The sequence below is a fragment of the Nicotiana tomentosiformis genome, chromosome 8 (assembly GCF_000390325.3).
Source record: "Nicotiana tomentosiformis chromosome 8, ASM39032v3, whole genome shotgun sequence".
NCBI classification, from domain to species: Eukaryota; Viridiplantae; Streptophyta; class Magnoliopsida; order Solanales; family Solanaceae; genus Nicotiana; species Nicotiana tomentosiformis.
This window is the reverse complement of record NC_090819.1, coordinates 14,935,898-15,007,986: the sequence shown is the minus strand read 5'-3', so window position 1 is coordinate 15,007,986 and position 72,089 is coordinate 14,935,898. Positions and strand designations below refer to the sequence as shown.

At 37.8% G+C, this 72,089-nt stretch overlaps 3 protein-coding genes and 1 long non-coding RNA gene across 9 annotated transcripts; 3 read left to right on the top strand and 1 right to left on the bottom strand.

The window, feature by feature from the left end:
• Nucleotides 1-22,108: 22,108 nt before the first annotated feature.
• On the top strand, nt 22,109-37,102 carry LOC104114006 (protein FRIGIDA-ESSENTIAL 1-like). Of its 4 annotated transcripts, none has more exons than XR_690310.4 (7): nt 22,109-23,240; nt 33,641-33,814; nt 33,943-34,147; nt 34,289-34,485; nt 34,579-35,747; nt 35,835-35,972; nt 36,080-37,102. XR_690310.4 is itself a non-coding variant. In XM_070182112.1 (7 exons), exons 3-7 carry the CDS (start codon nt 33,736-33,738, stop codon nt 35,862-35,864), a joined length of 1,680 nt encoding a protein of 559 aa, XP_070038213.1. In that variant the 5' UTR covers nt 23,105-23,240; nt 25,172-25,665; nt 33,641-33,735; the 3' UTR covers nt 35,865-36,107. The 4 variants fall into 4 exon arrangements, 3 of the variants coding, with proteins under 3 accessions (XP_009622638.1, XP_070038213.1, XP_018632443.1); XM_070182112.1 differs by adding an exon at nt 25,172-25,665 and having other exon boundaries at nt 23,105-23,240; nt 35,835-36,107; XM_009624343.4 differs by having other exon boundaries at nt 35,835-36,107.
• A 3,299-nt stretch (nt 37,103-40,401) lies between these two features.
• LOC104114008 (mitochondrial arginine transporter BAC1) lies at nt 40,402-46,377 on the top strand. 3 transcript variants are annotated; one of them, XR_011410213.1, is made up of 9 exons: nt 40,402-40,642; nt 41,480-41,569; nt 42,337-42,438; nt 42,619-42,723; nt 42,804-42,902; nt 42,973-43,208; nt 43,319-43,417; nt 43,493-43,632; nt 46,240-46,377. XR_011410213.1 is itself a non-coding variant. In XM_009624348.4 (9 exons), coding segments are annotated over exons 1-9 (921 nt in total). In that variant the 5' UTR covers nt 40,402-40,546; the 3' UTR covers nt 46,241-46,377. The 3 variants fall into 3 exon arrangements, 2 of the variants coding, with proteins under 2 accessions (XP_009622643.1, XP_070038211.1); XM_009624348.4 differs by having other exon boundaries at nt 42,973-43,161; XM_070182110.1 differs by lacking the exon at nt 46,240-46,377 and adding an exon at nt 44,530-45,036 and having other exon boundaries at nt 42,973-43,161.
• Nucleotides 44,207-46,526, bottom strand: LOC104114007 (squamosa promoter-binding protein 1). Its single transcript, XM_033660728.2, has 2 exons — nt 46,222-46,526; nt 44,207-44,627 (listed from the first exon to the last, which is right to left on the bottom strand). The coding sequence occupies exons 1-2, from the start codon at nt 46,524-46,526 to the stop codon at nt 44,510-44,512; spliced, it is 423 nt and encodes a 140-aa protein (XP_033516619.1). The 3' UTR covers nt 44,207-44,509.
• A 5,119-nt stretch (nt 46,527-51,645) lies between these two features.
• LOC138896622 (uncharacterized) lies at nt 51,646-58,539 on the top strand. Its single transcript, XR_011409989.1, has 3 exons — nt 51,646-51,710; nt 57,646-57,697; nt 58,328-58,539. It is a non-coding gene; the product is annotated as an uncharacterized lncRNA (long non-coding RNA).
• The last annotated feature ends 13,550 nt before the right edge of the window (nt 58,540-72,089 follow it).

Sequence of the window (72,089 nt, the reverse complement as noted above, 5' to 3'; positions counted from 1 at the left end):
GTCGTGCCATTTGAGAGTGTAAAGCACGAAGGGTGATGCCGTGCCATTGAGAGTGTAAAGCACGAAGTGTGATGCTGTGCTATTTCATTTATATTATCAGGTGAGGATGAGAGTAAAAACACGAAGGGTGATGCCGTGCAATTATTTTTATGTTATCATATATTCATGGCACGAAGGGTGTTTCCGTGCAGGCGAGGACGAGAAACATACATTATATTGTGATATCATTTTGTTGTGTATACATTCATGCCTTTATCTTGAGATGTTATTGTGCACCTATGTTTTCTGTGTGACTTATAGTCGTTGTTGCTTCATGTGTGGCTCCACTTTATTTCTTTTATTATTATTGGCATTTCTCCCACCTAATTGGTACTATTATATGTATGCACAGTGAGCAAAATATAAATGCACGAAGGGTGTTGCCGTGCCAATCGATTTGAATTCAATATATATATATATATATATATATATATATATATATATATATATATATATATATATATATATATATATATATATTGGGTGAGAATGAGCTAAGTGCACGAAGGTATTGCTGTGCCATTTGATGTGATATGTTGAATGTATTCCTCACGCTAGGAAAGTTAAATGAGGTATCACATGGTGACTTTTATTCGAAAGAATTATATTAGAAAGATATTTATTTGAAAGAATTATATTATAAAGATATTTACTTGAGAGAAGTATATTTGAAAGATATTTATTTGAAAGAATTATATTAGAAAGGTATTTATTTGAAATAATTATATTATAAAGATATTTACTTGAAAGAAGTATATTTGAAAGATATTTACTTGAAAGAATTATATTCGAAAGGTATTTACTTGAAAGAATTATATTTGAAAGATATTTACTTGAAAGAATTACATTCGAAAGATATTTACTTGAAAGAATTATATTCGAAAGATATTTACTTGAAAGAATTATATTCAGAAATATATTTATTGAAAAGGATTATATTCCAGAGATTTTTATTGAATAACTTAGATAAAAGATGTATATTCTGAAGGACCTGATTAATTGTTGTACCTGTGTTTATTACTCGTTTGAGCAATATTTATGGTGTTCCTGTTACCTTGCTGTTTAAATCACTAGTTGATTTATGTTGTTATTACTGCTATTTGTTTTCTATTATTTTTGCATGCTATATTGCATAGGTTATTAGACTAGTGAGTGTCTTGACTGTACCTCGTCTCTACTCCATTGAGGTTAGTCTTGATACTTACTGTGTACCGACCGTGGTATATTCATACTACACTTCTGTACATTTTTGTGCAGAACCAGGTATTGGATATATCGGACTTGAACAGAGTTAAAGCGGGATCGTAAGGATTCAAGGTAGAGCTGCTTGGTCGTCGCATTCCCTTGGAGTCTTTTCATTTTATTGTATTGTTAATTTTTAATCAAACAGTATTGTATATTCGGTCCTTGTGATCATTCCATGTATTCAGTTAGAGTTCGTGACTCAGTACTACCAGTCTTGGGAGGTTGTACATTCATATTTGTTCCGCTATTAGTTTTGGTTATTTATTTAATTCAAAAAAAAAGGCTTCAAAATGTGATAGAAATCGGCTTACGTAGTCTTAGAGGCTAGGTGCCATCACGACGCATGTGGTGGGATTTTGGGTCGTGACAAGTTGGTATCAGAGCTTTAGGTTCATAAATTCTAAGAGTCACGAATGAGTTTAGTAGAGTCTTGCGAATTGGTACGGAGATGTATATATTTATCTTCGAGAGGCTACAAAGCTAGTAGGAAGAATTCACTTCTTTCATTCCTTATCGTGCGACATTTATTCAGCTTGAAGCATATATCTTATATTCTTTTGCATCCACTCGTGTATGAAATTGCGCACTCGGTATCAACTATGCGCCAACGGTTTATGATACTACAGAGGGGTTATAAGGGCGCCAGGGTTGTTCAACCATTGTTACAACGTGTCATCTAGATCGAGGATGCGGAAGTATTTAGAGATCATTCAGTTGTGCACATGGGGGTGCAGCAGGTTCTGACATCCGGTTAATAAGTATGATCTTAAGAAGGTTTAATTAATTGCCTAATCATCACAATTGTGGTAGGGTCACGAGATGGATATAGATCTAAAATAGTTGGTAGTATTAGAGACTATGTAGTTCATATGGGATTTTTATTTAGCGAAGGGTACATACGCAGCCAAGGCACTGGAGGAAGCGAGTTTAACTGTCACGAGGATGACATGCGCCAAATAAATGGCCTGAGGTGTCTTATGACCGGTGTCCTATGAGCGATGAAGGTTAGTACTGTGGATCATCAGAATGTGTCCTATGGTTTCGCGCCAAGTGAGGGAGTCCACTATCAACGATCAGATTGCGGGGTCATGTGTTATATGAGTTTTGGCCTGAGATGTATTTATGTGGTATTGAAAGGTTCTCCACAACTTGTATATGATTAAGAGCTGAGATTTGTATGGGATGATACTGGGACTTGCGGTATTCCTGCGTCCTTAATAATTCTACATTTCAGAATACTCGGGGTATTCCAGTAAGTTCTTTTAATGCACCACCGGCATGGGGTTCCAATAATAGTTATTCCAGTTATCCGGCACAGACTCAGTGTGAGCAGCCGAACCCGCAGAGGGGTTGTTTTGAGTGTGGTGATTCTAGGCACATCAAGAGAAATTGTCCCAGACTTGGGAGGGGTGAATTTCATTAGAACACTCAGGCTACAAGCTTTATTCCAGTTAATACTCCACGTGCATAGCCAGTTAGGGGTGGAGGACAGGCGGGTAGAGGGCGCCTAAGAGGTAGAGGCCCGACTCGTTGATATAATTGCTATTAATTAGTTGAGGCCGATACACTAGATGGTGTAGTTATAGGTATGATTTAATTTATAATAAAAGGAGCACCATTCTTATTTTTGATTCGATTCCGATTATCGAGGTGAGAACTCCTTTCATGCTTTTTACATATGGTGGATTAGTGAATTTGTACTCCACTCCCGTGTTTACCCCTTTTGGAAGATTTGATGATGTTAGCCCGTGTCTATCATTTTTATTTTTGTTCACTATTGAGGGCTATAAGTCCAAAAATGACTTTCTATTGCTCACTACAGTGAGTTTTGATGTGATTTCGGAATAATTGATTTCAATTTTATGAATTATATGCCCTACCGGGATGAGGGTTCATTATGTGTTATGAAAACTATTTACGAAATATATCGAAAAGAAGAAAGAAAGGAAATTGAAAATTTCAGTTGGCACAATGTGCAAAACACTTGTGATTCGGAGTTGAGGACGAGATCCTCGCATTTTTTAATATGATGTAAAATATTTAAACCGGGCTACAAGCCACGGTGGAAGTTATATAAGGACGAGGTCCTTATGGTGAAATATTTATGAGTTTAAAATTCTCCCTTTGTGAAATTTAAATTTGTACTATAGTATTAATAGGGAGTCATGCCTGATGGGCTTATTTGATAATTCTTGTATATCTTTTTGTGCATATTTAGTAATAATTGTGCTGTAATTATTGAGTTTTAACCTACGAGGTGAGTGCACAGGTGGCGTTAAATGTGACTCGTTAATTCGGATAAATAATTATGAGGTATTCATACCTCGCGTGTTGCTGTCAGTGTTACGAGAAGTTGAAATGAGATTTTGGTTAATACGAGGTTAATTGGCGATGTTGTAATCGATTATGAACAACTACTAGGACCAGAGATGTGGTGATGGGCATACATATGATGTGCTTCATGTCCTGATATCATTATGATAATACGGTGCTTGTAATGTTGAGATTAGTGTTATTGATATATACATTGTGGTGATTTGTTGGGTTGTGGATGTGTTGTTAGGAGTTGTTTTGGTGTTACTCGGCAGGTGGATAGGCCCATTTATATAGGAGACTCTGCCGAAATTTCTGGAAAAAAAATTGGGAGGTTATTATGTGCGAAAGAAGAGAAAAGTTATGTTTTGTGTTTGAGGGCGGGCTCTACTTCTCATTCAAGGGTGAATGATCCTAAACGGGGAAGAATGTAACACCCCGGTGTACTTCAACACTATCAAGAAAGTTAATGTATGCGTAGGCATGACTTGTTATAGCCAGTTGAGACTAATATCGTGCGTCGAAGTAAAAATCAGGCATTTTGGAAATGATTGGAGAGTTAGGGATTTTGCTTTAAAGCTTATAAGAATGGAGAAAAGAAATAATCTCAATTGAGATGGTGTTGTCGGACCCGTGTTAAATTGCGGGAACGTAGAATCACCCACAAGTATGTGTGTAAGAATTACACTCAGTAATTTAAGGTCCTTAGAAAGATTTTTAGCACATTCGAGGACGAATGTTTGTTTAAGAGATGGAGAATGTAACGACCCGACTTGTCGTTTTAAGAATTAACGCCTCATTCAACGACCTAAGGTCTTGAGCAACTTTGTATTATGTGTATTGACTTGAGTGCGCAGTTGAATTCAGTTACCGGATGATTTGGGGTGATTTGGGACACTTGATCCCTAAAACGGAAGCTTAAGTCTTAGGATTTTGACCAAAGTCGAAAATGTGTGAAGACGACTCCGGAATGGAGTTCTGTCGGTTCCGTTAGCTCCGTTGGGTGATTTTGGACTTGGGAGTGTGTTAGGAAATTATTTGGAGGTCCGTAGTGGAATTAAGCTTGAAATGGCGAAAGTCAAATTTTTGGAAAGTTTGACTGGGGGGTTGATTTTTTGATATCGGGGCCAAAATCCGATTTTGGAAATTGGAATAGCTTCGTTATGTCAATTATGACTTGTGTGCAAAATCTGAAGTCATTCCAGATTGATTTGATGTGTTTCGGCACAAGATAAAGAATTTGAAATTGCAAAGTTCATTAGGCATGAATTGGGGTATGATTCGTGGCTTTGATGTTGTTTGATGTGATTTGAGTCCTCGAGCAGGTTCGTGTTATGTATTGGGACTGGTTGGTACGATTGGACGGGGTTTCGGGGGTTGATTCGAGGTGGTTCCGGACCAAGTTTGGGTGTTTTCATGCTGCTGGTTGCTGGTTCTGGTGTTGTTCTTCGCGTTCGCAAGGAGCCTCTCACGTTCGCGAAGAAAGATTTTGCTGTTAGGATTTTGTTCTTCACGTTCGCGAAGAGGTTCCCGCATTCGCGAGAAGAAGAAAATTTTGTTGTTCGTCGTCTAACTTTACAGGCTCATATCTCGCAATCTATAAGGAATTTGGAGATGATCCAAAAATAAAAATTGTATCTCTTTGTGTCTAGCTTTCAGAAAGGAAAACCATTTATCATTTGGAGTTGTGTATAAAAGGTTATGGTGGATACACTATAGGCTGTCCGGAAAGAGTTTGAAAATCTCTGTTGCACAGGGTTGACTTTGGAAACTTATATCTCATAATCTATAAGGAATTGGGAGATGAGAAACAAATGAAAGTTATAGTCCTTAGAGTCTAGTTTTTAGAAAGTCAAACCATTTATCATTTGGAGTTTTTTCCAAAATATTATGACCATTATACTAAAGGTTGTCTGAGAAGAGTTTGGAAATGACTTTTGAAGAATTTGTTCATCGCGAGCGCGAGGAGAGTCTCGCGAACGCGAAGAACAAACCCCTGGGCAGCAGAATAAAGTGTCATTCTTCCATTTTTTGACCAAGGAAGCTCGCGTGAGGCAATATTTCGAGAGTTTTTCAAGGAAAATATTGGGGGTAAGAATTCCTAACTTGATTTTGGTTAAATTACATGAATCTATTGTTGTTTTTATCACTAAATTAGTGAATTGGGTTGAAAAATTTAGAAAACCCTCTTGGTTTAAATTTAAGATTTGGAGATCGATTTGTTATTGGAATTAGATAAAATTGGTATGGTTGAACTCGTATCGGAATGAGTGTTCGGATTTCATGAAAATTATGTCGGGTTCCGAGAGGCGAGTCCTGCGTTGACTTTTGTTGACCTTTTGGAATAAATTTTTTAAGTCGATGTATTATTATCCAGAATTATTTCCGATGAATTTTAATGAAGTTATACAATTAATTTGGATAGATTTTGGCGGTCTAGAGGTCAATTCAAGAAAGAATGCAATTTTGGAATATTGGCATAACCTCAAAAAGGTAAGTGTCTTGCTTAACCTCGAGTGGGGGAATTACCCCTTAGGCATCAAGTCTTATATGCCATTTGTAAAATGTGAAAAGCCGAGTACGCGAGATGACAAGTACGTACTCGGGCTTATATGTGCAAATTTTCTTGGTTTAAAGTTTTAGGCATTCTTATGTATTAAATTAGATAAATGTTAGCATTAGTAAATCCTTGATTTATCACGCCTCATTCCTTGTTTGTCAAATTTGTATTTTATATAATAAATTTAGTGTTATTGTCACTTGGATTTTACGTGAATTCCGTGCGTTTATTGATTTGATATTTTCTTGGAATTAAATCCATGATGGAACCCTTATCTGCAAATATTTATTAATTAGTTTAAATTGAGAAGTTAATATAATTATTAAGAATTTGGATTAATGAAGGCGTTGCCCAATACTGAGTATTTTTCACCTCTGTTGATTGTTTTGAGGTTTATTATATGTTGTGTGGAGCCTTGGGCTATTTGTTGACAAATTTATTGATTCTGCTACATATTTGAAATTTGGTTGTGGTCAGTGGAAATTGCGATATGAATTGTTGTGTTGTGTTGTGGTTTAAACACTCTCCTTGATGCTATTTATGCTTCCTACCTTGCTTGTTAATGATATACATGTGCTTGGTAAGGAAGAGTGTAAAGCACGAAGGGTGATGCCATGCCATTTGAGAGTGTAAAGCATGAAGGATGATGTCGTGCCATTTGAGAGTTAAAGCACGAAGGGTGATGCCATGCCATTGAGAGTGTAAAGAACGAAGGGTGATGCCGTGCTATTTCATTTATATTATCAGGTGAGGATGAGAGTAAAAACACGAAGGGTGATGTCGCGCAATTATTTTTATGTTATCATATATTCATGGCACGAAGGTTGTTTCCGTGCAGGCGAGAACGAGAGACATACATTATATTGTGATATCGTTTTGTTTTGTATACATTCATGCCTTTATCTTGAGATGTTATTGTGCACCTATATTTTCTGTGTGACTTGTAGTCGTTGTTACTTCATGTGTGCCTACACTTTATTTCTTTTATTGTTATTGGCATTTCTCCCACCTAGTTCATACTATTATATGTATGCACAGTGAGGAAAATATAAATGCCCGAAAGGTGTTACCGTGCCAATCGATTTGAATCAAATATATATATATATATATATATATATATATATATATATATATTGGGTGAGAATGAGCTAAGTGCATGAAGGTATTGCCGTACCATTTGATGTGATATGTTGAATGCATTCCTCACGTCAGGAAAGTCAAATGAGGCGTCACATAGTGACTTTTATTCGAAAGAATTATATTAGAAAGATATTTATTTGAAAGAATTATATTATAAAGATATTTACTTGAGAGAAGTATATTTGAAAGATATTTATTTGAAAGAATTATATTAGAAAGATATTTATTTGAAATAGTTATATTATAAAGATATTTACTTGAAAGAATTATATTCGAAAGGTATTTACTTAAAAGAATTATATTTGAAAGATATTTACTTGAAAGAATTACACTCGAAAGATATTTACTTAAAAGAATTATATTCGAAAGATATTTACTTGAAAGAATTATATTCAGAAATATATTTATTGAAAAGGATTATATTCCACAGATTTTTATTGAATAACTTAGATAAAAGATGTATATTCTGAAGGACCTGATTAATTAGTTGTACCTGTATTTATTACTCGTTTGAGCAATATTTATGGTGTTCATGTTACCTTGCTGTTTAAATCACTAGTTGATTGATGTTGCTATTACTGCTATTTCTTTTCTATTATTTTTGCATGCTATATTGCACAAGTTATTAAATTAGTGAGTGTCTTGACTGTACCTCATCTCTACTCCATTAAGGTTAGTCTTGATACTTACTGGGTACCGACCGTGGTGTACTCATACTTAAGCAGAGTTAAAGCGGGATCGTAAGGATTCAAGGTAGAGCTGCTTGGTCATCGCAGTCCCTTGGAGTCTTTTCATTCCATTGTACTGTTAATTTTTAATCAAATAGTATTGTATATTCGGTCCTCGTGATCATTCCATGTATTCAGTTAGAGTTCGTGACTCAGTACTACCAGACTTGGGAGGTTGTATATTCATATTTGTTCCGCTGTTAGTTTTGGTTATTTATTTAATTCAAAAAAAAAGGCTTCAAAATGTGATAGAAATCGGCTTACCTAATCTTATAGACTCGGTGCCATCACGATGCCTGTGGTGGGATTTTGGATCGTGACACTACTCCTTCTTTTCGCTTCTGCGACCCTTTTGGCCGCTTTTGCGGCTCCGCACCTGCGGCCAAAACCTCGCAGGTGCGGTTACACCAGAGGACAGCAGCCCCAGCATTTCCCCTGAACACAAATTCGATCTGTTAATCATCCGGAATCCACCCGAGGCCCCCGGGACTCCGTCCAATCACACCACCCAGTTCCAAAACGTAACACAGATCTGCCCGAGGCCTCAAATCACATCAAACATCGTCGAAATCACAAATCGCATCTCAATTCAGGCTTAATAAACTTTAGAACTTCAAACTTCTACATTCGATGCCGAAACCTATCAAATCACGTCCGATCGACCTCAACTTTTGCACACAAGTCACATTTAATATTACGGACTTACTCCAACTTCGAAAATCAGAATCCGACCCCGATATCAAAAAGTTCACTCCCGGTCAAATTTCTCAAAAACCTTCAAATTTTTAACTTTCGCCAAATGACCTCGAAGTGACCTACGGTCCTCCAAATCCACATCCGGGCGCGCTCTTTAGACCAGAATCACCATACATAGCTATTCCCAGGCTCGGAATACCAAATTTACATCGATAACATTGAAATACACCTCGACCCAAATTCATAAAATTCTTCCAAAATGCCAACTCTCCACAATAGGCACTAAATGCTTCCGGGTCATCCAAAATCCGATCCGGACATATGCCTAAGTCCAAAATTATCATACGAACCTTTTGGAACCTTCCAATCCCGATTTCGAGGTCCTTTACTAAAAAATCAACCCTTACTCAATTCCTCCAACTTAAAGCTTCTTAAATTAGAATCTTCTTTCCAAATCAACTACGAACTTTTCGAAATCCAATTACGACCACACGTACAAGTCATCATACCTGAAGTGAAGCTACTCATTGCCTCAAACTGCCGAACGACGCGCTAGGACTCAAAACGACCGGTCGAATCGTTACAACTCGGTTACCTGCTAGCTTCCACCATTGAAGATTTCTAGTAAGTCTACTCACCAAGGTTTCACTTTTTTTATAAGAAATATATGCAGTTAAGAAAATATTTTTATAAGTTCCCAGCATCTAATGATCGTAATTTTATACTACTAAAGTAGATTTTAAAATAATTTTATACATTTGAAATAGTTCAAGTTTATTTGAATTAAAAAAATGACTTGATCTACTATTTATAAGAAATAATTTACTTTAAAAGATATTACAAGAGATTTTGTTTTTATTTTTTTTATTATCAATCTCATCATCAAAATTGGTATTCGAATTGAAATTATCAATCAATAAATTTTGAAGGTGTTCGACTCTCCACTATTGACAATCATGAAAAAAATTCAAAACTTTGAATTCAAATTTGAGTTTTCAAAAATTATTATTTATTTGGATTGTGTGTTGTTACGAACAATTAGGAATATTCTTTGGAGCTTATATCTCAAATTTGAGGGTGTTTGATGAAGATTAGACTTAATTTTGGCTGAATTTCATATTGAAACTCGAGGAAGAAGAAGAAGAACACATGACATACAATAGCTACGAAATTATATTAAAGTTGTATGCAAATTGTATTTAAATTGTATTCTATTATAATTATATATTTTTAAATTTGAATGTTGTATGAAAGTTGAAAATAGTTGTATAATGTATGAATCGTTCTATGAAATTTGTATTTAAGTTATCAATACTATCTTTTTATATAAAGTTGTTGATATGTATCAAAATTGTATTAAAAGAGGAAGTTTTGATTAGAATTTCAGAGAGGAAGAAGAACGCACGACATACAAAATATACAAATCAGATATAGAATATATACAAAAGATATATTGTATAAAATTTCTATGAAAATTGTATTTAAGTTGTATGATGTTGTGAATGTATTTAACTGGGTAAAAATAATGTATGAAAATTTTAGATAAGTTGTAAATAAGTGTATACTATATAATTAGTTGTATGAGATTTGTTTTTAGTATGCATGTTGTTGTATATATATCAATTTGTATTAAATTTGTACGAAATTTGTATTTAAATTTGTATATTGTTGTACCATATATTATTCGAGATGCCGAATTTGAGTTCAAAGTTTTCAACTTTTTAATGGTTGTCAATGATGGAAAATAAAATACCCTCAAATTTTATTGATCGTCAAACAATTCGAACAATAATAGTGCAACAGGAACGAAAATTTCTTTCTATAGTCATGTGCTATGCAAAGAACTGAACTGAATAAATCAATTGAAGTCCAAGCTATTTTGGGATTAGAAGAATTATATACACAAGGACAAGGTCTTATATTTTGATTGGGGGATTTGCAGTCGTACTCTATAATTGTGCCACCTTTTAAATTGTATCCTATTTAGTATTTGCAAAGTTTTTAAAAAATAGCTACTACTATTTTATGCGTTGATAAACGTTGGACAAAAATATCTTAGTTGAAAGATGGAAAGTTCCAGCATAAAATGTTGGATTATGGAGCTCATGCGTATAAACTTTCAATATATTATGTTGGAACTCCAACACATTATGTTGGAATCTCATATGTAAAAAATTCGAACTCCAACATATTATGCTGAAAATATTTTCGAATTTTTAAGTGTGTTTATGAAAAAATAATTAAATTTTGGCAAATTACATAAGTTACCTTCTGAACTAAGGACCAAATCCCTTAGAAGCACTTTGTGTGGACAAAACTTACCTTACACACTCAACATTTATAAAGTGTGTCTAATACACACCTCTTTTGCTACGTGGCATGCCCGTGTTAGTTACACAAAAGAGGGAGTGTGTGCTAAAAATTATGTATCAGAAGCTTTATACGACGCCACTTGTCCATGTAATGACCCAACCGGTCACTTTTACTTTTAGAACCCCGTTTCCCTAAACCAAAAACTCCCTGCTTTTAATAAATTATGACTTGCGGGGATGGTTGGTTCTGGATTTGAAAGTGTTCGGGTTGAAATTGGAACACTTGATTCCTTAAGTTGGCCTTAAAGTGCTTAGTTTAACTTCGGTCGACATTTTGATAAAACGACTCCGAAATCGGGATTTTACGGTTCCAATAGCTCCGTATGGTGATTTTGGACTTAGGAGAGTGTTTGAAATTTTATTTGGAAGTCCGTAGTTAAATTAGGCTTGAAATGGCTAAAACAAGAATTTAAGTTTGGAAATTTGACTGGGGTGTTGACTTTTTGATATCGGGGTCGGAATCCAGTTCCGAAAATTTTTATAGCTCTGTTATGTCATTTATGACTTGTGTGCAAAATTTGAGGTCAATCGGACATGATTTGATAGGTTCCGACACCAAATGTAGAAGTTGGAAATCTTAAGTTTTATTAAGTTTGAATTGGAGGATGATTCGTGGTTTTAGCGCTGCTTGGTGTGATTTGAGGGTTCGACTAAGTTCGTATGATATTTTGGGACTTGTTGGTATAATTGGTTGAGGTACCTAGGGGCTCGGATGAGTTTCGGACGGCTAACGGATCACTTTTGCCCTTTGGGAGACTGCTGATAGCTGCTGGTATTTTTATTCTGATTTCCTTATACGTGATCGCGTAAGTTGGTCTGCCATCGCGTAGTGTAAATTGGGTAGAGGCGACTTTGTTCTACGCGATCGCATGAGATAGTCTGCGATCGCATGGGCTTGTTTGAGGCTGTGATATTTTTGTTCTTCGCGATCGCGTGAATAGGGCTACGATCGCGTAGGTGTGGGAATTTGGTATTCGCGACTGCGTGGAGGAGGTTGCGTTCGCGTAGAGTAAGTAGAGCAGCAGGGAATACCATGCGTTTGTGCTTCGCGATCGCGTGAAATGGTTTGCGATCGCGTGTTCCTGTAGGTTTGAACTTCGCGATCGCGTGGCATTATTTGCGATCGCGTAGGGTTATTTTCTGGGCAGTAAATTTTGTGCTACGCGATCGTGTAGAAGAAATCACTGGGCAGAGAGTTTAAGTTTCCATTTTCCATTTTTAACGTTTTGGAGCTCGGATTTGGACGATTTTTGAGAGATTTTCAGAGAAAACAACAAGGCAAGTGTTCTTAACTCAATATTGGTTAAATTACCCGAATCCATCATTATTTTTATCATTTGATTGGTGAATTGAGTTGGAAAAGTTTGAAAACCCTCTTACATGATTTGAGGATTTGAGGTCCGAATTGTTATCGGAATTTAGTGATTTTGGTATGAGTAGACTCGTGGTTGAGTGGGCATTCATATTTCATAACTTTTGCCGGATTCCGAGATGTGGGCCCCGCGGATAATTTTTGAATTAATTTTGGATTTTCATTAAAAATATAGTATTTTCTTATAGAATTGATTCCTATAAATTTTAGTGATTGTATCGAATTAATTTGGCTAGATTCGAGTGACACGAAGTTGGATAATCGTGGAAAAGGCCTTCTTGTGGATTAAATTGAAGCAAATTGAGGTAAGTCTTTTGTCTAATCTTGTGAGGGGGAAATTACATCATAGGTGATTAAATTAATAATTGTTGCTAATTGTGGGGGCTACGTACGCACGAGGTGACGAGAGTCCGTGCGTAACTACTATTTATGCTAAAAGTCCGGGTAGTTTAGGACTCAAATCATGAATTACTTGTGTAAATTATATTCTTTGTTTAATTAAAAATTATTTGATATATATATATATATATATATATATATATATTATGAACTGTTAGGGAAAAATATTAAAAGATGAAAATCTCATATGCTTAATTTTTCTGTTTAAATTAATTAATTATTAAAAAAAATTGTTCATCCTCTCGAATTGATCTTATAATAAATATACTCTCCTTCTGGAGGTACATAAGAAAATCTCCTCCTTTCTTGTGGAGCGGGTCGAACGCCTCGACAGGATAGATACATTTATGGATTGCGTCGCACGTCCCTCGGCAGTGTACACGATACTCTGGAACGGACCGTACGACCTCGACAGTAATCGTGCCTAATAATAATAATAATTACACGAGACTTTGATTTTTAATTGCAGCTTGGGGATTTAATTGATAGATTGAAAATTGTTGCATTTGAAGGAATTTAATTATTTCTGCTGGATAAATAAAATTTTTGTTAACTCTATGAAACATATTGATTTAGATATTCTATTTTTATTTCAATTATTATTATTGACCCTAGTGAGTGTCAAAGTCGGTCATCTCGTCTCTACCACTTCGAGATTAGGCTTGATACTTACTGGGTATACGTTGTTTACGTACTCATACTACACTTGCTGCACTTTTTGTGCAGGACCTGAGGCAAGTACTAGTGGAGGACATATCATCTTACACCCACGTTATCTAGAGACGTAGTGGTGAGCTGCCTTTTTGAGCCGTTCTGCAGCTACCAGTGTCTCTTCTTGTATTTACATTCTATCTATTTTATTTCAGACATTATTTGAAGTTTTGTGTAATCTACTAGATGCTCATACACTTGTGACATCAGGTCTTGGCACACACATTGGTAGAATTTGGAATTTGGTTTTATTTTCTTGAATTTAAATTAATCAGTATCTTTTCTATTCTCTTTAATATTGCTAGTAAAAGAATAAAATTACTTAGAAATATTTTTTGAAAATAATTGATATATGTTTAACTTAATTGTTGGCTCACCTAGCTATAGTGTTGGACGCCATCATGACCTATAGGTGAAATTGGGTCGTGACGACATGGTATCAGAGCACTAGGTTCACGTAGGTCTCACAAGTTATGAGCAGACCTAATAGAGTCTTGCGGATCGGTACGGAGACGTCTGCACTTATCTTCGAGAGGCTATAGGGTGTTAGGAAATTACCTTTCTTCATATTCCATTGTGCAATTGATGTAGTACTAAATATCTTTCTCTTATTCTCTTACAGATGGTGAGAACGCGCTCTAATGAGGTTCCGGACCAGGGAAGAGCTACTTCCCCAGTTGCTAGAGGCCGAGGAAGAGGTCGAGGGAGGGCTCCAATCCATGGTAGGGGGCGAGGACATCCCAGGACTGTTCCAGTTATGCCGCCAGTGGGTCCAGCAGAGAACCCAAATGTTGAGGAACAGGGTGAGGTGCCTATGGCAGAGCCAGCTCCGGTGGATTTCACATCTGCACTGGGATTCCAGGATGTCATGGGTCGTATGATGCAGTTCATGGACACTATGACTCAGGTCGGTTTATTTCCAGTAGACCCATCCATATCTCAGGCGGGCAGGGGAGCACAGAGCCCTACCGCGCAGGCTCATAGGCAGGTAGCTGGTGTATATCAGACCCAAGGTGCACTACCCGTGGGTGGAGCCCAGCCAGTGCTATCAGCTACACTTGAGCCCAGGCTAGCTGCAGCCACTGATCCTCAGAAACTATTGGACAAATGGACTAGACTACATCCTCCTGTCTTTGGGGGTGAGCGACATGAGGATCCCCAGTATTTCATTGATCGGTGAAAGGATAAACTGTATAACATGAGGATATTGGAGTCTCATGGGGTTGACTTTGCTACTTTTCAGCTAGAGGGCAGGGCCCGTAGATGGTGGACGTCTTATCTTCTTGGCAGACCAGTAGATTCTCCTCCCATGACTTGGGACAAGTTCACCTGTATCTTCTTGGACAGGTACATTAAGCCCTCCCAGAGGGAAGAGTTGTGGTTTTAATTTGAGCAGCTCCAGCAGGGTCAGATGTCAGTGACCGATTATGAGGCGAGGTTCTCTGAGTTATCTCGCCATGCACTTATGATACTCCCTACTGAGGCGGAGAGAGTGCGGAGGTTTGTTGCGGGTTTACATACTGGCATTCAGGCCACTATGGCTAGAGAGGTTGAGATGGGTACTTCTTATGAGCTAGTCGTGGAGATATCCCGCAGGATTGAGGGTGTACGTCAGCGGAGACGAGAGCATGTTATGAGAGATAAGCGGTTCAGGTATTCTGGAGAGTTCAGAGGTGCTCCGTCTGGGGGCAGAGGTCAGTTCGTGAGAGGGCAGTCCAGCAGGCCCCCATATCCAGCACTGGCACCTCCTCGAGGTGCTCCAGTGCGACCCTATCTCAGTGCTATACCAGAGAATTCTTATCGCCCACAAGCTATTCAGGGTCCTCCCAGTGGGTATTCAGTTCCCCAGGGCCAGACTCTTAGTCAGCAGCCCATCGCACTGAAGAGTTGTTACGAGTACGGGGATCCAAGTCACATACGGAGATTTTGCCCCAGGCTTCGGGGTAAACTAGTGCAACACGGTCAATAGCCTATGATTACCGGACCAGTTGCTCCACCAGTTGTCCGACCACAAAGAGGTGGAGGACAGGTGGGTAGGGGTCATCCGAGAGGTGGAGGTCAGCCAGGCGGAGGCCGGCCAGTTGGCGCTCCAGCTCGGTTCTATGCTTTTTCGGCCAGACCAGATGCAGAGGCCTCAGATGCCATGATTACAGGTATTATTTCTGTTTGCGGAAAAGATGCCTCAGTATTATTTGATCCAGGATCTACGTATTCATATGTGTCATCTCTATTTGCTCCATTCCTGGGTGTTTCTCGTGAGTCCTTGAGTACTCATGTTTATGTGTCCACTCCTGTGGGCGATTCTGTTATTGTGAACCGGATCTACCGGTCTTGTATTATTACATTCTATGGTTATGAAACTAGAGCAGATCTTCTACTGCTTGAGATGGCTGACTTTGAAATTATTCTTTGGTTATCTTCATATCATGCTATTCTAGATTGTCATGCCAAGACTGTTACCTTGGCTATGCCAGCGTTGCCTAGGCTGGAGTGGAAGGGTTCATTTGTTAGTTCATTTAATCGGGTTATTACCTTTATGAAGGCTCAACACATGGTTGAGAAGGGTTGTTTGGCTTATCTAGCTTATGTTCGGGATACTACTGCAGAGACTCCGGTTATTGATTCAGTGCATGTTGTTCGGGAGTTCTCCGATGTATTTCCTTCAGATCTTCCAGGTATGCCACATGATCGTGATATTGATTTCTGTATTAACTTGGCTCTAGATACCCAGCCTATATCTATCCCACCGTATCGCATGGCTCCGAAAGAATTGAAAGAACAACTTGAGGATTTACTAGCCAAAGGGTTCGTCAGATCGAGTGTATCGTCTTGGGGTGCACCGGTATTATTTGTGAAGAAGAAGGATGGAACGATGCAAATGTGTATTGATTATCGCCAATTGAACAAGTACCCGTTGCCACGTATTGATGAACTATTTGACCAGTTGCAGGGTGCTAAGGTGTTCTCTAAGATCGACTTGAGGTCGGGGTATTATCGGTTGAAGATTCAGGATTCAGATGTTTCGAAGACTGCTTTCCGGACTAGATATGGTCATTATGAATTTCTGGTGATGTCCTTTGGTTTAACTACCCCCCCCCGGTAGCGTTTATGGATCTGATGAACAGGGTATTCTTGCCATATATTGATTCGTTTGTCATTATCTTCATTGATGACATTTTGATCTACTCGCGTAGTAAGGAGGAGCATGAGCAGCATATGAGAGTAGTGCTTCAGACATTGCGGGAATAAAAGTTATATGCTAAGTTCTCCAAATATGAATTCTGGCTAGAGTTTGTAGCATTTTTGGGGCATATTGTATCGTGCGAGGGTATTAAAGTTGATCCCAAAAAGATTGAGGCAGTTCAGAATTGGCATCGTCCCACTTCGGCGACTGAGATCAGGAGTTTTCTGGGTTTAGCAGGTTATTATCGTCAGTTTGTAGAAGGTTTTTCATCTTTTATAGCACCTTTGACCAAATTAACCCAGAAGGGTGCTCCGTTCCGATGGTCCGATGATTGTGAGGTGAGCTTTCATAAGCTCAAGACAACATTTACTACAACACTAGTATTAGTGTTGCCTTCCGGTTCGGGGATGTATACAGTATATTGTGACGCTTCACGCGTTAGCTTGGGTTATGTATTGATACAGGAATGGCGAGTTATTGCATATGCTTCACGTTAGCTAAACCCCACGAGAAGAATTATCTGGTGCATGATTTGGAGTTAGCGGTGATTGTTCACGCTCTTAAGATTTGGAGGCATTATCTTTATGAGATGTCTTGTGAAGTTTACACTCATCATCGCAGTTTGCAGCATTTGTTCCAGCAGAGGGACCTAAATTTAAGGCAGCGCAAATGGTTGGAGTTACTGAAAGATTATGATATGACTATCCTATATCATCCGAGCAAAGCAAATGTGGTTGCAGACGCCTTGAGTAGAAAGGCGGAGAGTATGAGTAGTTTGGCTTTCATTTCAACAGTTGAGAGGCCATTAGCTTTGGATATTCAATCCTTGGCTAACTGACTTGTGAGGTTGGACATTTCAGAGCCCAGCTGAGTTCTTGCATGTGTTGTAGCACAATCTTCGCTAATTGAGCAGATCAAGACTCACCAGTTTGATGATCCACAACTATTGGTTCTTCGAGAAATGGTACTACGAGGTGGTGCCAATGAAGTTACTATTGGTGCAGATGGTGTTCTGCGACTCCAGGATCGTCTATGTGTTCCTAATGTGGATTGAATGAGGAAAAAGATCCTAGAGGAGGCACACAGTTCTCGGTATTCTATTCATCCAGGTGCTAAGAAGATGTATCGTGATTTGAGGCAGCATTATTGGTGGCGACGAATGAAAAAGGACATCGTTGAGCATGTAGTTAGGTGTCTAAATTGCCAGCAAGTTAAATATGAGCACCAGAGGCCAGGTGACCTACTTCAGCAGATGACTATACCATAGTGGAAATGGGAACGCATCACTATGGACTTTGTAGTCGGGTTGCCGCGGACCTTGTGGAAGTTTGATGCAGTTTGGGTCATTGTCGACAGGTTGATCAAGTCAGCACACTTTATTCCGGTTGTGACTACGTATACTTCATAGAGGTTGGCCCAGATATATATTCAGAAGATAGTTCGGTTGCACGGTGTGCCAATTTCCATCATATCAGATAGAGGCCCTCAATTTACTTCACATTTCTGGAGAGCAATACTGAGTGAATTGGGGACCTATGTAGAGCTCAGCACAGCCTTTCATCCGCAGATCGACGGGCAATCAGATCGGATAATTCAGATTTTGGAGGATATGCTCAGGGCATGTGTGATTGACTTTGGAGGTCAATGGGATCGTTTTTTGCCTTTGGCCGAGTTTGCTTATAACAATAGTTACCAATCCAGCATAGAGATGGCTCCATTTGAGGCTTTATATGGTCGGCGATGTCGTTCGCCCATTGGATGATTTGAGCCCGGTGAGGCTAAGTTATATGGTATTAATTTGGTGAAGGATGCCTTGGAAAAAGTAAAGTTGATTCAGGAGAGACTTCGTATAACACAGTCCAGACAGAAGAGTTACGTGGATCAGAAAGCACGTGATTTATCATTTATGGTAGGTGAAAAAGTTCTCTTGAAAGTTTCGCCGATGAAGGGAATCATGAGATTTGGGAAAAGGGGGAAATTGAGTCCAAGGTTTATAGTCCCATTTGAGGTGTTGAAATGAGCCGGGGAGGTTTCTTATGAGCTTTCATTGCCTCCCAGTCTATCGAGAGTTCATCTGGTTTTCCATGTATCTATACTCTGAAAGTATCATGCTGAACTATCACATGTGTTAGACTTCAGCACAATCCAGCTAGATAAGAGTTTGGGTTATGAAGAGGAGCCAATTGCCATTGTTAATAAACATGTTCGCCGGTTGAGGTCCAAGAGGATTTCTGCAGTAAAAGTCCAGTGGAAGGGCCAACCAGTCGAGAAAGCTACTTGGGAGGCCGAGGAAGACATGCGGAGCAGATATCCACGCTTATTCAGCACTTCAGGTACAATTCTAAACCCGTTCATTAAGAGGTGAAGAATGTAATGACCCAACCGGTCACTTTTACTTTTAGAACCCCATTCCCCTAAATAAAAACTCCTTGTATGTGCTTTTAATAAATTATGACTTGCAGGGATGGTTGGTTCGGGATTTGAAAATGTTCGGGTTGAAATTGGAACACTTGGTTCCTTAAGTTAGCCTTAAAGTGCTAAGTTTAACTTCGGTCGATATTTTGAGAAAAAGACCCCAAAATCGGGATTTGACGATTTTAATAGCTCCGTATGGTAATTTTGGACTTAGGAGCGTATTCGAAATTTTATTTGGAAGTCCGTAGTTAAATTAGGCTTGAAATGGCTAAAACAAGAATTTAAGTTTGGAAGTTTGACCGGGGTGTTGACTTTTTGATATCGGGGTCGGAATCCAGTTCCGAAAATTTTTATAGCTCCGTCATGTCATTTATGACTTGTGTGCAAAATTTGAGGTCAATCGAACTTGATTTGATAGATTCCGACACTAAATGTAGAAGTTGGAAATCTTAAATTTCATTAAGCTTGAATTGGAGGATGATTCGTGGTTTTAGCGTTATTTGGTGTGGTTTGAGGGTTCGACTAAGTTCGTATGATGTTTTGGGACTTGTTGGTATAATTGGTTGAGGCCTCGAGGGGCTCAGGTGAGTTTCGGACGGCTAACGGATCACTTTTGGCATTTGGGAGACTGTTGATACATGCTGGTATTTTTCTTTTAATTTCCTTATACGCGATCGCGTAAGTTGGTCTGCGATCGCGTAGGGTAAATTAGGCAGAGGCGACTTTGTTCTACGCAATCGCGTGAGATAGTCTGCGATCGCGTAGGCTTGTTTGAGGCAGTGATATTTTTGTTCTTCGCGATCGCGTGAATAGGGTTGCGATCGCGTAGGTGAGGGAATTTGGTATTCGCGACCGCGTGAAGGAGGTCGCGTTCGCGTAGAGTAAGTGAAGCAGCAGGGAAGGCCACGCATTTGTGCTTCGCGATCGCGTGAAATGGTCTGCGATCGCGTGGGCTTGTAGGTTTGAATTTCGCGATCGCGTGGCATTGTTTGCGTTCACGTAGGGTTATTTTCTGGGCAGTAAAATTTATGCTACGCGATCGCGTGAGGAAGTTCGCGATCGCGTAGAAGAAATCACTGGGCATGGAGTTTAAGTTCTGAACCATTTTTAATGATTTGGAGCTCGGATTTGGACGATTTTTGGGAGATTTTCAGAGAAAATAACTGGGTAAGTATTTTTAACTCAATATTGGTTAAATTACTTGAATCCATCATTATTTTTATCATTTAATTGGTGAATTGAGTTGGAAAAGTTTGAAAACCCTCTTGGATAGATTTTAGGGCCGAATTGTTATCGGAATTTAGTGATTTTGATATGGGTAGACTAATGGTTGAGTGGACATTCATATTTCGTAACTTTCGCTGGATTCCGAGACGTGGGCCCCATAGACGATTTTTGAATTAATTTCGGATTTTCATTGAAAAATGTAGTATTTTCTTATAGAATTGATTTCTATAAATTTTAGTGATTGTATCGAATTATTTTGGCTAGATTCGAGCCATAAAGAGTTGGATAATCGTGGAAAAGGCCTTCTAGTGGATTAAATTGGAGCAAATTGAGGTAAGTATCTTGTCTAATCTTGTGAGGGGAAAATTATCTCATAGGTGATTAAATTAATAATTTCTGCTAATTGTGGGGGCTACATACGCACGAGGTGACGAGAGTCCGTGCGTAGCTACTATTTATGCTAAAAGTCTAGGTAGTTTATGACTCAAACCATGAATTACTTGTGTAAATTGTATTCTTTGTTTAATTGAAAATTATTTGATATATTTATATATATTGTGAATTGTTAGGGAAAAATATTAAAAGATGAAAATCTCATATGCTTAATTTTTCTGTTTAAATTAATTAATTGTTAAAGAAAATTGTTCATCCTCTCGAATTGATCTTATAATAAATATACTCTCCTTCCGGAGGTACATAAAAAAATGTCCTCCTTTCTTGTGGAGCGGGTCGAACGCCTCGACAGGATAGATGCATCCACGGATCGCGCCGCACGTCCCTCGGCAGTGTACACGACACTCTGGAACGGGCCGTACGACCTCGGCAGTAATCGTGCCTAATAATAATAAAAATAATTATATGAGACTTTGATTTTTAACTGCAGCTTGTGGACTTAATTAATAGATTGGAAATTGTTGCATTTGAAGGAATCTAATTATTTCTGCTGGATAAATAAAATTATTGTTAACTCTGTGAAACATGTTGATTTAGATATTCTATTTTTATTTCAATTATTATTATTGACCCTTAGTGAGTGTCAAAGTCGGTCATCTCATCTCTACCACTTCAAGATTAGGCTTGATATTTACTGGGTACACGTTGTTTACGTACTCATACTACACTTGCTGTACTTTTTGTGCAGGACCTGAGGCAAGTACTAGTGGAGAACCTATCATCTTACACCCACGTTATCCAGAGGCGTAGTGGTGAGCTGCCTTTCTGAGCCGTTCTGCAGCTACCCGTGTCTCTTCTTGTATTTTTATTCTGTCTATTTTATTTCAGACAATATTTGAAGTTTTGTATAATCTACTAGATGCTCATACACTTGTGACATCAGGTCTTGGCACACACATTGGTAGAATTTGAAATTTGGTTTTATTTTTTTTGAATTTAAATTAATCGGTATCTTTTCTATGCTCTTTAATATTGCTAGTAATAAAATAAAATTATTTAGAAAATTTTTCTGAAAATAATTGATATATGTTTAACTTAATTTTTGGCTTACCTAACTATAGTGTTGGGCGCAATCACGACCTATATGTGAAATTGGGTCGTGACAATCCAACTTTTAATTATTTTCATTTTTTGAGTTATTTTCATTTTCCTATTCCCCGATCCGTCTTCGCCACTAACATTCTTGCACTCCAAAATTTGCCTGCACACAGAATATCCACTGAATTTTAATTCACTATCTTATTCACAAACTCACCATCCACAATTCACAATCATCAAGAAGCTCATACACACATATTTTTCATGTATTTCTTCACCTGAATGCTGCAAATTTCCAATAGAAAGAGTCTCGTCCACCTCTCTTTACCCATGACATTGCAGTAGTCTCTTCTCAATTTTCACATCATCCATTTGACAGAAACAATTCTTGTGATTATTTTCTTATTCCAATTTCCGTTGGAATCTAATTAGTGGTGGATTTTGTGGGTGAAAATGAGAGAACAATCTTGCAATGATGGTTCTTGGGGGAGCAGAGGTGTATGTGGGAATTTAAAAAAATGGGGAAAAGAGGGGTTTGTGGCTGCTGGTTTGTTTTCTATGTTTTGAAAAATGGGGGTCTTGATATGGTTGATTCTGATAGAAAAATCACGGAAGGGGAAGCATAATGGTTGGGGCTGAAGATTATTATAAGATGTAATTAGGAGGAATTTATGAGTTTTGTTTAGGGAGGTGACTGAGGGAGAAGATGGAGATGAAGCGGACCAGGGTTCTGTCTAGTTTGTTTCTTTTTCTTTCTTTTTTTCTGTTTTGAAAAAGGAAGGGTTTTCGTTTGTTTTTTGTTTAAGTTAATGACACGTGTCATATCATTACTGGTTCGTGATATACACTTGTTGAAAAAAGTGGTCAAACGCAGAAGGAGAGTTTATTAGACCACTTTAAAAAGGTTAAGCGGACAAAGTAATTTTTGTCCTCAAAAACTAATTCAGGATAACTTATATAATTTGCCTTAAATTTTGGATTACTTTTAAAATTATAGCTTCAATTAGCAAAGGGTAAGTAAGAACCGAATTTCATAAAACCCGAATAGAACCGACCAATGGACGCCTACTCCTTTCCACCAAAAAAACAATTTATGAATTCACTCCTTAGACCTCAATGCCCCGATACTCATCGGTTGCGGTGGCTGATCCACTAAACAACAACTCAATCCCGATACCCAAATCCTCTGTTAACGTGGACGAGTATGCGCCTTCTATACCGCAATTTCCTTTAGTTCCAGTATTAATTGCATCACAGTACGAAGAAATTGAGGTTGAAGAAGCAACTAAAAACAGAGAAGAAAATAGTGAAGGATTAGCTCCACTCCACGAAGAAAATCATAAAAAAGGTTCGTTCTTTAAGAAATAAATTCCATTTTATTTATGTAGATTTTTTGGTGCTATAACTTTTGGGTGTTTACTATTTTGTGACTGCATGTCTTTAGTTTCGCTGTTTGGCTTTATTTGTCTTTTATTATCAAATGGACGAGCATATGATATATAGTGTACAAGTTCCAATCTTTATGATAAAATATGTTGGTTTCGATTTAGTAGTTGGCCCCAGTTTCTTTTGCATTTTTATTTATCATTTAATCACTGCTTTCCTGAAGCATGGTAAATTAATCTGAGCTGATTTTATGGGGCAAGTTCACCTGAGCCGAGGGTTATCAGAAACAACCTCTCTATCTATATACTAATCTCCCCGGAGCCCACTTGTGAGATTATACTGGGTTGTTGGTTGTTTTTGTTGATTTTATGGGGCAAGTAGTAACAAGTTAGGTCGAACCCTTTGGCAGAAAAAAGCCTAGTAATTAAGTGGAGAAGAATAGAGGAGCAGGTGCCAGGTGGTCTTCAGGATTTCTTGGTTATCAAAAATCGTTAGGGTAGTGTCACTTCGGTCATTGCGGATAAACTGACCTTACCATTTTTTTATTTCAGAATAAGCCTAGAGCTTTGAGAGGCAATTGTACTTGCTGGCAAAAGAATTTGGAGATTCGTTTTTCTGTTAAAAACTATCCTTCATGATCGAGATTTAACCCTTGCCGCCTAAGAAATAGGGTGATTGGGGATATGGACCTGAACTCGGGACACGAGAGGGTTGTAGCATGTCGTAGGATGGTTGTTCTCGGCATGCTTTGGTGTTGATGTCCTACTTTTGTAATTGTTCCTCTTATAGGATTGGCTTATGCAATATATGCATCCAAATGGAGTAAACACTCAAAAACAGGGGGAAAATGGGCGAAACCCCACCGATTTGGGGTTGACTTCCTGTTTGTAGTTCCGTTACCTTCTTGACATTCCTTGTATGCCATGCTCGTTTGTTCTCCTCATTCTTCATGATTATTGTCATGATTCAGTCTTTTCGATTTTCATTTTGAATTGTTGAGTCCACACGTCAGCTATTTAGGTATGGGAAGGTCTCTTTATATGGTCTTAGACAATTCTCACTTCATGAACTAGCCTTTGACGTTTAGTTAGGCCCAAGTTTCATTTCTTTATTATGTTATTAGAGGAGGCCTATTCCAATTCTTGGTTTACCAATGTTGGGCCCCCTTATCATGCACACTCTAGTTGGCAAGCTTGGGCGTGCAAAGAGGGAAGGGGTGTTGAGTTCCCACATCAGATGGGAGGGTCTGTTTATATGATCTTGCACAATCCTGACCTTATGAGCGAGCTTTGAGGTTGAGTTACGCCCAAGGTCGGCATGTTGAAGACATAATTAGGTAAACAAAAGCGTCCTCTCTCCAATAGCTTTAGTTTTTAAATGAGATGGTCACACACTTCAAGATTGGAATCAGAGCAAGGTTTTTGGTTCTGAGTGTCACCGCCATCCGTTATCAAACAAAATTTCACGTGCTTGGCTCAGGATCGAGCCCACTTGTGAGGAACGTGTTGAAGACATACTTAAATAAATAAGATGTGCTCTCTCTAACAGCTTAAACTTTTAGATGAGATGGTCACACAATTCAACTTGAATCACAGATAATATAAAAAAGGACTTGCCCTGTGCACAAAGCATCCTGCATTCACGCCAGTGTTTTGAATAGCGTGCGGCGACAAATAGCGACGAGGGCTCGCTTCACTAAGGCGAGAGGCGAGAAGCGAAGCGCTCGCCTTTTTTATGTGAAGCGACAATTTATACAAAAGATAATATATATATATATAAAACTAAAAACTCTATAGCAATAATATATTAATAAATATCTCAATTCAAAAATTAAAAACTCAATAGTCATAGTAGATTCATAAACTAAAACAAACAACATTTATTTTTCTTCAGGTTTGAAATAAAGCTCTCTGCCTCTGCCTAAAGTGAAGTTGTGAAGGAATTGAAAAACAAAAAACAGAGCAAAAAAAGAAAGAAGAAGAGAAGAAGAACAAAAAGAAAGACAGAAGTCAGAACAGACTAAAAACAGGGTGTTGCTTGATAAAAAACATAGCAAAAGAAAAAAAGAAGAAGAGAAGAAAAAGAAAAAGGAAGAAAAAACAGAGCAAAAGCAGACTCTGTTCTGTTGACTGCTGCTTGATCAAAAGCAGAGGCAAAAAAAAAAAAAAGAAGAAAAAGGAAGAAAGAAAGAAAGACTGAAGAAAGAAGAAACAAGAAGAAAAAAAAAAAGGAAACTCGAAGAAGAAGAGAAGCATACCTGGGTCGACTTGGATGAAGAAGAAAATGGCAGAATCTCGAGATGTGGCTAGGTCGACCACTGTGGCTATGGCTGGAGAAAGAAATCGATGTGGCTGTTTTGTTGTTTGAAGCGTGAAGAAGAAAGAAATGTCTGAAAGCTCAAAGCCCTAATCGCGAGTCGTTTTCTTTAATCACTGCTCTTTTTTTTTTTTTAAAAGCGACGCTACAGTCACATCTCGCTACATTGTCGCCTCTCGCTACACAGGCAGAAGCGAGCGCTATTTGTAAAACGCAACACAGCAGAAAAGCGATGGAGGCTCGCATCGCTACGCCTCACGCTATTAGCGCTAAGGCGAGCGCTATTTACAACCCTGATTCACGCGGTTCGGGGAAGGAGCCCGCCCTACCCTAATGCAAGCATTATTGGCTGCTTCCACAACTCGGATCACAGATGATATCTTTTTTATAATTATATCTTTTCCTATATTTGATGTCAATGCAATTTCCGGCTCACTTTTCTATTGTGGCCTTCATTGTTCTTCCTTGTTACCTCCTTTATAAAAGGAATCTTTGTACAATGTTTTTAAAGGGAAAAACGTAAACAAATGACAAATATCCATGTGTCTTGAAGCGAAAGGCGGGAAGGGAAGCGCATGCTTCTTTGAAGTGCATCGCACAATTCACAACATTAAAAATACCAAACATATGATTTAAAGTGTAATAATCAAATTGCGATTCCTCTACCGATCCAAAAAAGTTTCCAATATACAATAATGATTATATTAGTCCAACTCCTCAAAATTGATATTAAAAGAACTGGCCACTTTTTTGTTGGGATCAATTTGCATGTCATCGTTTGATTCCGCACTTCTACGAAGCTTTATGGCTTCACCTATGAAGTGACAATCCCTTGCTCCACATTGCTTCATTGCTTTAATCTACGAAGCAATGGCTTTTAATAACACTGCTATGAGATGTTGAGTCCATATAAGTCTAGAGTAAATATGCACTATTATTTTCATAGTGTCACATATGGGGCGCAATCTTGAGATCCTAACTCCCTCCAAAGTAAGGGTTATTCTTTTTGTTGGCATAATAGGCAAATAGACATCCATTCTTGCACGAAATTCTGTACCAACCCTCCAACTCCACAGATTATCATCCAAACTTCTTAAATGTTCAAAAACAGTGTGTTAAACACCTTTGACCGTTGATAGTGCTTTTGTGGCACTGAGCACGAATGTTTCTAATTAATCCCTATAATCCGTGGATGTAGGTGGGATTCAACTCTATTGAGTTTGAGGGAATGACATGCAATTGTTTGTGGTGTAGGTGGTGTGTGTTCTTAATGAAGAGGAAGGGGATGGTGAAGATTTAAGATGGAGAGATGGTGGTTGTGTTGAACCAGTGTTGTCAAAGGCGTGCTTAAGCCCGGAAGCGAGGCTCAAAACATGTTGAGCGCTTCGCCTCGCTTTGTAGACGCTTTAGTGTTACATCAAGGCTCTAAGGCATACTTTTCCTAGCCAATGAATGTAATCCTGAAAAGGCGACATTAAACAATTGATATTTCACTTTATCGTAATTTGTTTTTTCAATTTCTCTGTCCATATATTTGTTATTCATGCTTATAATTATTAGTCTTGGACTGCATATACATATTTTTACTTTTTCTCCAGTTGCACCTTTTTTCATTAAAACCCACACTTTATTCGCGATTTGCGCTTAAAGCCCCAACGGACCTTAGAGCTTTTTTGCACATTTCCCCTTTGATAACACTGTGTTGAACTATGACCAATGCTGAAAAATGGTGGAGCTATGGATTTTGTTGGTGGTCAGTCTTCTATTAGGAATGAGCGTCAGAGTGAATTAGATTCTTATGAGGGAGAAGATTACTGGAGGAGTTTTTCAAGGAGAAGATGGTCGGAAAACTTTGTGGTTAGAAAGAGAACTGGGATGGATTTGGGATTTTTTTTTTTTTTTTAAAGTAGCTTTTTGAAAATAAATGGTGATGTGGCCTGGTGTATCTGATGTAGATACCGACGTGTATTCACGTCAACGCGATTAAGAAATACGCAAAGTAGTTTTAGGTAGATACTGACATGTATTCACATCAACACAATTAAGAGAACATAGAGTCAGAGGTGTTTAAAACATTGGTTTTGAACAGTTTCAGATGTCTAGATGAAAACCTGTGGAGTTGGGGGGTCAAGCACAAAAATCCATGCAAATACAAAACTCTATTTGCCTATTAAGCCTTTTTTCCCCACTCTACCAAATGTGATTTCTTCTCGTCTTTTAGTTCCCACTAAAAAGTATCTCCAATCTATCAACTATAGTGGATGGGGTAAAATATAGCCACATACTATGTGGGTAACTTATAAAAATATCTTCAACTTTCCTCCCTTAGGCAAATATAGTTATTCCAACTATTAAGTCTTTTCTAGAGAATTTTTCTATGACATGCTGTTAGAGTTCTTTGTCCTTGAATTTCCTTCATAGAGGAAGTCCCAAATACGTAGTCAATACTCAATACTGGGACCACTTTCCTGATTCACTCATGGTTAGTGTCAAAGTATGGATTCTTGCGCAACCCCAGCTGGTACCAGTTTGGCCTTATGTATGTATTCGCAGCCTCGGCACAACTTTAAACATGCTACTAAATAAGTACGGCAGTAATCTACCCTATGATTCATAGGGGTTAGAAGTATCATTTGCAAACAATAGATATGATATGGTGATCATTCCTTTTCTTTCCTGGCCAACCTCAAACCTTTCTTTTGAATTCCCTTAGACAATGTTTCCTCTATGATTATACTGAAGCTTGAAAGCCCCATTGCGATCTGATAAGGATCTCCCCTTTACCCCCCAGACTCTCTAAAGAATTCACATGTGGTGCCATTCAAAAGGACGAAAAACCCCATTATAGACATATTGCCTAATCTGTTTTCTCCACCGTTGTATATGGTTATGGGATCATATATATGTTTGATCATATGTATGCTTTTTCAAAGTATAATTGTACTAACAAATTCGGCGTACTAACAAATTCGGCTGTCCAATTCTCAGTCTAATCTTGTGTCTACTAACTCATAAGCTATCAAACAAGAAGTTTTCTCCCTGCAAATGCATATTGAGGTGATTAGGTTATCCAACACGAGTTTCAATATCCTTTCAAGTGTTATTGTTATTATTTTTAGATACTTCTCAAGGCTAAAAAACCTAAATTCCTTAATATCATTAGCTCCACTCTTTTTCGTAGTAAGCACAGTAAATGAACTTGACCTCTTGAACAATTTGAACTCTTATTGAAAGAACACAAACAGTAGAATTCGGAAAGATCAAATGATCATCCAGAGTTGCAAATACCATGCATAAAAACTTAGTGGTGATAACCTAATGTTGAGTTTTCTCCATTTATATGGATATTACCTAGACCATGGATTTAAGATGGTTCAGAAGTATTGATCAAGACCTTGTTTCCAATATTGCGTGTCTCTTATGCATGCACCTGTTGTTGTTACCAAGGAATTAGAGATGCTTAAAGGAGTTTTGTGGGACACTAAGAACGAGGTCAAAACTTGAAGGCAGTTACATCTTTGATAAAGAGGCAAAGGGGTTCGAGATGAGAGGTTTGAGTGTCTTCAACAAAGCTAATTCTGAGAAATAATTATGGGGTTTTGGCAACGAGGTGCATGCTTTATGAGAAGGAGGGGGGGACTCTTCCTCAAACCCACCCCCATTGCCCCATTACCATCCCTAAATATGGAAATATGCAATGTAGGATTTCCTTAAGGTTTGTTCTGCACCATTATCTATTGGCCTTATTATTTAGCAATAAAGTTTCATGTGCCTTAACTTTGCTTGTGTGAGCTTGCTCATATTACTGGTCCTAAACACAAATAAACCACATTGCTCATATGGGGTTGCGGTATGCTTGAAGCTAGCGTAAAACATGTCAATTTATGATGAATCCTTATATAACAAATATCATTGGGGTGTGCCCACCTAGGCATGCATACATCGGCACCCAAATGTGATAGAAAAATGGGCAAGGGGTTGTATCACATTGTCGCATGGGTGTGAGGAAGTATGAGCAAGGATTCCCACATCACGGAGAGGTCTTGGTAAAGAAGTTAGTTGCGCCACATCAGTGTCCAGATGTGGTGCAAAATATGAAAGGGTTCCCATAACATGGATGGGTGTGGGTAAAGTAGCTAGTTCCACCATATCAGTGCCTGGATGTGGTGCAAAATAAGAAAATCTTCTCACATCATGGACAAATAAGGGTAAAAGAGCTAGTCTAAGAAAGTCGGATCCGGGTAGGTAGCTGGAACATAGGCACTTTGAGTGGATACCCTAAAAAGGAGGAGCGTGGATATTGCAGGCTTATAGGAAACTAAATAAATGGATAGGGCTAAAGCCTATAGAAATAGGTAACATGAGTTATAAATTACGGTATTGTGAGATAGATAAAATAGGAATGTAGTGAAAATTATTGTAGAACCGAGACTTATAGATAAGATTATAAAGGTAAAATGAGTCGGAGATAGGATTATTGCACTAAAGATTGTATGGCGAAAAGAGACAATCAATGATATTATTGGCTATGCTTCACAATATGATTAGATGTAGAAGGTATAGCTAAGTTTTGGGAGGATATGTACACTTTGGTTCAAGGGATTCCAGGAGACAATAAATCTTTATAGGGGGAGATTTAAATGGTCATGTAGATGAAGATAGTGACAGTTTTGAACAAGTACACTGGGATTATGGTTATGGTTACTAGGAATGACGAAGGGAAGGTCGTCTCAATATTCGCTTTAGCTTATGATTTAGTGATAGCTAGCACATACTTTAAAAAAAGAGATTCTCACCTAATAACTTATATAAGTGGGGGTAACCATAGTCAAATAAACTTTATCCTTCCAAAAAAGCGTGATAGAACTACATGCAAGGACGGTAAAATTATTCCAGGAAAAGTGATGACAACCCAACATAGGTTAGTGATTTTAAATGTAAAGCTTAAGAGTAGAGTGAAAAAAAAGAAGACAATTTGCAAACAACCGCAAATTAGGTGGTCGACATTAAAAGGCGTTAACAATTAGCGTTTTAAGAAAAACTACCAGAGAATGGAGCTTGGTACGTAGAGGACGTAGACATCCTGTGGAAGGAAATGTCAGGTTGCATTAAAAATGTAGTAATTGAATCGTTAGGTGTGTCTAAAGCTCTAGGACTCGAAGACAGGAATTCTGGTGGTGAATTGAGGAGGTACAAAGAGTTACTAAAGCTAAAAGAAAGTGCTATAGGAAGTTGCCTAAAGTAGAAGACGAGGAAGCCTTTGGAGAAAGAGTACGACCTGCAAACAACCGCTAATTAGGTGGTGGGCATTAAAGGGTGCTTACGGATTAGCGTTTTAAGAAAAACTACGAGAGAAGGGAGCTAAGGACATAGAGGAGGATGCAGACATTCTATGGAGGGAACTATTAGGGTGCATTAAAAAAGTAAATGAATTGTTAGGTGTTTTTAAAGATCTAGGACTCGACCACATGAATCCCGGTGGTGAAATGATGAGGTATAAAGAGTTATTAAAGCTAAAGAAAGTGCTATATGAAGTTGCTAAAAGCAGAAGACAGGGAAGCCTTTGAAGGATACAAGAGGGAAGCTAAGAAGGCTATTAATAAAGCTCGAGTGGAAGCTCTAGATGACTTGTACCAAAAGCTAGGGAAATAACGAGGTCACGGAGCTATTGATCAGTTGTTCAACTTGAATCAAGACAATGACATTTTGGACCTCTACACATCTGTGCATGATAGAAACGTTTACACTCGTAGAATTAGGCAAACAAAGGTAAAGGATGCCTTGAAAAATATGAGGATTGGAGTGCTTGTGGTAAGCACCCTCCACTTCCAACCAAGAGGTTGTGAGTTCGAGTCACCCCAAGAGCAAGGTGGGGAGTTCTTGGAGGGAGGGAGCCGAGGGTCTATTGGAAATAGCCTCTCTATCCCAGGGTAGGGGTAAGGTCTGCGTACACACTACCCTCCCCAGACCCTACTAGTAGGATTATACTGAGTTGTTATTGTTGTTGTTGTTGGAGTGCTTGTGGTTCAGATAGTATCCTGATAGAGGTTCAGAAGTGTCATGGAGAGGGAGTAGAATGGTTCACCAAGCTATTCAATGCTATACTAAAAAGTGGTAGGATGCCCGACGAGTGAATACGCTGATTCCAAATTTTAAGAACAACGGAAATATCAAAGTTGTGCAAAATATCTTAATATTGAGCTCAGGAGCCATATGATGAAGCTATAGGAAAGAGTAATAGAGCGTAAATGTAAGAATATACAAGTGTGATAGACAACCAGTTTGGGTTAATGCTTGGTAGATCTGTAACCGAGGCTATATTCTCGCGAAGAAGATTGATGAAAATTAATCGTAGAAAGGAAGAAAGATCTACACATGGTGTTCATTGACCTAGAGAAAGCACATGTAGAGTACCATGAAAGGTCCTTAGGTGGGTAATAGAAAAAAAAGGAATTCATATTAAATACTCCCTTTATCCTAATTTATGTGAAGGGGTTCGGAGTACGAGGGTCAAATCACTTAATTGTTTATGTGAATTCGGTTATAGATTCTTCATATTTTTTAAAATAAAATTTATACATTTGCAAACTACATGAAAAGTACTACAAGTCAACATAGGTAGTGATTCAAAATAAGAGTCTAAGAAAATCATAATCAAAGAAAAATTTGTTCGACTCCCAAAAAGTAATACCTTCATATAAAATGGGATAGAGAGAGTATATAAATGTCACAAAGCACATGTATGAATGAGCCGTCATTAGCGTGAGAATAGTAGTAGAAGATACAAAAAAGTTTCTCATAACAATGGATCTACACCAGGGATCATTATTGAACCTCTACTTGTTTACCCTAGTTTTGGATGTGCTAACTAATACGATACAATATGAGGTCCCATGGTATATGCTATTTATTGAGAGTATTGTGTTAATGGACGAAACCGGCGTGGGCGTCAACCAAAAACATGAACTATGGAGATTAAAGGTTTTAGGATTAGTAGAAATAAGATTGAATACTTGCACTGCAGGTTTAGTCAGCATGAGAAAAGCAAAATTGAGGTGAGACTAAACGAAATTGCAGTGCCAAAATAGAAATACGTTAGATATATATGATCGTTGTTTCAAGAGAATGGAATGATAAATGAAGATGTTACTTATAGAATTAAAACCGATAGTTGAAATGGAGAAGTGCTACTATCAGGGTGTTATGTGATAGGAGGATGCGTACTAAAGTAAAAGGTAAGTTGTACAAAAAAATTATAGGACCAACAAAATGCTAGTGAATGTTGGGCCACTAAATCTAATGTATTTACGAGATGAATGTTACAGAGATGCGGATGCTAGAATTGATGTGTGGTCATACAAAATTAGATAAGATAAAAAATGACCATATTCGTCGGAAAGTGAAAATAACACGCATTGAAAATAACATGAGAGAAGGCTCCTAGATAGTTTGGTCATGTCCTGCATCGACCTAACAAATGCATCGGTCCGTAGGTGTGAAACTATGGCGAGTGAAGGTGTTAAAAAAGAACAAGGTAGACCTAAAATCACATGTAAGGAAATTGTCTTAAAATACCTATAATTTCTTAGAATCAATACAGAGTAGTTAAAAATAGGGCACAATAGAAGAAAAAGATCCATATAGGTAATATCTACTAGTTGAGAATAGGTTTAGTCTTGTTAGTACGTTGATTTTAAACCTATTGCTTTTGTCTAGGAGTGTTTTGACCTTATCATAAATTTAATATTTAAACTATTATTTATAGATATGTAACTTATTTTTCACTCTTATTTTTATTTGGTATGTTGATGACATGAGTTGAGCTTTAATGGAGAGACATGGTTAGTGAGGATACATGTAGCCGATCCCAACATGTTTGGGACTGAGGCCTAGTAGTTGTTGTAAGGTTTGTGTGCACGGTAGATCTGGTAAGACAGACAATGGTTTTCATGCTTAGGTAGAGTTTTCGGGTAGATAAATGTTAGGGTATCCGCCAAAAAGTTGTTCCATTGCTATTTGACTTACTCTGATCTTTCTTCCTTGTAGATGGAACCCACATTCTGGAGCCTGTGGGTCTTGAAGAGCACTTAAGATCAGGAATTTCTACTCCAAAACAATCTGTAGTAAATCCTGATACCACTATGCTTGAAGAGGGTAGTGGCAGTTGCAGAATATCTAATTCAGATGAAAGAAGAGAAAAGAATGATTCAAGTTTGGATGGTGAGAACTCTTGTTAAATTAAATGGGAAACATTCCGATATTACTTATCAATTAAAAAAATTGAACATTCTGATCTCCTGTAACAAGAGTCATAGAGATTCACTGGGATCCTATTGGGGCTCTTGCAGGAAAAAGAATGGTCGTGCTTTCTGATCCTCAAGCTCTTAGATACAGTGGGAAAAGGATAACCCATGTAATCCAGCCTTTTGATCATGAAGCAAGTGCTGATATAGTAAATAGTGATGCTTCTAGCAAGGAAGTTATTGGTGCCCAATTCTCTGAAGGAGGAGGTCATCAAGAAGCGTCTGAGGATTTACGACAAACATCATCAAGGTTTATTATACTGGTCCTGGTTCAATTCTTTAGTCGTACTAGGAAGTTGGGTCTTATGCTGCTTTTGAATATCTCCTTGTTGGAAGTTTGTTTTGGCTATATTTCAAGTAGAACCAAGTCTTGATATTCTGGATTTTCCAGGTTGGATGTTCCGAAGATTAGGCTAAGAAGTTTGTCCCCTGCTGATGATTCTAGTGGTGGAAATAAAAGACCAGCAGATAGAAGTGAGTTTTACTCTAGAAGTTGGTGCATCAAAGGAAGGGATCCTCTAACTAGCCATGATAATGACGGTGTTTTAGATGCTGCAAAGATGAAAAGCAAACTCATAGATGGAGAAGGTAATATCAAACTAGTTTTATAGGAATGGGTTAACCTTAAGTATTGCACAGCCTTGCATTACTAATCCTGACAAAGTAACTTCTGCCTTATAGGTTCAAAAAATACCACTGAAAGACTAGCAGCAGATTGTTTTTCTGATTTGGCACCATCTGCAGTTCGATGTGGAGAAAATCAAAGGTTGAATAGTGACATTGAATTGCATATGCATAGCGATGAGCATCGGTCAAACATACCGTTTAGAGACATCGAAAGGGAGACTCTTGGATGTAAATCCTACTTGGCTGGTTATGGAAGCTCTTCATCACTATTACTCAAAGATGATTCTCTTAATAAAAATAGCTATCATAGTGGAGTGCTTCTAAGTAGCTCAGTACTGTCATCTTACAAGTATCAGAACGCTGAAGTTCCGTCTTATAGCTCAGTTTTGGACGACACGAGTTATAAGAGGTCCCAGCTTATACTCGGAAATCATCATTATCCACACTTGAATCACTCTGTGGATAGGTGGCCTTCTTATCTTACTTCTTCTTCAAACCTAGATCCGGTTAGTGATCAGAAGCTTTTAGACCATAGTCGAGCATATTGTTCTTCTAGGTCAATCTCAAACAAGTCTTCAGCACTTCCTGGTTCTGGAACTGGGCCTTTCTCTTGGACTCATTTATCAAGGGACATGGAACACTCACGTGATTATAAGACCAAGGTGTATTTTGATGACTGGAAGCCTTCTGTGCCTTTTCAACCATCAACCTTTCTTAGTCAAATTATTCCCCCTCCAGAAAGTCTGTATGATCCGATTCGTGATAGCATTGAGCAAACCAGCGCAGCAGAGAAAGATTTGACTGCCGATGAAAGAGAAACAACTGATAGAGCTACAACTCATCAAGAAAACGTGAATACCTCTTCAAAAGAAGAAAAGCACCCAAGACCAGTTAATCCCAGAGGCCAAAAAAGGACACAATCAAAATTAGAGAGGCCCAGACACAACTATGAAATTGATAATGACTTTAGGAGAGATGGATCTGTGAACTATGAATCAGGAGTTTTGAAGCATTTTCGTGCTGCTCTTGTGGAATTCGTCAAAGAATTGCTGAAGCCAACTTGGCATGAAGGTCTCTTGATTAGGGATGCATATAAGATGATTGTTAAGAAATCAGTAGATAAGGTCATTAACTCTTTGCAACCTGATCAAATTCCTGATACGACTGAATCCATTAAGCAGTATCTCTCTGTTTCTAAGCCAAAAGTAGCTAAGCTCATTGAGGTGAGTCAACACTTTGGAACAGTACTCACTGACTGTGGCTGAGTCTTTCTTCCCTGAACTTGACAATTGATTTATCTGTGATTGCAGGGGTATGTGGAGAAATATGGAAAATCTTGAGATGAATTTTGCTCTACGTGCTGCCATCAGTCAGGAATTGGTGAAACACGTCATTGTGGGACAACTTTTGTTTCTACTAAGGGGCTAGAATCAAAATGTTAATTTTTCGTATGGATTTCTTCTTATAAGATAAGACCTTTTTTGCTGCTTTATGGCTCGAAAGTGTTTGGAATCTTCTATGATTTCTTGGTAATAGTTTGATTCAATCTTGGTAGGGAAATAATATTTGCTAATGTGCCATCATCTTCGCTGGAGTCAACTACTAGATTACTGCTCCTGTCATACTTATCTCTGTGCTTTTTCCTCATTGGATGCTCTGGCATTGAGAAGGAAGGATGTATTTAGATGCAATAGGCCGTGGAGGAGACCACTGATAATCCAGGAATCTTCAATCTGACGTCAACAGCTAGTCTCACAATTTGGCACTTACGTCCTGACATTGTCATTGTATACTCCCGCAAGTCGGAAGGCAGTGGGAAAATGAGGAGGACACGGCGCGACATCTATTAGCAGCCAATTCTCCATACAAATAGAGGCATCTATAAGAAAGATACTTTGATGGCTTTGGCGTGAAGGTCTCATTAGCTCGTATAAGGCTCCGGGTCTGAACCGTAGTTTGTGCTCTTTGCACTTTTAAAAGTTAGGAAACTAAAACATCCTAATAGTTGAAGGAAGGTAATAAAGACGAGTAGGAGCAGATTGTGCCTTTGAAGATAAACAAACACGACATTTCGTTAGTAAGGGAAGTGTCAACTTCTTTCTCCAGGGTTACATGAAGTAGATTGGGAGGTCTTTCATCCCTTGTCTTTGAATAGGGGAATATGTCCTCATAAAATCTTTCTCCAATCAACTTAGCTGGTTAGATATTGACTAGTGCAAGTAATACATGAAATAAACTAGCAACCATAGTTCGTGACAAAGTATTGGATAGCAAGCAAGGATACTTTTGTTTGTTTCTTCTACACTAAACATGGGAGTTTATGGATAATTATAGATCAGTGGTTACCTAGTGAACTTTGATTTGATCCCCTTGAGTAAGAGGCACCCACCTCATCCGGGGAGAGGTTCACTATGATGGGAGGATCTTGACTGGGAAACGGAGGTTTAGGTTTGAGCAGCTTTTTGTTCATTCAATCCTTAGATAAGGGTGTAATGGTCAATTGTGCTAGACATTCTTGTACTTTGAAAAGTAAAGTATTCCATGTGAGGAACAACCAAACTACTAGATTTGTTGTGCATTTGACCTTTTAAATAGCCATGGTAACCAATTTTAACATATAGGATATCTTAAGAGCTTGATGGGAGATTGAGGCAAAAAAACGCGAAGTGATTTCTTCATTTTTGCCTAAACCTTGATGGGCAAAATTACTTGGCATCCGCGTCGATGGGAGGTAAGTAGGTACTCGGTGGCATAGTCGCAGTGTGTGCAAGCTGGCTCGAACACCACCGCAAATTTTTAAAAATACTTCTGTTACAGGTAAAAAGGAGGTCATGTGGAATTTGGTTGTTGTCGTTAACACTATTTCTCTATGTTGATAGAACTGTGGATGTTGTATTGACATGCTGATCTTTTGAGTGGTACTCTGCCAAAAACAGTGCAATAGTATGGTCAGATGCAATGGCATTCTCTGGTGGGCAATCTATGTTGGATTGCAATCTCCTTGGCTCTATAGCCATCTCATTAAGCATTGAGTTGTTAACTAAAGCTGCGTAAGAATTATTCCGAGTCTAATCATGTGTTGAACCAGCAGGAAGTGCAATGAGTTGGATGTTTAATTAGTGAGGATCCAGTCTTAAGATAATGTAAGTTTTATTTGCAGGTCCAAGCAAATACTATGCACTAAGGAGTCGTTTGGTACGCGGACTAAATTATCCCGGGATTATAATCCTGGAATTATAATCCCTAGATTAATTTATCTCACTCCAGGTGGGATAAAATTATACTAAGTTTGATGGAATAAGGTGGGATAAGATTGGGATATCCAGGATTAAGTCTGAGACTAAGTTTATATTATGTTTGGTTGACAGTATAGGATAAATTTATACCGTCAATCAAACAAATATAAATTTAGTACCACACCTTATTCCACCTTATCCCGCGTACCAAACGACCCCTAAGAGATAATTGGAGATTTTGGCTTGAAACAACAGGAGTTTTCTTGAGCCTTTGCTTGTATAACATGGCAATGACATAGTTTGCAGTAGAACTAGTTACTGAGCATCCTATGACATGTAACGATGTGCAAACGACATTAGAAGCGACAATAACTGTTCTTTTGGCTTGAAAGCTAAGGTCAATAGCGCAATAAAGGTCCTAGACAGTGCATTGCAACTTCTTTGTTAGTCTAAGTTAGTGGCTTTTGGCTAACTCTTCTTATATTAGTTGGCTCTTGATTGTGGAACTTAAAAATCCTCCTGATTTCTGTATTTATCGCACTTATGCCCTTTAGGTTTCATAGAGCATTATAAACGACTTGAAATTCAAAGATTTTATAAGGAATCTTAACCTTAAACACTAAATTCTTCCAAAGGATAGCACATGTATTGTTTTGTTGCTCATTCTATGCTTCTGTTAGTTTTAATGAGTAGAGGATCCTATCAGAACTGTCACACTCTTATCACATGAAAAGGGAATTTCATAGTCAAATTACAATATTTATCCAGCTCAGACAGAAATAGGGGATTCAGTGGTCATGTGCATATACTTTGGAAGAGTAAGACAACTCTCCAAGAAGAGGCGGACCTATGCTATACAAAGAGGGGTTGCTGACATCCGTAAAGTTAGGCAAAAATTTCATATATACATAAAGAGGAATTAATTCATATGTTATTATTTTTTGTATATGTATGTGAGGTAATGCTAATTTTTGAAGCTGCATGCATACATGATGCGTACATGTGCACGGAGGCGGACCCAAGTGGTGGCTAGCGGGTTCAACTGAACCCGCTTCACAAAAAAATGATACTGTGTATATGTATAAATTAGGATTAAAGCTGTGTAAATTTTGCATAAATATTTTATTTGAACTCACTTGACAACTATTATTTTACAACTAAATTTATATACTTCTAAGATTGAACCCGCTTGCATAAAATTTTGGGTCCGCCACTAGGCGGACCTATGTACAGAAAAGAAGGGTCACCGAATCTCATTAACCTCTGCAAAAATTCTAAATATATATGTGAATATATAGTGAAAACAATTAAAACATGCACTCTACATGACACACTAGCACACACAACACACACCACACAAATAAATACACTATCATTTTGCAGTTGACTACACACGCCGGACTCCTTTTTTTTTTTCCCACATGCACAGCATCAAAAAGAAAAAAAACCCAAAACTTTTGCCGGACTTCTATATTTTTTTGCTTTCTTAACATGCAATTAATTAAATATTTGACCTTTAAAATTATATATCAAATTTTATTCTCTTTCGACTATCAGCGTAATGCTATAGTTTGGTCCAAACTTGTCAATTGCCTCCTTGATATATGGAGATATTTAATTACAAGTATATTGTTAGACAAAGAAATCGATAGAGATATATATATATATATGCTCAAAATATTTAAATACCAAATTATATAAGTTGGTTGCAAATGATTGTATTTGATTATCTGTATATGGTACATTCGTAACAGGGTTCAATCCTAATCCTACCAATTATGCCTTAATATCATCTAATATTAATTATTTTTTCATTCCGTCCTGCTTACATAATTTAATATTATAAAAGATGATCGTAATTTCGTTGTTTTTTTTTTTTTGTTTTTTTGTTTTTACTTTTATTTTAAGTATAACTGATCTTCTCAATCTAAGTCTAGAGATCATGCTTTGCTTATGTAGATAGAGACATAGTAACACATTTTATGAAAAGAACAAACTCACAATATAGCCCTAGTCTAAAACAACTTATTTGGATTTGTGATATTTTGGCATCCGTCTCGACAATATTTGACTTGAATTGGCAAAAAATGTATTTAAAGTCAAAGTTGAATTTTTTTTTTAGTGAATTCGGTAGAAAAAATATAAAGAACGATCACTTGTGTTTGGAGTAGGTTTAAAATGATCTCTCAAAATATATTTAAGAGCAATTTTGATCCTCTAAATTACAAAAGTGAACACGTTTAATCTCCATAAAATATTTAACAAACTCTAGTGGTTAGATATAACAAAAACGTGTTAAAAAGATGTAACTAGAAATGCCAGAAAATACTGTCAAATTTATAAATTGCACCATAAAAATTTGTATCAGACACTAGAAATAGATTTTAAAAAAAATTGCACTTCATACTAAAAAATAACAAAAACTACAAAAACTGTACCGCAAAAGTGAGGTCATGTTAAATCAATTTCTTCAGAGTTTCGTAACTTTAACAATGAAAGTGTATTAAATATTTAATGTGGACCAAAAGTACTCACTTTTGACAAACATAAGAGACTATTTTGAACTTTTCCCAAACATTAGGGATAACTTTTGTTATTTTCTCGAATTTGGTAATAACCAAAAGATGGAATTAGTATTGTTACAAAAAGTGTCAGTTCCCTCAGAGAGCAAATTATTGGATTTTATCACTGAGCTAAAAACCCTTCAAAAACCCAGCACAATTCCAAAAAACAGCTGCATAGATAACTGAGAAGACAGCAAATACTTAAGTGGGAAGAAAAGAGAAATGGATCCGGGAAGTTCCGGGTACAAGGACTATGTAGCGGGTCTAATGGCCGGTATTGCTATGGTTATTACTGGTCACCCTTTTGATACTGTCAAGGTAAATTCCTCTACAGAAATACCCATTTGCATTACTGAATTGATTTATGCAATCGTAATTTAACCCCTTTTTTTCATTTATCGTGTAGAATTTTGGACAAATAAGGCTCCTGGTTTTTTGTGTGTTCATAGATGAATGGCTAGAACTAGATGCAGCACAATTTTGAGATTTCTGTATTTTGTTGTTTTTGGCCGTTAGATGTAGTTAACCCAATAAACCACATGTTTCCCCTGGAATTAGTTAGAGAACTTCTACTACCTTCTTATTAGAATTTGCATAATATTGGTATGAGATGAGTTTAAATAGAGTAACATGGTCGGCGAGAATTCATATTGTCGATTATATTATGAAATGAGATGAGTTTAAATAGAGTAACATGGTCAGTGAGGATTCATATATTCTGGTTTTTACAATTGCTTTGTCTTACTTTATTCATCCTCGCTATTGAAAAGTCTAAGTAAAATGTTTTAGGAAATAGGGTAAGGTATTTTCTTTGAAGCACATCATAATGTCGCTAGAGGCGGATCTAGGAACTTTAAAGGCTCGAGTTCAAGATTCAGCACAGCACATTTGATTTACTTGGTTTGAAATCTATTATTTATACTTTAGTGGATTTCTTAACACACATACAGGATCTGAGCCAAAGCTACTAGGTTCGGTTTGAATAAACCTAGTAACACTACATCCGCCCTTGAATGTCACCTCTGCGAGATGTTAGAATTTTATGTTTAGGGAAGATCTTAATAGTATCATATACTATATACTTGTGCAGGCGTTAGAGGTTCTTGTGACTTTCTCTGGGTCTGCCTATTGAATTAAGTGAAATGTATTTGTCAGGTGAAGCTCCAGAAACACAATACAGAAGCTCGTGGAATAAAGTACAATAATGGATTGCATTGTGCTGCTAGAATATTACAAACTGAAGGAGTATGCCTCTCAACTTTTTCCTAGATCCAACTTTGAGCTTTACCTGTCTATTTATTGGAATGTTGTTTAGTTGGTGGAACGTGTAATCTCTTTACTTAAATGCTTTTCTGATGTTGAAAGATCCTATTATTTTCAATCCATCCGCAGTTTTCGATAAGCCTTGTCTTCTATATACTAAATGTGATATATCTTTACTTGCGCTATTCATTCTTCTTGTGCCGAGGGTCTATCGGAAACAGCCTCTCTACTCCTCCGGAGTAGGGGTAAGGTCTGCGTACACACTACCCTCCCGTTACCCCATTTGTGGGATTTCACAGGGTGGTTGTTGTTGTTGTTGTTGCTATTTATATTCATGAGCATGTTCATGCGCGTATGATCTTATTGTTTATTCCGTTGAAGATCTGTCTAAAGTTTCTGGTTACTGAAGTAGAACGTAAACAGATCTGAGGAAACAGAACTCACTAGAGGCTCTTTTACATAAATGCCAAGTTGTGCCGCCATGACCGTTTGTCAAGTAGAATTGCCACCAAATCCTGTTACTTTTTTATACAAGAACCTAGTTTCTGTTTTTTCAAATAAATTGAGATAATATTTTTTTACCTATAAGCCTTATCTTATATCCTTTTTTATTGAGTACACCAGAAAAAGTCGATTTTTGTTGTCTATGCTGCAATTATTATTTTTTTCTTTTGTTCTTTTTTCTTCTTGTGTGGCACAGGGATTCAGGGCTCTGAAGGACCTGGGCTGATAAAGATTTTCTGTGTCAGGTTAAGGGGCTATATCGAGGAGCTACATCTTCGTTCATTGGCATGGCCTTTGAGAGCTCACTTGTATTTGGTATTTACTCCCAAACAAAACTACTGCTGCAGGTTTGTTCAACGTTCATCCAGCGATGATTTTACTGTGTCTTTCAATTCGAAGATTGTCAGTTATATGTTGAAAGCCAACTACTCTTAGAACCGTTAACTTGTATCTTGGAACTTTGGCGATTTTGTGACAATATCTCAGTAGTTTGTTATTAATGACGAACATTTGGTGTTTGCTTAAAGGGTGGACCAGATGGAGGTAAGCCCCAACCTCGTGCAATAGTTCCTTCAGCTGCCTTTGGAGGAGCTATTATCAGCTTCATTCTATGCCCATCAGAACTGGTGAAGGTAAGTGATGCGAGAGTTCATAACATCCTGCTGTAGAATTACTTGGAAAGTATCATCCTTGATATATCTGTGATTTCCAGTGTAGGATGCAAGTTCAAGGTGCTGATTCTGTGGTACCAAGCTCCAGTAGATATAGTGGTCCACTTGAGTGTGCTGTTAAAACTGTAAAAAGTGAAGGGGTGAGAAATTTATTGATCGATGCAAATTTGGCTTCTGGTGTGCGTTTAAGCTGACAAACAACCTCTCCAGATCACAGGCATATTTCGAGGAGGCTTCACGACTTTACTAAGAGAATCTTTGGGAAACGCTGTCTTCTTTAGTACATATGAATATGTTCGTTATCACTTGCATCTACAACTGAAAGGTGCTTCCTCTGAGTCAAGCCACTTGGTTGATGTTGGAGTTGGAATAATGAGTGGTGGTCTCGGTGGTATAGCAGTGAGTATTCTTGGTTGGAATTACCACATTCTTTATGACTTCTCCTTGTAACTTTACTTGATTAGTCTACCTCTTGTCCTTGTTTTGTTCTGTACTGTTTGTAAACTTTCCATGTGATGCTCTATCCACAATTAATTGGTGCATCTGCCCTTTCCAGTGTTGGTCAGCAGTTCTGCCGTTGGATGTAGCAAAAACTATAATTCAGACTACCCCAGAGAAAAACCATACGAGAAATCCGTTTCTCATTTTAAAATCGGTAATTACCATAATCTCTTGTATTTTGAACTTGAAAATTACTACACGAAATGCCTGAATCAGTTTATTATTGTAGATTTATGGGAGATCAGGTCTTAGAGGATGCTATACGGGTCTAGGTCCTACAATTGTGAGAGCTTTTCCTGCTAATGCAGCTGCAATTGTCGCATGGGAGTTGTCTGCCAAATTGTTGGGAATCAAGCGTGATTTGAACTAGTAAGAAATCCTGATTGCTGCCAATACTATTCTGGTTGCCTGCTTGGCTTAAAGCTTTAGAGGCTCGTGGCAAGGTTACTCCATGATTCTTTTGATGTGCCCTCACCGTCGCACTACTAATTTGGCACAAGCACGTTATTTTTTTAATGAGATAATCCGAGCATCTTTAATAGCTTTGTGGTTCTCTCACTTTCTTTTTTTCCCTTTATTCAAAGGACCAAAGGTAGTATCGTAGCTTGATTGATGTGGTTGGTTATTGGTCAAAGTTAATTGAAGTTGGAGTGTTCTTCTTAAGCTTTATTGCACAACATTATTAGCTGCAATATTGGTGATATATTCTGTGAAAAACGGTTTTGCGTACTCCAATCTGCTTCAGTGCAGTCGAATACTAACTATATGCCTAATTGAACAGGTCAATTCTACCTGTTTCTCACACACAGTTTATATTTTGTGATGCTCATTGAGTGCTGTTTTGTTGCATGAGGTGAAAAGCATTTTTAAGCTAGACTCAAGCTCTGTGAGAGTGATGATAATTAGAAAAATTAAAGAAACTTTGTAAGTGTGAGATGGCATGTCAAGAGGGAAGTTTTCAAGCAGCATCCATATGTAACACAGCATAATTATATTTTCAGTCTACGAACTATCAAAGTACTAACAGACAAAGTTAATGACACACTCTTTCATACTCCTTTCTTTTCAAGCGAAATGAAATTACTACTCAATGCATACCTTACATGATAATTTTTGTTAAAAAGGAAAATTGGATAGTGACAGAAGAGAGCGAGCATGGTAAAACCGTGATTATATTTTTCAGTGGGAGTTTATCTTCCATCAGTCCACAAGTAGGTGATTTCTCTGCCATTGGACTGATGCCCCTTTAACTTGACCCTTCTCCAGGAGAATCACATGAACTTTTACGACGGCGTTCATTGTGGCCTGCCAAACGTCTCCTGCAACTCCTTTTTGCTTCATCGAACTCTCCCAACTGATGAAACCTGCATATTATAAATTCATGATATAAAAGAAATGAAATTCCGCAGAAAAGTTCTGAGAGGACACAAGACAACCAAGATACAACATCCTTGCAACAAAATAGAGCTAGAAAAAAGACCGTAAATAAAGATCTGGTTGGTTCCATTCTAGTCACTAAGGGAAAGGGATCTAGGAAGAAAAAGCTTTGCCCTTGCTTATTTCTTTGTCTTACTGTTGGTTCTTACTCAGTTTTTATGTTTCAGTTGTCAGGCCATGGTGAGTTTACAGTACTTAATTTTTACCTATGCCTAGAGTTTGCAACTTAAAAGCAGCTGATTAAAAGATCAGTAAAATCCGTGCGATGTGTATAGACTTTCATCATTGATGAGAGACTACAGATTGTTATAGGAAATGAGTGAATCTTTAGCATGCCCTAATATTAGTTGAATCAAGCCTACCTCCTGCTTTTGGAATAGAAAATTGGGTGTCAAGAATAAGCCCTGTTTGAGAGGAGAGAAATTATTTGTTCTCCGTAGTAGTAATATTTTGTCTGTCTTTATAGGAAATGAAGGTACCTTCTGGGAATAACCCAGTATCAGATGCAATAATCTTACCTTGGAGGTTCAGATATTTATCCCGTCAGTATCTTCGGTCCAGGTTTCCTGCCTGCCGAATAAATGCAGGGAACGACAAAGAATTCCCATTTTGAGACTCGACAACAGATTGTTCTCCATACTAGTGTTATTGATTTAGAATGCCCTTACCTTTGAATTTAAAGCAGCACTGAGCACAATGAAATTCATACAAAAGAAATTACCGTTATTATAGTAGTTTGATTTGGGAAAGGGAGCCTTGGCGTAACTGCTAAAGCTGTTGCCATATGACCAGGAGGTCACGGGTTCAAGCCGTGGAAATAGCCTCCTGCAGAAATGTAGGGTAAGGCTGCGTACAATAGACCCTTGTGGTTCCGCCCTTTCTCGGATCCCGCGCATAGCGGGAGCTTAGTGCATCAGGCTGCCCCCATAGTTGTTTGATTTGGCTTTGGTTCCATGCTATGTGAATCTGAAGGCTATCTAATCTGTAGACTCAATGAGCTTTTTATGAAGAATATATTGTTATTTTAAACAGCATAAATACAAGGATATTAGTGGATTTGTTGTTCACCCAGAACTATGTTTCTTAAATAAAATGATACCCGAAGCATAACATGTGAGGAGGATTACCAGCCTTGCAACTTTATGCCACTCTGGTTTTGTTCTTGTTGAAGGTGATGGTCTTTGATGTAGATGCATTAGGGCTTTAGCTAAAGTTATCCTGTTTTGTGGTCATCGGCTAATTGAAATGCTTGTTTGTGTGCCTAGTGGCTGTGTGTGTTCTAAGCTATGCATATAACTGCATTTTAATGTTATCGTAAGACAACACAAAGACACATATACAAACTAGAAATGCATAGAATTTAACTTTTGTACACTGACCGTGTAATTTAACCTGTTGTAGCAAATTGCCTGCCTTATTTTCCAAGTGTATAGGCAGTTCCTTGTAATTATCTTTTAGGTGATCTCATCGGTGTATAGAAGTTAAACTCAAATGCATATTGAAAGATTTAGAGTTTTGAACCTGCTGCATTGCTGACAGAAACGCTGTCGGAGTCCACCAATAAGTACTGCTGGAGCCTTTGCATGAAATTCACAGACCTTGTGGCGGCGATGGTATGTCTTGGCATTTGCCATATCTGCAGTGCAGTCCTCAATTTGACAGGAAGGCAGCTTTGAACCCTCTCCGCCAGGTACCTTCCTTCCCGAGTGAGTCAAGACCCTCTTCCTTTTGTTGTCCTCCACAACATCTTCGTCTTCCTCGTCATCCTCCTCTTCCATTTCTGCTGCCGTCATGCTTCTCTTCTCTTCCCATTTGCTAGTTTCCATCTCTTTGTGGGGAAGCAAACAAGTTGGGAAAAACTAGAGAGAGGAGCACAAGAATATGAGAAAATGAATAAAGTGATACTTGAAATAAATAAAGGTGAAAGAGAAGGGAAAGAATATGTGAGGACCACAAAGTTCCATACCTTTCTGCTTCTATGTGAAGTCTGGTAAGTGGAGAACAGGATTTGGATTAAAGATGAGCTAAAGATACTACAATTTGATAGGTTTCTCGTACAGAATGGGGAAAGTTTATGTTGACAGATGAAGCTACTTTTATTGGCCTCAAACTTACAACAAGGACTTCGACTTTAACGTGACCTAGCATTATTGCATGAGAGAGAAGAACGTGACAATCCATAACATTAACATAGTACAGGGAATATGAAAGTCATTTATGATGTCTTTGCTTCCATATGTTTTTGTATCACCTATTGAATTTACTCCTTGTTACCTCTTTTCCTTCTTTTTTTTTATAACTGTGCTGTGTGGGCCAGCTTGCGCGCACCTTGATTAAATTCTACGAAATACGTGCTACCTCCTACCAGCAATAGGTACCATGTGACTTTATCCACCAAGGCTTACACATATGGGAAGAAAACACCTAATGCTTTTATTTCTACTGAGATTTGAACCTGAGACATCAGGTTCTCAACCCACTTCATTGATCATTAAGCCATACTTTTTCGTAAGGGAGGTAATTTGTTGGAAGTCAGCAAACCTAGGGGCTCAGGCAGGATTCGAGACAAAGGGATTCAAAAAACACTAAATGTCACTGTTAAAAGTGGAACCTATGATCTTAAGTATTTTTTGAATCCTTTTTGCCACTATACTATAAACATTTTCAGATTTTTAATAAGATGCAACGATCAATATATATATATATATATATATATATATGACCACCCTTGACCAATGTGGCTCCGCCGCTGCAGAACTCTCATCTGGTATTGTAAATGTTAGATTCTGAATTCAATTGACCACCCTTGGCAATGTGGCTCTGCCACTGCAAAACTCTCTTCTGTTATTGTAAATGTTAGATTTTGTTTCAAATGACTAAATTGGGTTGCCATTGATGTCGAGCAAATTCTTTCCCAGCCTATTTCTTGCAAGGAATGGAGGTGAGAGGTCAAGGGCCAGTGCTCGTTCATTTATTTTTCCCAGTAGTTCTTCACCCCCTCGTAGTGTTTGATAGTTAAGTTGAACCTCTGTGGGATTAAGAGTCAGCACTTCTATTCTTTATATGCCTATTTTCTGAACCTCTCTGGCAGACATATAAAAAAAGAAATTGATTTATCATTTGTAATATATATTCATCCCGCAATTCCAATTAACCGATTCATTGAATAATTCCTGAGTAAATTATTAAACTAATAAGAGTTGTATCGTCTAACTTCATTCAAAAATGAAACTTGAAGGATCTTGTCTGGACGGAGATGTGTCTTTCCTAAGCAAGACGGTAAAAAAACAATAAAAACTTTTATGAATACATAAGACCTTAGAAAAATCTCCATCCTTCTCTTACCATCAATCATACCCACATTTGATGTTTACTCCAAGCTGATTAATGCATGACACGTTTTTCATATATACTTTTATGACTTGATCATAATTAATTTATACGTATTTGCTCCTTAATTAATCGCTTAAACTTGGTAGATAATTAATGTGATTTGGTGTAAAGTTTTTTTCTCCCTTGTCCTAGGAGATAAACTTAACCGTTTCCAAGGCATTAAGATAGGTGTTCTAGACAACGTTGTAGAATAAGTGACAGCAAACCAGGCTATTATGTGAATCATTACTCAAATTCATCTACCTAAAAGCATCCTTATTTTGAATAGTTTGAGGTTTCACCCAATACCAGCTTCTAATTAATAGACACATATACTGCCAACTCCCCCATTCATTAAATAGTGAAGATCACCAAGATTTTGCAATTCTTCGAATTTGTTCATATTCCAAGAGCTCAGATCGCTATTGAATAAAGACGTACGTAGTAGCATCTGTCTTGGCAATAGTTTTCAAGCAAGGACGATTCCTTTGTTTTTACATAGGGGAAAAGTAATCACAGCAAAGGCTAGCACGGCCTACTGATTTAATGAACTAGCCTATTTTTCGGTTGTGGCGTTTGCTTAAAGATCTCTTATTTATTCTTTTTTGTCTATACTTGGCCACTTAGTTTGCACTGCTGCCTCTATCATATCACATAGGAATATAAGTATTAAAATGATTTCAAGCATCTTTTTTGGTCCACAGTTGTGATTCTCACTCGTACTAGGATTACTCCGTATAGAGCCGGACCCAGAAATTTAACACGACAGAGCACAGTATTCTGCTTAACCAGTGCCCCTAAAAGCTTTTAGTGTTTAGGGTGCCAAGTAATTTAAATTAATCATTTTCAAAGTATCCACATGTATATACACTGCTGAAGTTTACGAGATCCGGTAACCTTTCAATATTACATATAGGTTCCTCGGACCGTAGCTAATAGCAATATGGAAATATTTTTTAGAATTGGATTCCAAATTGATCTTTCGAAGCTGCATCCTGATGAAATTTTAAGGTAGCGTCGTTTGTATATCTGTTGATAAAGATACATGACTATAAGATGCAAATGCCTACGGTCAAAATTTGAAAAATGGCGAATAGTTTTATGTACCTTAATGATTTATAGTTATGTAACAATCTTCAAACTAATCTTACCAAGTTTAATTATTCAATTTTCATGGAGAAAGAGCCCTCTCACAAAATGAAATAGTACTAATAGCATATGACACACGTTAAGAAAATAATATAAATTAAATGTGCTTGCTCTTGGCGCTAGGGGCCGTTGCTCTCGTAAATCACCCATTTCTTATTCAAAAGCCCATCTACAAACTTCAGCTACTTTCTTTTGAGCTAGTCAAGCGTTGAACAAGAACTTAAAAGAATCTTAGTCATGCTATAATTTACTGCAAATAAAAGTGTACATATGTATATATGTGAAAATAAAATCCACGAGGAGTCAATGTTGATACTCAATTTTGCCCTTATATTTTATAAAGTATTATGTATACTTTCAAAATATCACTTTGCATTATTACCCAATTTACAAGGTCCATATAAGTATTTTCTATAATTTTTTAAAACTTTAAAATTGATCCATTTATTTTGCTCAAATATTTACTAATCATCCCTTTAAATTATTTTTAGGTTTATGTAATCATCCAAATTTATCATTTTATACTCATATGCAGCTTATAATATCTTATCTCATTTTTACATAATTATATTCGCATTTTCTCTATTTTATCTACACTAGTTACAATAATGGCCTATATTCTATAAATAATTGCGTTTATAATATTATTTATACCAAAATAGCATTTTATATTTTTATAATATTAAGCTATTATTTTCAAGCATTTTACTGCATAAATAATATTTTTATTATTATTTTTTATAATTTATTTTTAAATGAATTTCGTGTATTTAAATTGTAGTCCAATATAGGACTAATTTCGGACCAAAATCAGGCCCAAAACATTTAGCCCACACCATAATTCACCCTTCAACAGTGCAAACCAAACGACCCCTTTACTATACCCGGACGCGACCCGTCTCAATGACCCGCCCCGCTCTTTTTTAAAATCCTGGATGTTGATCTCAGATGATCAAAGGCCCATAAGCAATCTCTCTATTTTAAATACCCAAACCCGAAAAACCTACCTCATTTCCCACCTAACAGCCGCCCCCATACCCGCTCGAATGTTCTCTCTTCTCTGAAAGAAATCCTAGCCGCCTCCATTCAAACCTTAGTCCCTAATCCGATATCACATGGAAAATCTTCCATGTTCCCTTTTCTTTTTTGCACACATGGAGGTTCTTACCATTTTCTCAATATTACAGTGTTTGCTACTCAATTATTTATGGAAGCTGAGTCAGTGGGTGTTCGTTCAACTCCCATTTTGTATGATTTTCATGTTCTTGACTTGATACATTCACTACCAGACTATATGGGTCCGATTTAGTGAGGTATTTGACTATTTGTGTTCTCCTTCTTGAACTAGGGTTTACTCGATTTTTCTCCTAAATTGATTCTAAATCGATTTTGCATGCTTTTCTTTCCTTATTTGTGTTTGATTAACTATGTTTCCTTGTTTGTTCGTTCAATTTTGTTACTATAAGAACCCCTTCCTGTTTCCCCTAAAGGGACCTCAAAACTACTGTTATTCTCTCAGTCTTTCTGGATTATTCTGTACTCTTGAATGTGGCTGGCTGAAAGTCAAGGCCACCGGAATCCTCTCTATCTACCTCCCTAGCGCGAGCATTGCTTGGGGCTCGTTCGAAACTCCTGTGAACTCTGTCGTACTAGAGTTTGGAGTTTTTGCTGTTGTTCTTATTTTGCTACTGGAACTTGGTGATTCTCCTCTACTTGTTGTTAAATCTGTAAATTGGTATGTGTCCAAGCCCTCGCAATTATGTTTCATCCCGGTTTGTGTTCATGCTTCTGAACATCTGTGTTATGTGGACCTTTCTAAGTCAATATGATATTGTGTCGACCTTGCTTTGAATTTCTTCTGGAATCCTTAATCGCAACTTGTATAGGCCTGAATATGTTCATTCAATGTAGTCATTTAAAAAAATTCTGGGGTGTTATACTTGTTTGAGGCTGTCATGTTTATTTATGCTTAAATTCTTACATTGATATTTTAGTATTGAACTCTTTCTCATTCCTCACTTTGAGCACTTTGTACTAAAACTCCTATGGAATTTATTCTAAGTAATTCCAGAGTTAATTCATGGAATCTTACCCCTTAGTAATTCCAGAGACACATCTTCATTGGAATCTTACCCCTTTAGACTTGCCCCTTCACAAAAGTAGAAGACAAGCAGTCATCATCAAAAGACAAGACATCATTATCAAGGACAGCTTTATTTAAAGATGATCCTGACAGCCCAGACAACTTTATAAAAGCCACCGCTAAAAATAAAAGATTTTTATTAAATCAAGTCTGCACTACCAAGAAAGCATCATTAAAGATGACCATCCACGTGAAAGTATCTCACCACAAGGATATCTCTCTCAAAGTTCTATATAAGAACTTACAAAATGTAATAGGAAGCATCAGAAAAGTTTCGGTCCTTAAGATTTTCTCTGAATGTTTTCAATGTACTCTCTTGCTATGAAATAAATAAAGTAATGTTTAAGTAAGTATTCTTTTATTGCGCTTTTAATTTATGTATTTTTAAGTTATACATACGATCTGTTTTCTGGTATCAGAGCCATGTGTTACATATTTTTGTATAAAATATGAGCAGCTAAATCCACATATATTGTCCTGGAGTCAGTCGTATCTTGATAATATGATTTAGTATTACTGATTATACTGTTTCGTAATATAGAATACAGCATGTCTTTCAGGTTATTTATACAATACTATTCTTGTTGTGAGGGTCTTTTTAGAAATAAGATTCATGAATTTTCTTTGTAGACTATTCGTAATCGGATAAGTACCGATTCAGACGTTGGTTAGCCTGAATAACCGTAAGGCCCGCAGTGTGGTAAGACAGGCAGGTTGGTGGTCCCGTCACGCTACAGTAACTGAGAAAATTGACCTATCAAGATTATTGCTAAAAATCCAATATAAACTTGAACCTGTATTTTTTGATTTTTCTAAAGAAATACCGTAGACTATATTTAGAAACAGTTACTTACGTAATTCTTTAATCATAATTCCAAGATATTTGAATAAAGACTCTAAGGATAGTACATCTAATATCTACTCTCATGAGTGCATCCTCTAGCAACCAATTTGTCTGAAATAGTGTTAACATCTCCTCTACGGATAAAATATCCAAAGTAGAACAAGACCTTCAAAATTGGAATATCCCTTGAGAAAAATTCCATTCTATTTATGATATTGATCATTTCAGCTTTGTAAAAAGCTATAATATCAAGACTTGTGAGCCTATTGTTACTATCAATAAGTCCCTAGAAACTATTCAGTTATTCAATCAAAGAGATATCAATAGGTATCGTAAAGAATACAAGTTCCTTCATATCGGACTTGTACAAGTTGCTGTCAAACCTCTTTTTAGATTAGGTTTAGACACTCCCCCTCCCCCCTCCCCCCTCCTCTGTCTACTCTTAAGAGACAGTCGTCATCTTAATTTTGATGACTCCCTCTTAGGTGTCTTTCAAAGTAACCTCGCTAATGGCTTGATTTACTTTAATTGTTATCCTAATTACTCTATTGATATCAACGACCAGAATATTATGGATACTCTTACCTTGAATATTAAGGTCAAGAACCTAAATAACAAGGTAAACACTCGCGAAATCGCCATAATATACAGAGTATATTATAGGCTCATGAAAACTACTCTAGCCCCAAAAGCTAGAATCTCAAGTACCAAAGGTGCTACTATGTTAATGGAAGCTAGCCATGAACATGGCAACACATTCGTTCCTAGGATAATTGAGTGGAGTGACATTCTTTCCAGAGATGAATGGCACTTTAATTCAATTTCTCAACCCCGGCTTGCTCCTGAAAGCTCGCAAATTAGGCAAGTTATTCAATTCTCTGATGGATCTATAGACTTAAAATTCTTAAGATCCAATTCTATGAGAAGAATGTCTTTTTCAAGACCTTTTTCTTCTAAACCCTCGGAAAGAAATGGAAGCCAAAATAGCGACGATCTTGAAGATCGTAAAATTCATGGCGTAGACTTTAATAAAACCATTCCCAAAGTCTACTATAATCTTCCACCTCAAGCTGGTAGTCCAACTGCTAGTGAAATGAGAAACGATGTTTTAGGCATGATTAGATCCGGAGAGAAATTCGATCCAGATCTCAAAACCCTCAATAAATTATGGGAACAACCTGATAATCAAATCAAGCGAAAGTGGTATGTTGATACATACACACTTAACCAAAGATTAGCATTCAGAAAAAATAGATAGCTGACATGAAAAGACTCAGATGCGATATTGAGTTTTTCAAATGGTTTTCTTGTTCCGGTCAACTCGATGACCATGCTGAATCACTTTCTGTTTTGGTGAACAAGTGGTACACCAAGGCACAAACTATAGAATCTTCCATTCCACCATTAGAACAGATCTCTATTCCTTATAATGGAGAAATTATTATTGCCTCTCCATTTAAACGAAAAATTTCCAATCCCTTTGCTTTAATTACAAATGCAGATATCAATAAAGTAATTGAACAAAATAATTACACCAATCAAGTTCTTCATGTTGTCTCATGCCATCTACAAGACTCCAATTCTGGGATTGTTTCCAAACAACCCTCTTCTTCTAAAGAGCCAATTCTCATTGAAAGAAATCTTGTCTTCAAAATCCCTAAATTTGATAAATCTAAGTTTCCCAAACTTAATGACAAGCTTGATCTTACCAAAGATCTCCTTAAAAAGATCAGCGGTCAGCTGGCTAAGACTCATATTTCTGACAAAAAGAATTATGTAGCCTCTACCAGCAAAGATACTACCCAAGAAGGAGTCAAAGTACTATCCAAGGATAGTAACGAGCTTAACAAATTAAGCTCTAAGTCATATAGATTTCCTTATAGGAAAAACTATACTAGTAGACCATTTTTTCCAGATGTACAATTCAAAGAAGATAGGTTTACGGTTTCTTCTTCGTATTCTGGAAAAGAAATCACCGAATAGAATACTGATGGCCTTGTTGATCATCAAATCTTCAATAAGCTGCATGAAATGGCCTGGCCATAACAGCTTATAAAGTCGCTGATGCTTCAGACAAAAATTTGGCTACTATGATCACTTCTGGGTTCACTGGAACCTTGAAAAATTAGTGGGACAATTACCTCACCAATGAGGACAAAAGGAATGTCCTCAACGCCATAACGGTTAATCAAGTTATTAAACTTGAAAACAAAGCAGAAGTCCAGACTCAAGAGATCAAAGAAGACGCTATAGTTACTTTAATCTATTGTATAGCCAAGCATTTTATTGTTGAACCTAAATTCTTCAAGGACAGAAGTTTTGAAATTCTCAATAATCTTTCTTGTCCTCATCTTACCGACTTTCGATGGTACATGGAAAATTTCCTAGCTAAGGTCATTATAAGAGAATATTGCAATAATGATTTCTGGAAAGAAAGATTTATTAGCGGACTACCCTCCATATTCGCCGAAAAGGTTAGAGCTAGGATAAAGGATCGTTGTAATGGCCAAATCCCTTATAAAGACCTTAGTTACGGTGATATTATCAGCTTAATTAATGTCATGGTCTTAGAGCTTTGTACAAACATTAAGCTTAAAACCCAGCTTAAGAAAGAGCGTGGTATATCCAATAGTGAACTTGACAACTTTTGTCAAGATTTTGGTTTCAGTAATACCATCGCACCTTCCAGGGCTGCTTCAAAGCGAATCAAGGAGAAGCCTTATACAGGTAAACCCAGAACCCATAAAAAATCTGGTTCTTACAATAAAAGAATCAAAAGACCGAGAAATAGTTTAAAAGGGCATAAAGACTCGTGTTGGACATGTGGCAAAATGGGCTATAAAGCTAGTGAGTGTCGAGTCAAAGTCAAGAAAAAAAGAAAGTTAATCTTCTCGAACTCGATAATGATTTAAAGAAAAAAGTCATCTCTATCCTTGAAGAAAATGACCAACTCTTCATCCTCATCCGAAGACTATAGCGATGGTGACCTTATCAACGTTGCCTATGAGTCTGACTCAAGCGCTTTTAGCGATTCCTGTCAATGTATAGGAACCTTCTGCACTTGTGACAATAAATCTATTAGAGTTCTCACTAATAACTCTAAAGAAATTCTTTTCGATATTACCAACCATATCGAAGACCCTGAGCTTAAGAGCAAATATCTCTTTGAGCTCAAAAACATTGTCATTTTCACTCCCAAATTGAAATCCCATGTAGAACCCTTTAACATGAAGCATGTCATGAACCGTTTCAATACGCATACCTCTACCTATGAACCTTCGATACAAGAACTTAAGACTGAATTAAAATCAGTCAAAGACGAAGTCAAACAGATCAAGCAGAGACTTGAAAAAATAGAAATGGAGTAACTGACTAACGAAATTCTAAGTCAGGTTCCTCCTTACCAAGATAGTCCTCTTAAAGAGGTTGATCCTTCAAACATATCTGAAGATTCATAAACCTATCAATCTGATGCCACATGGATAAAAACTATTTCAATAGTTAAGACCCAAAGTTGGCATATTCCCATCAATCTTGTGATTAACAAAAATCTCACTCTTAACAAGATTGCTTTACTTGACTCTGGCGCCGATCAGAACTGTATCGTCGAAGGATTAATCCCTACCAAATATCTTGAGAAAGGAACTTCTCGATTATACTCCGCTACTGGCGAACGTCTTAAAATCAATTACAAACTTTCTAAGGCTCATATCTGTAATAACGGTATTTGCTTTGTAAATGATTTTGTTATTACACGTGATATTAACGAGGAAATTATTTTGGGTATACCCTTTTTATCCCAAATAAAACCATATTTTACAGAACTAGATTCTATCAAAACCATTATTCTAGGTAAAAAGATTATTTTTCCTTTTCTTAAACCTATGACTATCGAAGATAATGCCCTTTTAAAATCTAAGATAATTTTCAAACTTAATCTTCTTACTAAACAACTCAATTTCTTAAAAGAATACATCAAAATTAAGAAAATTGAACTTGTTTTTAAAACCCTGGAGATGATTGACAAAATTACTTGTTTTCAAAAGAAACTTTAACTTGAAGTCTTTTCTGACTTCCCAAATGCTTTCTGGGAAAGAAAGAATCACGTCGTTGAACTTCCCTATGTTAATGAGTTTGACGAATATTCTACGTTACACCTTGTGCGTCCCAGAGTGACGTAATAAATATGTGACTTGTTAATCATGATTTAAATAAGTTTAAAGTCATAATATGGCTATATGTGATGTTTGGATGAAAATATAAAGTTTTGAAAAATATCGGATTAAAGTTGCGGAAAAACCGACTAAGAATTTGCCTTGTAACGGAGCTTTTTGAGAAATATATTTCGTGTGCTATATAAGGTATTTTTAGGACATACTATATACAAAATTGAATATCTATGAGTCTAATTTCTAATGCATTAAATCGTTCATCGATACGACGTCAGAGTAGGGAGATATTCATGTTTTTGCGAGACTGCGCAAGTAGCTCGGTTGGGACCTACTTGAGATGGCCACCGACCTTACGTCTTTTAAAAGATGTTTCAGCCTCATTTCGGGTCATTTCTCACCCAAATTTCGTCCAAAAACTCTCCAAAACTCTCCCTAACATATCCCAAGATCCCAAGAACCAAACTCAAGGGAAATCAACTCAAATCATCATCAAAGGTGTTAAAGACTACACGAGAATGCTTCTATGATGTTGTGGTATGATTGAGGGATATTGTGAGCTAAGTTGAGATAGGGTTTCGATTTTTAGCTATTGTCTAAGGTATGTATAACATCTTTTTGATTGTGCCTAAGGTTAATCTTTTGTTGGTTGTGTTGTTTGAGTGAAAAAAATATAAGATGGCACTTGAAAGAACATTGGATATAGTTGTCTGTTTGGTTGGACTGTTTTGTGGCTAAATATATAGTTTGTGGTGGCTGAAAATTGTGAGAAATAATTTGATAATGTTGTGAATGCTTTTGTTAAGATTTTCTAGGTGTTAATTAAATTGATTGAAGAAGAAAAGATGAAAAATAAGTGATTGACGATAAAAATTAAGGTGCTAGACATATGGGGCTATTTTGGAAGGCATTTTGTGGCTGTTTTGAACTAGAAATAATATAGTACATATAAGTATGATGTTCTGAAGGTTGTAAACTAATTTATGGAATAAGAATTGGATTCAATTTATATCTTGTTATGAGTAAAAACGAGCTTGCCGCTCAATATAATTGTTAAGATAATCAGAGAAACTCATATTAGATTATATTGTTGTTGTTGCTATTGTTGGTTATAGTTGTTGTTGTTGGGCTGTTGATGACCCTTAGTGGTATTTGGGATGTATTAAAAATAGGGGAGTTGCTGCCCGATTTTCCTTAAGCCATACGACTAGCCAAATACGATGGTACGACATTATATGTTAACGGCAATATCATTTCACTTGTTGTAGATGCAAGAAGTTGTGTTGAACTTGGTTGAGTAATAAGGAAGAGATCATACAGGTATGTTAAGGCTATCCCTTCTTTCCTTTTGGCATGATCTATATGATTCAACGAAACTAGAAAGCACGCCACTTTCACGAATGATTCTATTCCTAGAAGTACTATGGTTACCTATGTTCTTGATTCCCCATGTGTCCTACTATCATATCGTCTGTTGATGGGTCGCATGACATTCCGAGAGATCTTGTTGACTTATTTCATTATGCACTGCATTCATTTATACATGTATATGGACCCATGACTAGATGGCTTTATATACGCGTATAGTATATATATATATATATGGGGTATGAGGGAAAGGTTATGGCATTATATACGCACCACCACCTGATCAGCTGGTATACGTTTATGATTTCGCCCATAGAGACTGAGATGATATGATGGGATGCCCTCAGAGGCTTGATGATGTTATGTACGCATATAACTATGCATGATATGAAATTTATACGCATACGCATGACATTATAAATATTTTCATGATTCACAGAGCTATTCAGACTTACAGGTTGAGTTATTTACTCCATGTTTCTTTCATGCCTTTTATATATTGATTTTTATGCCTTACATGCTCGGTACATTATTCGTTGCTGACGCCCCTATTGCCTGGGGGTCTGTGTTTCATGCCCGCAGGTGCAGGTAGACAGGCTGATGGTCCCCCTTCTTAGGATCCTAGCTCAGCGAGAGTTGGTGTGATTTATTTGATCCGTAGCTGCTATTGGGTTTTGGTACGATACTTTTGTATACATATAAGGGTATGACGGGGCCCAGTCCCGTCCTTTATATAGTTTTACACTCTATTAGAGGTCTGTAGACATTCATGTATAGTTGGATAGTGTGTGGCCTTGTCGGCTCGCCCTACTGTATTTTGCATATATATGTATATATGTCTTTTGAGTATGTCTCCTCACATATGTTATTCACACAATTCAACAGTTTAGGGGCAGATGTTATGTATGGCCTATACATATTTCATGTTTATATCTTAGACTTATGCTTATGGGTGTTCGGTAGGTAGAACTCAGGCACTCGTCACAGCCCATCGGTTTGGGTCGTGACAAAAGTGGTACCAGAGCAGTTCCATCCTAGGGTTGTCTACAGACCATGTCTAGTAGAGTCTTGTTTATGAGTGTGTTGTGCACCACACTTATAAACAGGAGGCTGCAGGACATGTAGGATGTTACCCTCCCTTCTTTTTTAGATCGTGTGATATAAGAATTCATTTTCCTAACGATATGTTATGTTTTCAGCGATGCCCAAGAAGGCTACAGCCGCCCAGAAGGGCAAGTCTATGGATGATGAGACTACAAGTCGAGCGCTACGAGTTACCAGGTCTCGGGAAGAGTCACATAGTGAGACTCCATCTCAGACTTCACATACCTTACCCTCTCCGGAGGAGATCCGAGGGGCACCAACTCCAGTGCCAGCCCTAGTAACCCCAGTTCCTCAGCCAGATGCACCGGGTCAGGAGATGAGAGATGTTATTCAGTTATTGACTCGATTAGTGGCCGCACAGGCTTGGCACTAGGAGGTAGGTATCGGTCATGCAGATAGGGCCATCAGTGCGAGGGTTCGCGATTTCATTAATTTGGACCCTCCTGTATTCACTGGAGCAGATCCAAACGAGGACCCTCAGGTATTTATTAATAGGATGCAGAGAACTTTGAGGGTAATGAAGGTCATTGCGACTGAGTTTGTTGATCTAGCTTCCTATAGACTTCGGGATGTTGCAGTTAATTGGTACGAGTCTTGGGAGTTGTCCAGAGGTGAGGATGCCCCTCCAACAGTATGGCAAGAGTTTACAGAGGCTTTTCTTCATCATTATTTGCCACTAGAGCTTAGACGGGCCAGAGTTGATAGGTTCTTGACTCTTCCACAGGGTAATATGAGTGTTCGGGAGTACAACATTCAGTTTGATTCTTTGGCTAGGTATGCTCCCACTATTGTAACTAAGATAGAGGATCGGGTTCATCAGTTCATGATGGGGTTGGAGTCGCACCTGCTTAATGACTGTATGTCGGTCTCACTTCACCCAGACATAGATATTTCTCATATTCAGGCATACACTCAGGGTGTAGACCAGCGTAAGCAGAAGCAGAGGGCCGATCATGAGCATGATAGGGGCCAGATTAAGAGAGCGATATCTTCAGGTCCTTCTAGTGAGTTTAGAGGTGGTCAGCGATAGCAGTACCCGAGGTATCCAGTCCAGCCATCAGTTATTGCACCCCTTCAGTTTGCCGGTAGGATATTTGATCATTCCACATATTCAGGGGCCAGTCAGAGTTCCAGGGCCTCTAGTTCTCAGTATAGGGGTGAGTCAAGTTAGATGAGGCCACCCTTGCCACGATGTGCTCAGTGTGGTAAGCAGCATGCTGGTCAGTGCCTTGTAGGGTTGGATGTTTGTTATACTTGTGGTTATCCATGCCATGTTATGAGAGATTGTCCGACGAGAGGTGGTACAAGTATAGTTCAGCCAGTGAGATCTGTAGCCAGTTCGTCATCATTAGTACGCCCCTCTGGGAAAGGTTCACAGGCACCAGCTGGTCGTGATAGAGGCAGAAGTGGAGCATCTAGCTCGAGCGGTCCTCAGAATCGTATTTATGCATTAGCAGGTCGACAGGATCAGGAGTCATCACCTGATGTTGTTACATGTATATTATCAGTCTCCTCATATGATGTATATGCTTTGATTGATCCAGGTTCTACCTTATCGTACGTCACTCTGTTGGTTGCTAGTAAGTTTGGGATAGAACTTGAGTTGATTGAACCTTTTAAGGTGTCTACATCTTTTGGGAATCTAGTGATAGCTAGACGGGTATATAAAGACTGTATAGTAGTAGTTCATAGTCGTTCTACAGTAGCAGACCTGATTGAGTTAGATATGGTAGAATTTGATGTTATAATGGGTATGGATTGGTTGGCTTCTTGTTATGCTAATGTTGATTGTAGATCAAAGATGGTTCAGTTCTAGTTTCCAGGGGAGCCAATCTGGAGTGGAAAGGTAATACTGCATCGCCAAGTGGTAGGTTTATTTCCTATCTCAAGGCAAGGAAGATGATAAAAAAGGGCTATATTTATCACTTAGTTCGGGTACAGGATGTGAAAGCAGAGTCACCGACCCTTCAGTCTATCCCGGTGGTTAATGAGTTTGCCGATGTTTTTCTCGATGAGCTTCCAGGCCTTCTGCCAGAGCGGTAGATTGAGTTTGCTATTGACACATTACCAGATACCCAGCTGATATCTATTCCTCCGTATATAATGGCACCTGCAGAGCTGAGAGAATTGAAAGAACAACTGAGGGATTTGCTTGAAAAAGGCTTTATCAGACCCAGTACATCACCGTGGGGAGCACCTGTGTTATTTATAAGAAAGAAAGATGGTTCTTTATGGATGTGTATTGATTACAGACAGTTGAATAAGGCGACGATCAAGAATAAGTACCTGCTCCCGAGAATTGATGATTTATTTGATTAGTTACAGAGAAAGATATTCTGAAGACAACATTTAGGACCAGATACGGGCACTTTGAGTTTCGAGTTATGTCGTTTGGGTTGACCAATGCCCCAGCAATATTCATGGACTTGATGAACCGTGTGTTCAGACCTTTTCTAGATTAGTTCGTGATTGTATTTATAGATGATATTTTGGTTTACTCCCGTTCAGAGGATGAGCATGCAGATCATTTGCATAATATACTCAGAGTTCTACAAGAAAGGAAGTTGTATGTAAAATTTTCTAAATGTGAATTCTGTAGCCTTCCTTGGTCATATTATTTCGGGTGAGGGTATCCGGGTTGATACACAAAAGATTGAGGCAGTGAAGACTTGGCCTAGACCCACGACACCGACGGAGGTTCGTAGCTTCCTGGGTTTGGCAGGTTATTATAGGAGATTTGTAGAGGGTTTTTCTTCTCTTTCAGCACCATTGACAAAGTTAACTCATAATGCAACTAAGTTTCAGTGGACTGATGCTTGTGAGTAGAGTTTCCACACATTGAATGATAAATTGACTCCAGCACCGGTTCTGACACTTCCAAAAGGGACTGATAGTTATGCTATCTATTGTGACGCTTCGGGCATTGGATTGGGTTGTAACTCTTTCCACTCGGGCACACCTCACAATCACTCATGCCACTCGGGCATACCTCACAATCACTCGTGCTTCCCAGTCACTCAGCACTCGGCACTCAGTAGGTACCTGCGCTCACTGGGGGTGTGTACAGACTCCGGAGGGGCTCTTTCAGCCCAAACGCTATAATCTGCACAGACAACTCACGTGCTGCACGGATAACTCACATGCTGCACGGACAACTCACGTGCTATAATAATAAAGTATGTTGTAGGCGGCCAACCTCGATCCACACTCATCCTCATAATCAGGCCCTCGGCCGATATCAAACATGTTGTGACGTGCAGCCCGATCCCATAAATATGCAACATGATGCGGCGTGCAACCCAATCCCATAAATATCCTCACAAATCAAGCCCTCGGCCTCACTCAGTCATCAATCTCTCCAGTCTTTCGGGCTCACAATGTCATGAAAAATAGCCCAAAATGATGATATGATGTATCAATAAATAACAACAGAGACTAAGATATGATATGCAATAAAATGAATATGACTGAGTATGAATTTTTAATTTAACACAATAATTCACAGTAATATGACCTCTGTGGGTCCCAATAATACTAGCACATAGCCTCAACATGATTTTTAATATGCTTTCAGCTCAATTTCTTTAACACATAAAACCGCATGGAAAATGCCAAGATTATTTAACAATAAAATTTCACAGAAATAATTATGTCACAATTTCTATAGTGCACGCCTACACGCCCGTCACCTAATATGTGTGTCACCTTCCAACAATTCACAAAATACATATATTCAGGGTTCATACCCCCAACTCCAAGATTAGAAGAGTTACTTACCTCGAACAAGCCGAATCCAATGTCGAGCAAGCTAAACAATGCTCCAGAAATCCCATTATGCGCGTATCAACTCCCGAACGGTTCTTATTTAGTAACAATTAATTTGATTCAGTCCACACAATTTATAGGAATTAATTCCATATCAAAATGCTAATATTTTCCATAAAAATCCGAAATTACGCCCCAAAAATCACTCGTGGGGCCCACGTCTCGAAATCTGACGAAATCACAAAATACGAAAACTCATCCAATTACAAGTTCAACCATACTAATTTTACTCAAATCCGACTCCAAATCGGTATTCAAACTTGAAAAATTCATTTTGTGACATTATAGAAATTTTCTTCTATTTCTCTTGAAGATTCAATAGTCTTACACCAAAAATGAAGGTTAATTCATGGAATATAATCACAAGGGAGATAAGAACACTTACCCCAAGTTGTGTGAAAAATTTCCTCTCCAAAATCGCCCAACCCGAGCTCCAAAATCTGAAAAATTGGGTGAAAATGTCGAACCCTAGAATTTAAGGTTCTGCCCCAGCGATTTCCGCATCTGCGGACAAGATTTGCGCACCTGCGCATCCGCCTGTACGAGCAAAATGTCGCATTTGCAGACTCCACTCGTCTGCCAAGTTTTCGCTTCTGCGCGCATCCGTCCGCATCTGCGCTCACGCAGGTGCAGCATTTTCCCTCCCACCTACGACCAATGCCTCACAACCCTCTGCCCGCATTTGCGCTCCTTCTCGCACGTGTGCGATTCCGCACTGCAAAGCATTTTCTGCACCTGCGCACCTGCACGAGCTCGCACCTGCGATTACTTTTCCGCAGGTGCGATTACACCAGAAGACTTCAGTACCAGTAGTCTTCCAAATTCAAAAATCAATATGTTAACCATCTGAAACTCACCCGAGGACCTCGGGTCCCTGTTCGAACATACCAACAAGTTCCATAACATAATACGGACCTACTCGAGGCCTCAAATCATACCTAACAACCTCAAAAATACAAACTACACACGGACTCAAGCCTAATAAATTTCTAAATTTCCAAATTCTACAAACTACGCTGAAACCTATCAAATCACGTCTGATTGACCTCAAATTTTGCACACAAGTCACATTTCACATTACAGACCTATTCAAATTTACAGAATCAGATTCCGACCCCGATATTAAAAAGTCAACCCCCGGTCAAACTTTCCAAAAATTCAACTTTCGGCATTTCAAGCCTAATTCCACTACGGACTTCCAAAAAATTTTCTGGACACGCTCCTAAGTCCAAAATCACCATACGGAGCTATTAAAATTATCAAAACTCGAATCCGAGGTCATTTACCCATAAGTCCGCATCCGGTCACTATTTTAACTTAAGCTTTAAACCTTGGAACTAAGTGTTCCAATTCCTTCCAAAATCTCAATGGACCCGAACCAATTACCCCGACAATTCACACAATAACAGTAAAGTACAATTTGAGAAGTAAATGGGAAAATAGGGTTGTAATACTCAAAACGACCGGTTGGGTCGTTACAGAAACCACAAGAAGAATTACCCGACCCACGATGTAGAGTAAGTTGCGATAATTCATGCACTAAAGATGTGGAGGCACTATTTGTATGGCATTCATGTTGATATCTATACGGACCATAAGAGCCTTCAGTATATATTCAAGCAAAAGGAATTGAATTTACGTCAGAGGCGATGGTTGGAGCTACTAAAAGACTATGATGTTGATATTTTATACCATCCAGGGAAGGCGAATGTAGTAGCCGACGCCCTCAGCCGTAGATCTATGGGTACCTCATAAGATTCATCAACTAGTTAATCTTGGAGTTCGATTACTAGATTCAGGTGGTACCAGAGTTACTATTCAGGACACGGCAACATCCTCTCTAGTAACTGAAGTGAAGGAACGCTAGTATGAATATCCTATGCTAGCTCACTACAGAGATACAACCCCTCAAAAGGAGAAGACACCATTTGAGATTACAGGAGATGGAGTCCTCAGATATCGAGGTCGATTATGTGTTCCTAATGTGGCAGGGTTGCGCCAGCAAGTTATGGGAGAAGCTCACTATTCTCGTTATTCTATTCATCCAGGAGCGATGAAGATGTATCATGATATCAGGGGAATATACTGGTGGGATGAAATGAAGAAGGATATAGCAGAGTTTGTTGCTCAATGCCCTAATTGTCAATAGGTTAAGATTGAGCATCAGAAACCTGGTGGATTATTGTAGGCTATAGAGATTCCGACTTGGAAATAGGAAGTGATTAATATGGATTTCATCATAGGCTTACCTCGTACCCAGTGTAAGTTCGATTCTATATGGATTATTGTTGATAGACTTACAAAATCAGCCCATTTTTTGCATGTCAGGACTACGTATTCGGTAGAGGATTATGCAAGGCTTTACATTAAGGAGATAGTACGACTTCATATGGTGTCCCTATATCTATTACATCATATAGAGGTGCTCAATTTATAGCTAATTTCTGGAGGTCCTTCCAAAAAGGATTAGGGACTCAGGTAAGTCTTAGTACAATATTTCATCCCCAGACAGACGGTCAGGCTGAGCGTACTATTCAAACACTGGAGGATATGCTACGGGCATGTGTGATGGACTTCAGGGGTAGCTGGGATAATCATTTTCCATTTATTGAGTTTGCATATAATAATAGTTATCATTCCAGCATTCAGATGGCTCCATACGAAGCTTTTTATGAACGAAAGTGTTGGTCTCCTATCGGATGGTTCGAGATTGAAGAAACTAAGTTAGTAGGACCAAAGTTGGTACAACAGGCAGTTGAGAAGATTAAGCTTATAAGGGAAAGGCTATTAGCAAGTCAGAGTCGTCAGAAGTATTATGCAGATAAACGAAGACAAGACTTGGAGTTTCAGGTAAACGTCTAGGTATTCCTAAAGGTATCACCGATGAAAGGCGTTATGAGATTTGGTAAGAAAGGAAAGCTTAGCCCTCGGTACATTGGACCTTATAAGATTATACGTAGAGTAGGCCAAGTAGCATATGAGTTAGGCTTGCCTTCCAACTTAGAGTCTGTACATCTAGTCTTTCATGTGTCTATGCTCCGTAAGTGTATTGGAGATCCCTCTAAAGTCATTCCAGTTGACGATGTTCAGGTTACAGAGCAGCTATCATATGAGGAAGCTTGGAGTAGGGGAGATATCCGTATTTTACGAGAATACGCAAGCAGCTCGGTTGGGACCCACTTGAGATAGCCATCGACCTTACGTCTTTTGAAAGTTGTTTCAGCCTCATTTCGGGTCATTTCTCACCCAAATTTTATCCAAAACCCTCCCTAACATATCCCAAGATCCCAAGAACCAAACTCAAGGGAAATCAACTCAAATCATCATCAAAGGTATTAAAGACTACGAGAGAATGCTTCTATGATGTTGTGGTGTGATTGAGGGATATTGTGAGCTAAGTTGATATAGGTTTTCGAGTTGTAACTGCTATCTAAGGTATGTATAACATCTTCTTGATTGTGCCTAAGGTTAATCTTGTGTTGGTTGTGTTGTTTGAGTGAAAAACCATAAGATAGTATTTGAAAGAACATGGGATATGGTTGTCTTTTTGGTTGGACTATTTTGTGGCTAAATATATAGTTTGTGGTGGCTGGAAATTGTGAGAAATAATTTGATAATGTTGTGGTTGCTGTTGTTAAGATTTTCTAGGTGTTAATTAAGTTGATTGAAGAAGAAAAGATGAAAATATGGTTTGGATTATATTGTTGTTGTTGCTATTGTTGGTTATAGTAGTTATTGTTGGGTTGTTGATGACCCTTAGTAGTCTTTGGGATGTATTAAAAATAGGGGAGTTGCTGCCCGATTTTCCTTATGCCATACGACTAGCCAAATACGATGGTACGACATTATATGTTAACGGCAATATCATTTCACTTGTTGTAGATGCAAGAAGTTGTGTTGAACTTGGTTGAGTAATAAGTAAGAGATCATACATGTATGTTAAGTCTATCCCTTATTTCCTTTTGGCATGATCCATATAATACAACGAAACGAGCAAGCACGCCACTTTCACGAATGATTCCATTCCTAGAAGTACTAGGTTTACCTATGTTCTTGATTCCCCATGTGTCCTACTATCATATCGTCTGTTCATGGGTCTCATGACATTTCGAGAGATCTTATCGACTTATTTCATTATGCACTGCATTCATTTATACATGTATATGGACCCATGATCACATGGCATTATATACGCGTATAGTATATGTATATGGGGTATGGGGGAAAGGTTATGGCGTTATATACGCACCACCACCTGATCAGCTGGTATATGTTTATGATTTCGCCCACAAAGGTTGAGATGATATGATGGGATGCCCTCAGAGGTTTGATGATGTTATATACGCATATAACTATGCATGATATGACATTTATACGCATACACATGACATTATAAATATTTTCATGATTCACAGAGCTATTCAGACTTACAGGTTGAGTTCTTTACTCCATGTTTCTTTCATGCTTTTTATATATTGATTTTTATGCCTTACATGCTCGATACATTATTCTTACTGACGCCCATATTGCCTGGGGGTCTGTGTTTCATGCCCGTAGGTGCAGGTAGACATGTTGACGGTCCCCATCCTTAAGATACTAGCTCAGCGAGAGTTGGTGTGTTTCATTTGATCCGGAGTTGCTATTGGATTTTGGTACAATACTTTTGTATACATATAAGGGTATGACGGGGCCCAGTCCTGTCCTTTATATAGTTTTACACTCTATTAGAGGTCTGTAGACATTCATGTATAGTTGGATAGTATGTGGCCTTGTCGGCTCGCCCTACTGTATTCCGTATATGTATATATGTCTTTTGAGTATGTCTCCTCACGTATGTTATTCACACGATTCATCAGTTTAGGGGCAGATGTTATGCATAACCTACACTTATTTCATGTTTATATCTTAGACGTATGCTTAGGGGTATTCGGTAGGTAGAACTCGGGCACTCGTCACAGCCCATCGATTTGGGGAGTGACATTTCATCCCTACTAAGGCTAGACCTATTCAGATGAATCATGATCTGATGGAGGTCTGCAAAAGAGAAATCTATGATCTTCTTGAAAAAAGGATTATTCGTCCTTCTAAATCACCTTGGAGTTGTTCTCCATTTTATGTAAACAACGCAGCTGAAATTGAAAGAGGAGCCCCCGGGCTTGTCATTAACTACAATCCTCTTAACAAGGTTCTTAAATAGATTAGGTACTCGATACCTAATAAACGTGACCTCCTTAAGCGAACCTATAGAGCAAACCTCTATAGTAAATTTGATATGAAATCTAGGTTTTGGCAAATCCAGATTGTCGAAAAGGATAAGTATAAGACCATATTCAATGTCCCTTTCGGACAATATGAATAGAATGTCATGCCTTTTTGTCTTAAAAATGCTCCTTCTGAGTTTCAAAATATCATGAATAGCATTTTTAATCCCTATAGCCATATGTCTATAGTATACATAGACGATTTCTTAATCATTTTTGAGGACATTGATCCCCATTTCGAGCATCTTAACATCTTCCTTAAAGTGGTCAAAAATAATGGTTTAGTTGTTAGTGCTCGAAAATCAAGCTCTTCCAAACTTCCATCCGTTTTTACGACATGATTTATATCAATGTACCTATAAGCCTATTTGCAGAGCCATAGAGTTCTCGTCTAAGTTTCCTGATATCATTCTTGATAAAACTCAACTACAACGCTTCCTTGGGAGTCTTAATTATGTTGTTGATTTCATTCTAAATATTAAATTGGTCTGTGAACCTTTGTACAAACATCTTAGGAAAAATATTGTCCCATGGAATTCAGAACAAACTGAAACAGTCCAAAAGATCAAACAAATTGTTCATAAACTTCCTTATCTAGGAATTCCAAATCATTCTGCCTTTATGATTGTCGAAATTGATGCTTCTAATAAAGGATACTGTGGTATTTTTAAAATAGAAAGTCAATTCTGTATCCCCCTAAATAATTAGTTCGCTTTACTTTAGGAATCTGGAAATCTACTCAAAGGAATTATAGTACTATAATTTTTTTTTATCTATAGTACTATGTATTACCAAATTTCAAGATAACTTGATCAATAAAGAATTTTTACTCTAATTTGATTGTAAATCAACTAAATAAATTTTGCAAAAAGATGTCAAAAATCTTATTTCAAAATAAATCTTTGCAAGGTGGCAAGCCTTATTATCCAACTTTGATTTTCAAATAGAATTTATCAAAGGAGAATAAAATTATTTGCCTGATTTTCTAGCCAGAGAATTTTTACAGGGAAATAACAAAGCCTAAAAGGCCAGAAGGGCCACCAAGACCCTTCATCTCTACAGGAAGAGTTCCACCTTCGGGGAACCATTTCAAACCTACTAGTGGACCTGAAATAAGGCCACAAAACATATACTCAGCTTTCGTTGAAATTCCTCTCCCTTCTGGGATACCCCTCCTTTCTTCCTCAACAAACCCTCTTACTGGTCAAATCATTTTAATACCAGCCGTTACTCCTTTGAAAAAAGACAAAGGAAAAGCTATAGTCTCTCAGCCATCTAGCGAATCGCACAAAAGAGAAGACTACAACAAGAAAGCCCCAGAGACTTTCACTCAGGCAGTATGCCCTACTACTCCAATAAAGAAAGAAGAGATTCAGAATTCTTTTAAAGAAGAAAAAAAGTTTGAATTCCTACCAATACAAGTCATACTTCTCCTCACTTTGGACAAAGAGTATGAAAATTTTAGGGTAGAAGATTTTGCCAATCCCTGTTATACAGATAAAAATTACGTGGAAGTTGAAAATCCACTTAAAACAAGAAAGTTTTACGAGGCTATCTTGGTTGATACAGACTCAATAGAGATCGAGCAAGTGACAAACCCTGATTATATTTCCTATTCAAAATTCACTATTAAAAGAATTTTGACCCCTTTTAAATGGCAAACAGACCATTTGCATACACCAATCTCCCTATCCATGGAACACAAGCCACAAATATATAATTGGTTTGATTATAAAGCGGTCTGGTATAACTTCACATATTTGAGACCAAGGCACACCTGGTTTGTCAAATACAGCGATGAAATTCATAAAACAGTTATTCCAAGGTGGTTCTATGAATGGTGGAATCACTATGGAGGAAATAAGCAGATCTTGTCAAAACAATTTCTGCACCAATATCCGAAATTTACTCAAGAATCAGAAATAACTACTCTCCCAGAGAATATCCAAATATGTTAATTCTTTATAGCCAAAAGAATTTCCTGTATCATCAGTTGGTCCTTTGAGATCAAGGAATTTGGAAGAATTAAATTTCTTAGCAAAGTCGTCTTTGTTAAAGGATGGGCACCTAAGGCAAAAGGATCTTCTTCTGTGAAGACATCAACAGCTTCCTCCTCCATCCAGAAATCAAAAATTTCAAAGCAGGTGTTAAGAAAGAAGATTTTGAAAGCTCTCTCGGACATAAACAATGATAATGAACATGACAACATCATGAATCTCATCACTGAATCATCCAGTAGTGAAAATGGTGATGAACTATACCCTAGAGGAATAACTCAAGCATACGTAGTAGACTACGGCGATTAGTCAATTTACTAATGTGGGTAGAGGTTTAAAGAACCGAAATTACCCTGGTAAGTTGTCTATACAGTAGAATAGAGACCCAGTCATCTAAAGGACAAGTTGGAATCTTACCCCTTTAGACTTACCCATTTAGACTTGCCCATTCACAAAAGCAGAAGAGAAGTAGTCATCATCAAAAGACAAGACATCATTATCAAGGACAACTTTATTTAAAGATGATCCTGATAGCCCAGACAACTTTATAAAAGCTACCGCTAAGGATAAAAGACTTTTATTAAATCAAGTCTGCACTACCAAGAAAGCATCTTTAAAGAGGACCATCCACGTGGAAGCATCTCACATATGGAAGATTTTTAGGGTTATCAAATGATATATAGTGCGATATAGTTAAAAAAAAGTATTATAGTAAGAATAGATACCTTGGATACAGGTAAACTTCTCAACGGATTCTCTATCATCTCTTTTTTTTCATTTTGTTTAATTGGTCTATGTTATAATGTTATAGGATAATAAGATGGTTAGAAATCTATTATTTTTTCAACCTAATCGCTCTTTTGACTTCGGAAAAGTATATCTCTCTCAAAGTTCTATATAAGAACTTACAAAATGTAATAGGAGGCATCAGAAAAATTTTGGCCCTTAAGATTTTCTCTGAATGTTTTCAATGTACTCTCTTACTATGATATAAAGAAAGCAATGTTTAAGTAAGTACTATTTTATTCTGCTTTTAATTTCTGTATTTTTAAGTTATACATACGATATGTTTTCTGGTATCAAATCCATGTGTTACATATTTTTGTATAAAATATGAGTAGCTAAATCCACATATACTGTCTCGGGCTAAAAACTGCCCTCATCGGGCTAAACGTTGCCTTCCTCTATGTAGGTCTATGCACTGCCCTTATTATTACATAAGGCTAAACGTTGTCTTTCCCTGCATGGGGCTAAGCACTGCCCTCATCTCATAAAAGGCTAAGCTCTGCCTGGTCTCGTTCTCACATATGACTAAGCATCACCCGTTCTCTCTATCAAGCAATCAATATCAATGCATACGTGCATTTCAAGGGCTGAAACATCATCACAAATTTCAAAGGCGTAATAGCCTGAAGGCATCATCCTAATAGCCTGAAGACATCATGACATGGCCTGAGGATCTCTCAAAACTGGATATCATCATTCAAAGGCGTCATAGTCTAGAGGCACCATCCTTATGGCCCGAGGACGCCATTTCATGGCTTGCAAATCCCTTGTCATACGCTTCATGGCCCAGGACGTAATGGTCTAAGGACACCATCCCCATCTTCCGAAAGACAACTCTCATGGTTCAAAGGGAATTTACATCATGTTTAAATTTTCACAACAACTACATATATTCGCGCGTATTATGTTTTAAGTTTTGTAGATAACCCGGGAGGTAACCGTTCTACAAACGGGAGCAATTTTTACTCCGATTTCCGTTCACAATGTTCACATCCTTTGATCGCTTCCAATGTAGCCGATCACTAGCAATTGATCGTTCACATCCCATAACCGCTCAAACGCTTGTCTTATACGTACATAACGTTCAAATTCACATTCATAGCTCCGCCTGAAATTATCCGTTACTCATGACACTATCCTATCTGAAAGATCTTTCCTCGAAATATAAGACCATCTGTATAACAACTACACCGGTTTCGTACGCTATTGGATCAAGAACTACACACAGCCTAATTCCCGTAATATCAGGGATATGTAGGCAACTCAAGAACTAGGGTTCGACCCTCATTTTTTCAAAAGCACCTCATCCTTGCTCATTCGGATAAAACTGATCATCATTTTCTTTACCCGACAACTCTTTCATCATTCTCG

What these genes read in the sequence shown, in the direction of transcription:
- LOC104114006 (XM_009624343.4), top strand. Translation starts at nt 23,009, where the DNA reads ATGCCCCGATACTCATCGGTTGCGGTGGCTGATCCACTAAACAACAAC. An exon ending in TTACGACAAACATCATCAAG is followed by an intron (nt 34,148 to 34,288) that starts GTTTATTATACT and finishes TGGATTTTCCAG; the next exon opens with GTTGGATGTTCCGAAGATTA. An exon ending in AAGTAGCTAAGCTCATTGAG is followed by an intron (nt 35,748 to 35,834) that starts GTGAGTCAACAC and finishes CTGTGATTGCAG; the next exon opens with GGGTATGTGGAGAAATATGG.
- LOC104114008 (XM_009624348.4), top strand. Translation starts at nt 40,547, where the DNA reads ATGGATCCGGGAAGTTCCGGGTACAAGGACTATGTAGCGGGTCTAATG. An exon ending in ACCCTTTTGATACTGTCAAG is followed by an intron (nt 40,643 to 41,479) that starts GTAAATTCCTCT and finishes TGTATTTGTCAG; the next exon opens with GTGAAGCTCCAGAAACACAA. An exon ending in GTGGTCTCGGTGGTATAGCA is followed by an intron (nt 43,162 to 43,318) that starts GTGAGTATTCTT and finishes TGCCCTTTCCAG; the next exon opens with TGTTGGTCAGCAGTTCTGCC.
- LOC104114007 (XM_033660728.2), bottom strand. Translation starts at nt 46,526, where the DNA reads ATGGAAACTAGCAAATGGGAAGAGAAGAGAAGCATGACGGCAGCAGAA. An exon ending in TTCTGTCAGCAATGCAGCAG is followed by an intron (nt 44,628 to 46,221) that starts GTTCAAAACTCT and finishes TATAATATGCAG; the next exon opens with GTTTCATCAGTTGGGAGAGT.